The sequence below is a fragment of the Tinamus guttatus genome, unplaced genomic scaffold (assembly GCF_059628265.1).
Source record: "Tinamus guttatus ecotype Peru unplaced genomic scaffold, ASM5962826v1 Tinamus_guttatus_pri_ptg000678l, whole genome shotgun sequence".
Lineage (NCBI taxonomy): Eukaryota > Metazoa > Chordata > Aves > Tinamiformes > Tinamidae > Tinamus > Tinamus guttatus.
This window is the reverse complement of record NW_028289212.1, coordinates 198,257-270,345: the sequence shown is the minus strand read 5'-3', so window position 1 is coordinate 270,345 and position 72,089 is coordinate 198,257.

Here is a 72,089-nt window from a genome sequence, read left to right as displayed (position 1 = left end):
GCTGTTTGTCATTATTTTTCTTCCACGTTACACAGGCCATACCTATGCTGGGAGGTTGCAAGCCCAGCTCATGGAACCGGCACATTTGGCACTGAACTGGAAGCAATGCAAGTCAAACTGCTGGCTGTTGAGCCAAATGCTAATCAGATACTTTCTGAGAATATCTCCTCTACTCCGATGCCTGACAAACAGCTGAGGAAACTCTTTCTGTAAAAAGCCATCTCTGGCTGGCGATGCATAGTCCACATCCCCTGAGGGCCCCAGCAAGACCAGCACAGCACATGAGCACAGCATCCCTAGGTGCAGACACAGATGGAAAGGAAAGGCAAACTTTGATGACTGTGGACTCGTGGCATCATGGAGTGCAGCTGATATTATAAAGCACTGAGCGAAGGGCAGGATTTACAGATACAACATTAACCTTCTGAGCAGGAGAGCTATAAGAGCCAGACACAGGATTTGTCCCCTGGTGTCCCACCACCTGCCATTGACAGTGCACATTTTACCCTGAAAACCTTACTTAACTGCTGCTAGACCCAGAGATAGGCAGAAGTCTTACAGATAAATCAGTCAGGGTGGAGTTTGGTGGCTCCAAAGATTGTGCTCTGGCCTGCCTAGTGAGTGGTGGTGTCCACACTGGCCTCTGTGGTGTGCATGTCTGGGAACACCTTCCTCACCTCAATTCTGGATGGGCTGAGGGAACACCAGCTGCTTTGGCCTCAGCAAACCCTGGTTTAGGATCCTGGAGCATGTCTGGCACATGAGAAAGCAAAGGAAATAGGAGCATCTCACGCATTTCCTCTGAGGACTTCTGGGGAGATTGAGCCAGTCCCAGAGATGCCCTTTCTCAATGAGTATTTTGGCCATGAGACTGTGAAGTCACCCTGCAACTTGCCTTTCCCAGTCTGAGGTGTATATGATATAGCTGATATAAAACAAAGACTCCCAAATTGAGGAGTGGGACTGAAAGGGCCTTCTGCCCAGTTTGGCAAACTGACCCCTGACCCCAGAAATCCGTCTTGGGAGAGTGAGCTCGTCTGCAGACACACACACATCCTTGGTGGTTCTGTGGAAGGGGGGTCCTTGCGCACTCAGCACCCACAGTGAGGGAGATGCACGAGGAGGAGATTTTCCCCTGTGCTGTGAGCAGCAGGGCATCCTCCTCCTCCTCCTCGTTCTCTTAAAACGAGGATGCACCAGAGAAGCAGCCTTGGATTCCCCTGCATCCGCCGGTCAGGAGCATCACCTGGCATTCTCCAGTCACTGCCTCTGCTTAATGTACAACTAGGAATTAAACAAAAAGGCAACACACAGAAGTATCAGTAAAGTAAATAATAAACCACCTTCTTCCCTACTCATACTTTGCTTCAGACAGGAAATTGCATGCTGAAGTTTGACTTCTGTTTTAGGTTTCTGCATGGGGATGGGCAGGAAACAACAGCAGATAAAACAACAGCTAACTGCCAAGAATTAGAAGACAGTACAGATAGTTGTGAAGTTTCTATATGTTTTCATTAGAAAGGAAGATGTGGAGAGGCTGTGCGAGAGCATTTGGATGCCTCGTCCTTAGCTCTAACTTCATGAAACATTTCCTCTAGCACATGAGGGTGAGGAGTCCCTGCTGAATGTGGGAGCACTTGCAAAACCAGCTCTGATGGGCAAGCTTAAAATCAAAGTCTGAGACAGACATTTATGGAAGGGTTGCAGTCTTGAGGAAAGACCGTGTCTTCATGCTGCGACAGTGACCTCAAAGTGCTGGCACATTCTAAGGCCTGTTTGCAGGTGTGCAGGCAGAGCAAACCTGCACACAAATCTCTGTCACTGTGGTGATTTAATGAAGATGAGACTTCATGCTATATGAGTAAAGTTTACTCAGGTTCCTTGAAAAACAAAATGCAAACATTTGTCAGGGTAATGCAAAATGTGAAAATTGTTCTGGGGACCAGTGAAACACTGACACTTTTCCATGCTGATGCATTTCCTGCTCTCTCACATGTGCACAGCCACAAGTGTTCATGCTTTCTAGAGATAAGGCTATTGACTTAGTTCAAATTGGGACTATGCGATATTTACCTTGAGATTATGACAGTTCTGAGCAATGGTTTAACAAGAAAAATATGTCATTTGAAAATGATTCCATTTAGAACCATTAGAGGCTCTTGGTGCCAGATTTAGCATTTCCATTTTTTTTCCTTGCGCTTTTTGCAATATATCACATCGATGGAGTAGCATAGGCTTCCCTAAGTCCTGCATATTTATTTAAATATAGTCACTGGCTTCATCATTAGACTATTTTGGTGCAATTAGAGCTCTTAATGGCACTTCTCTTCGTTTGCCATTGGAAAGAACTTAACACAGAATGACCCTTAGCAAAATGGCTAAGCAGCTCATCGTGGTTCCAGAGGGCACCGAGACTGAAAATTGTCCTTCCCAAAGGTGGCTATGGGACCATTTGCAGCTTCCACAGTTTGTTTTCTTCCACCTGTTGCCCTGACAGTGTTTTGACCTCTTGCAATAAACTAACCTACAGAGTTTTGCCATTTGTTCTTATAAATTAAAGTGGATAACAGTGTGTGTCTCTGGCATGTGGTAAGCACTGTTTCCCATTTGTCTGGAGGATGCTGTGTTTCAAAAGATGACCTGTCCTGCCTACCTTCCCTTGTTATATAGAAACAGCATTTCATTATAGGGTCTTGAACCACTAAATCGGAGGCCTTATACTAGTGAGCCTGGACGCCCAACTTCCACCAGGATGAGTGATCAGTTCTCACTTGCTGCTTATAAATCAGCTTATTTCATTTTGACTTAAAATGCTAGACCATATAACACATAAAATGTATGATAGAATGGCTCACCACCAGTTCAACCATCCACTGTGTGGGAGCAAAGAGTCCACACGGAGCAGTAACTGTGTCTCTCACCCCAATACAAATAAAAAAGAAAGACTGCAGGAAATACGTTGTTAGGGACCTGACCCAGTTATCTAAAGGAGAAAGAAAGGTCATCTGGTATCAAGAGATTAGCCAGCTTCACTATCAAAAAAATCTGGGGTTGGTAGTTCTGGAAGCCTGTGAATATCCCAGGTCCAAGCTGCACTGCTGCATTTCAGTTCTGTATTTCAGCAAGGCCGCAGCTTCCCTAGCCCAGCGCATCTGGGCTTGGGCAACACAGGGTGCAGAAGGCAAGAGGGAAAAGGCGTCACTGCAGGAGCTGCCAGCAGGGCAAGCGAGAGCTGCTTGCATCCCCATCAGTGAGCCACCCTCATGGGTTTGCTACATACAAAGTATGGTCAAGCAGCAAAATCAGAGCCTTAGACTGGACAAAGTGAGACTGGTTATTTTATCACACGTCCTGTCTTCAGGGCACTTCTTAGAAGACTCCAGATCTCTGTTCATTAATTTTTAGAGCCTAGCACAACAATACAAAGGCCTTTCTTACAAAGGCATCTGCTGGAAAAGGTTGTGATTAACTCCCCATGTCAGGCAACAGATTTCCAGTTCTAGTCTTTCATGAACAAAACAAAATCCCAGCCTGGGAGCAGCTGAGCTTGGAGAAAGGGGATGCAGCACGGCCATTGCCCCACAGCCTCTTTCACCAGTGCTGCCCCTGAACAAAACCATCTCACACTGAGCACTCATCCTCTCGCTTTTCCCCTGCTCCGACACCAGGGCAGCAGTGCCTTTTTCTGAGTAAATTTTAACCTGGATAAGTCATTTTTCCCCCTCTGCTAAGCAATTTGCATCTGTTCTCTGGTGCTGATCAATTATGGTGCAGTCCCAGACACCATTGTCGTATGAATGCTCAAAAATGATACCGCAGTGCAAGGTGGGTTTCTGCAGAAACCAGTGCTGAGCAACGGTTTAGGAAGTTGCCTCCCTCTTGTGGTGACTGTGCTACCATATGAAGTCACCCATGCTTGAAGCAAGGATGGATCTTGTGCTCCTGACCTTCCGTGTAACACGATGTCACAGGAAGAGCGCGGTGACCCTGGGAACACTGCAAGAACTGCTGTTGATGGAAGTGTTGCACATGAGGACTTCAGTGACCCCTGCTCTACTCGTCCCAGGGATGCTGGAGATGGTAAACAAAGGGATTAAAACACAGAGTTGAAAGAGGCAGGTGAAGGGAGTTGGTCTCAGTATCGGTCTGTAAAAGATCAGAGAACGTGGAGATGGAATGTGCAATCATCTCCTTTGTCAAGTTAACCACCCCCAGAAGTCAAAGAAGCTGTTGTGAAGAGATCCACATTCAACATCTTAAGCTGCAGCTATTTGAAAAAAGGCAGAGCCATTAAATGAAAAAAAAAAGAAAAAGAGAAAGAGAAAGAAAACACGAAAAAGAGAAAAAGAAAAAGAGAAAGAGAAAGAGAAAGAGAAAGAGAAAGAAAAAGAGAAAGAAAAAGAGAAAGGAAAAGGAAAAGGAAAAAGAAAAGGAAAAGGAAAAGGAAAAGGGAAAGGGAAAGGGAAAGGGAAAGGGAAAGGGAAAGGGAAAGGGAAAGGAAAAGGAAAAGAAAAGGAAAAGGAAAAGAAAAGGAAAAGGGAAAGAGAAAGAAAAAGAGAAAGGAAAAGAAAAGAAAAGGAAAAGGAAAAGAGAAAGAAAAAGAGAAAGGAAAAGAGAAAGGAAAAGAAAAGAAAAGGAAAAAAAGAAAAAGAAAAAGAAAAAGAAAAAGAAAAAGAAAAAGAAAAACAAGAAGAAAAAGAAAAAGGAGAAGGAAAAAGGAGAAGGAAAAAGAGAGAAAAGAAAATACTAGATACACCAAGAAGGAAATAATAACCCATCTGACAGCAACTGCACTGAAAACCACTCTGGGTAGGAGAATACTTGAGAGAACAGAACTAGTCAAGCAGAACTGGCAATAGTTTGGAAAAAAAAAAAAGAAGAAGAAGAAGAAATGAAGCCAGAGCTGGAATATATTAAATGTTGAGCTGAATGTCTCTGTAATCAGTGTCCTGCAAACTGGGAATTCTGCAGAAGCTGTCCAAGAAAGCATATATGAATACAAGCAAAAAGTGGGTGATGTTTCCGTAATCACAGAAAGAACAATGCAGATAGCAGGTAAATTGTTCTAAACAAAGGAGAGAAAATAGCTCTGGAATTAAATAGAGACCCTCAGACTATTAAACTCAATCAAGGCACCCAGATGATACGTGCCAGAACAAGGCATTCCAGGCAAGTGAGATTACAAGTCAGAAAGAAAAAGAATCCCTGAAAAACAAAGCTGCAGGAAAACAAAGGGAGAAGTTACCAGGGACAGGGACAGAGCTTGCAAAATGTTTGCCTAGAAGGGGTGGGCCCATTTGGATGCAGCCTGCTTTGAGCTGCAAAGACCTAAGACAACCCTAAATAAAAACCCCTCATGATTGACATGAAAACAGTGAATGGAAAGCTGATGGTCCTTGACAAAATCAGTTTGATTAAGGACACAAGATCTCTGTTTGATCAATGAGGTAACTTATTCACTCCACCCTTTTGCCCTAGAGAGCAGGTTTTGCAGGAACTACAATGCAAAGGATATTCAGTTGTTCCAGAAAATGGCTGCTTTGCTGCTGACTGGATACATGCAGGAATAAGATCAGCAAAACAAGGCTGTGTCCCTCAACAGCACCCTCAAATAGCTATAAAATATACCAATCCAGATTGGTACAAAAGCACAAAATCTGGAAATAACTGTAGAAGAGCATCTGAGTGATTCAGATACCCAAGAAATACCCCTTTCTCTTCAAAGAAATTACTGGTTACCCTATATTCAATGAGTCTCATTTCCTGAAGTGACCACCAATGGTGAATTGTGCCCAATTCACCATTGCTTCAAATCATAACCAACTATGATATCTTCAAGAAATACCATTTCACAGAAATAATAAATTCCAACAATGTCACAGCAATGTAACCAGTCAGCCAAAGTCCTTGGGAAGGAAAATTATGAGTTAGTGAATTGCTGTATAAAGATTAATTAATGAATTTTAAAAAAATAGAGATTGATAGTCCTAACATTAAATATGGAGTCATTCCATAAAATTTTCTATAAAAGAACAAAATGGAACAGAAAACGTTCCTAGAGGAACTCCGAGTGTACATGGGAGGCCAGAGAGGGGAGATCTCTGCAGATGCAGAGAAAGGAATAGGCAGCAAGCATGCTTGGAGTGAAAGGCACTGGTCTTTGTACATCAGCATCCACTGGTTAAAGAGGTGCAGAGAAAAGGTCCTCCCTGAATGCTGCACAGTGGTGTAGGAGTGTATTTCCACGTGCTATCTGTGCCGCTTTGGTGGCTAGAGCCTAGAGGTGGCATTGGGCTCTTGGGCTGAAGTGCAATGCTACAAAAACTGCTAACTTAATTTTTGGTATTACACAAGATGTTGAAAGTTGGCATCCAAGTTGGGCTGAGGGCTGCTTGCTTGAAGGAGGGAGTGTTCCTCTTGCTTCCAGAGCTATGATTCAGATGGCTGAGGCAAGAGGACATGCAAAACTAGAGAAGAAATTGCTTGCTGTAATACTGCAAGAGCAATGAAAGTTGAAATTTGTGCCAGAGACAGAGTAGGAAGGTGAATGGTGTACGGATGCTGAATTCATGTAGTCACTGGGAAAAGCTTCTATATTGAAGCGTAAAAAGTGGGGGGAAATGTAGACATCCCCAAGCACCTTCCCTGTCTTTCAGGGTCCATGTGGCTCTGACTGGCTGTTTGCATCTTGTCTAGGCCAGATGTAAATGCTCTATGCACTGAGCATCCACCATATATTTTTGAAATATCAGACCTAACATCAGACCAAGCTGCAAAGGGTGCTGCTTTCACTGAAGATATTCAACTTGAAATATTCCTCTGTATATTCTGCCCTATCTCTTCCACTTGCATGCATGATCATGGATATCCTGCAAACTGGTTATTCTCAGATGTGTTTGTAGAACAGAATGGACAGAATTGAAGTGAGAGGGGTAAATGAGCTCTATGCCTTTACTGACAGCAACATGGACAACAGAATCTCCTGCAGCAGGGAGGGAGGTGGGAGAAGCAGGTGTGACACAAATCTTCTTGCAGTCTCCCTGCGTTGCTCAGGACAGGTGTTATTGGAGACTTTGTCTCTGAGGAGACCACTGATAAGACAGAGGTGCTGTTTCCTTTGATGAGCTGAGTATGTGGGTCTGGAGATGGTATCGCCAACAGTGTGTCAGTGACGAGTTCTCAGATGTCATCACAAGATCAGCTCAGCTAGACCAACTCTGCAATTCTGCAAGGAGCAGCGTGTCGATGTGATGGTGTGCTGTGTAATGAAGGGCTTGGTAATCATTCCAGGGAACATCCTACAATGCCGCTTTTAAGGTACATTGTTCTCTCTTTTCCATCCATTCAGTCTGACCATTTATTTGACTGTGTCACAGTACAATGATAACAGGTCAAATTAGTCAGAATTTGGCCAAGTCCAGGTACTTATCGAGAGCTGCTCACTTGTCAGCAATACAATATACACAATGCAATACAACAGCAGCTAATAATTCAGGAGTCTCAAATGGATGATGAAGGGTAGGGATTGTTGCAATACTCATTAGCAACAAGGCCAAGGTCACTAAAGAAAAATTTGAGGAAATAACTACCATAATTGGAAAGCCTCTTCTATGAAGAGCTCAGCAATGATAATATAGGTAATATGGATGTGGCTTCTTGAGCAGCTCTCACAAGAACACTGGGGTTATTAGTAGATCTCAACGCAGGGATATGCCCATTCACAATTCCCTATGGTAATGTGGTTTTGTAGCCAAAAGATATTACTTTGCGTGTACAGTTCCTAGATGTCTCATAACTAAGAAGCTAGAAACTGTCATCAGGAGTAACAGTACAGCTTTCTCTTAGAGAAGTCTTTATAGAAGGCATATTTATGAGCAAAAAAGGGATTTAAACTGCACAGAGAGTTTTTCTAGGGGCTGGCTCCAGTGCTTCAGTTGAATCCTACACCAAACTGGGACCCTGGGGCATCATTTTCACAACTCAGTCGATGCAAAGAAGTAAATTAGGGAGGAAAATTTGTGATACAAAAACTTCATTAGACATAGAATGACATGACCTTACAATTTTAACATCAGTCAGCTCAGTACATCAGCACTGGCAATCAGTTTATCTTGCCTTGTAAACAAATGTGTAATCACAGCACTCCATCACAGCATTCACAGGAACACACCTGGAAAGGTAGACTTGTTTTTAAAGAGAAGTCCAATAATTAGTTTCCAGGCTGACAAATTTTGCTTGCATCTCCAGGGATATAGTTATTGCATGCTTCGATTTCATTAGCAATAGTGAGTGCTTCCATGCCCGTTTGTCCATAGTTTCATTCAACAGATGCAGTAGTTCTTGCATAGTAAGTAATACCTCCTTCAGACCCATCTGGCAATGCATGACTCAGAGTGGCTTCAATGCCATGAAGTGATGCAAGCATATAGCCCTCTATTGTCTCTTCTCATTCAGATGAATGAACCCTGAATCAGATGTCAAGAACTACTCGACATTCTTGAAGATCTCTGCATGCTGGTGAGTCTATCTCCAGACAATTTCCCTGTTGAGAAAGCAACAAAGGGCTTCAGCCACTGTTTCTCTGTGCAATAGGAAGCTGCGGTAGAAGTTGAGCAATCCAAGGAATGTTTGAAACGCCTACTTGAGTTTTGGCTCTGGAGCCTCATATTTTGCTTTATTTCTTTTTTCTGCATTCTGTCTGGTGGGTGTTTCAGTTTCTCAATTCCTGCCACTTGGCCTCAGTTCCTTTGGCATGATCCTCCCCTCCTTGACAAAAGCCCAAAGCTGCATTTGTGGAACAGAGTGCACAGGATGGAAGCAGAGTGAGGCAGATGGGAATGCACACAAACACATCACCAGCTCTTGCTGTAGCAGGAGAAAGGAGGACAATCAGCCATGACATAAAGTTGTCTAATCAAACTGCATCCTGTGCGTGACACAGCATCTTGGGTCAGCACTCACATCATTCTGATGGGGACATAGAAGGGGAAATACCTGGCCAGTGGTATTATGTGGTATTATTTCTACCAGCATGGACAGTGACCTGAACTATTGCTGCTATGTCCTGTATGTTCTCTAGCAGTAAACAGGAGGTAAGACATCTCATTATTTGAGACTATGACTGTGATTTCTATGGAAATCATCCTTTTGAACAGGTAAGCAGCTCCCTGATCTAGCCTGTCGTGGGACTCTCTGAGATGTGTGTGTGGCTCTGGATTCTGCAGTTCTCTCACTCAAATTCTAAGTTTTTTGTTTGTTTGTTTAAACACAATGAGAATTAGTAGCCCAGAAACCCCAAATAAAGAGGCTTCACCAGCTGTTGGACTTAAAGGAGTCCAGTGGTTTCCAGTGATTCATGTCTGTGCATGCAACTGGGTTGTTGTGCCAACTTCATGATAATTACAACCACACACCTTACAACTGGAAGTGGACAAATGATGAGATACAGTCCTATGATAGCTTCCAGCGGTTACATTTTGAAGTCCATTTTTCTGTGTCTAATCTCTAACTTCAGGAGTCTTCATGTTTATTTCTTCTTTCCTAAACGATGGACTCACAGCAGGACATTGCCTGGTAGAGGGCTGCATGACAGAGGAACCCAACCCACCTCTACATTGTGTGTGAGCAGGATGGGACACACTCTCTGTTGTACTGACTCTGCCACTTCCCTGTCTTGGATACCATGAAAAGAGGAGTTGTTTCTGCAGGAAGCACATCGCTGGGAGAGCCTGGTGCTATTCCTCCACCTAGGAGGTTTGTGAAGTTATTGCTACCAGTATGCACAAGGACCAGAGATATTGCTTTCCTACATGTACTTCCTTCTTGTGCTACTTTTCCAGATGGGCATATCTGACTGCCTACGACCAGACCATGACCGTATGGCCAGATGTAACTGACAGTGATTGGAATGGCCATGGCCAGAGGTTGCAGGCTGGAAAGGAGCTATGCTGTGAGACCCAGCATTTCCCATCTCTCCAGATTATCCCCTGGTTCCTGGTCTGGAAGAGACAGAGGAGCTTTTGGCCCCTCTTTCGACTCTCTGTGAGCAAAAGGAGCAATGACTCTGGCCATGTTTGTAATCTGACCAGACTGGAGGAGACCAAGCCCTGTATCTATCTCTGTTCATACTGATGGGATGCCACTAGGCAGGAAGGGAAGGAACGTGGCTGGGAGACCTGAGAGTAGCATTCATACAGAGTGCAGACAGAAAACCCTTCTGAAGAGTACTTTTTTTTTTTCTTTTGGCACAAATAACTCCCGTTTTTCTTCTTTCCCAGAGTTCTGCAGGGGCTATCTCTGAGTGTGCTCAGGGTCTGCAGCCTCTCCATATTTCCTGTTTTCATTCCAGTATCTGAAATGCTAACATACTGCATGCTTTGAATTCTGGCCCTGACGCACCAGAAGGGAGCAAGAGCAGAGCCATGGGAGTCTTGAAGCCTTTCTTACCCTTTCAGTAACTTTATCAATAACTCCCTGACTTCATCTTTTATTCCCTTTCTTCCTTTTTCTCTTCTGATTCCTGGAATTGTCATGTGATCCCTCAGCACTTCTATGCTGGAATATTCTTCTGAGAGAGAAGGATATTGCTTTCCTTAGGGTAGCAGTTGAAAAGAGGTCCCTTACTGAAACAGTACTGTTAGTTTGGCTTGAAAATATGTACAAAAGACTTCTCAGAGGCTCAGGAGCTTTTACAAAATTTGGCATTGCCAACACAATACCTTTTCCCCCTTGCAATGATAACTTTCTATTTCTTCCCGCCTAGTGGTATGAATCTGGAGTAAAATTATTAAGCCAGTGGAAGGATTGTCTTGGCAAATATTTAATAACACAGCTTTTAGTGCAGTATCAGCCAGAGGCATCCCCTTTTGTGCTCTCCCTCAAGCTCCCAAGAGTACACAAGTCATACAGAATATGCAAACTTGGCACTTTGTGACTTGAAAATTTTCACTCCTTTTCATTCCAGTAATTAGATATAGAGAATAGAGACCCGTGCAATAAGCTGCAGATAAGGTAAGACCCAAGTAGCATGCAGAGACACAGGAAGATACTTCCAGACCAAACCACTAGCACATACTGTGAGTAGGACCTGGTTTCATGGCCCCAGTCAACCCTGGAATGGAGTCCTGGAGTCCTGTTCACCTCCTACCTTTTCACTGAGGGTAGAAGAACATTGGGAAGGGGGGATTATCTCTGTGAGGCACAAGCGAACGGCCAGAGGAGCAGCAGTGGTGACCCATGAGGCAGAGGAAGTCAAGTTGGACAGCAATACTTGGGCAGTGGTGTGACATGCCAGCAGGTCTCAATCCAACCCAAAGAGTCCAGGACCAAGATTTCCAAACTGGGATGAGCTGGCATGCAGCGACTACTAAGGTTTCTCTGCAAGATAAGATAAGACAACCCGTAACAGCAGGCCTTAATCCCCAGGCATAGCCCACACTCCTCCTGGAGGTGTTTTAAGGATGTGTAAATTGAAAATCTCCTTTGGGGTGGATGGAAGGACAGAGCAGCGGCGGCTCCCGTTCAGAGAGGAAGCGGTGCGATGTGCAGCTTGCAATGGCAAGTTCCTCCTGTCTCCTGAGACCTCTGTGCCCTGCCAGCCCAAGCTGTGACCATTCATCCCTTGGAGCAGATCCTGGAAATTGTGGCCAGATATTGGCAGACCCTGGATATTATGCCTTATTTTGGCCGAGCATTTCAGAGCCCATTTTATCTCCACTCCTCTGATGAGCTCATGAGCTGCTTTGTTTGGGGTTTTCAATGAAAACTGTATTTTCTTCTTTTAAAAACATGATCTCTTTCCACTGAAACAGCAAACTGAACAAAGAGAGTTTGGAAACACAAACATTTTCTACCACATTTTTAAATTATTTACTCAGAGAAGGGGTTCTACTTTGTGTTACTTTTTCTCAAACAGAGGCATAGGCAGTTTAAAGTAAACATGTGATTTTTTTTTTTTAATCGAAAGTGCTACTTTTTTCTGGAAGCATTAAGTACTGCATTCACTCGTCTTTCTTTTTACTTCTTTCTCCTTTCCCTTCCTTCATATTTCTTTAACCTTCATCTTATCCTAGGCACACATTTCTCTTGTGAGAAAAGCAAGACAATCTTTGAAAAATACAAAATTATAACACAAGAAAAGACAATCATATTGTCTGTCTTTTTTCTAAGTTGAAAGCACTCTGCAAGTTTCTTGAGTATTCTTGCATATCTCTAGGAAAGCAGTTTGTTCTGAAAAGGCCATTCTGATGAAAGCATGCTTTCTATGACAAAAAAAAGTCTTTATCAGAGACATCTTGACAGCTTGTTCTTGGCTTTGTCTTCTGGCTGGAGCTGGGACTCATTCAGTTATTTATGTACATATTTTCAGAAATGTGCAAAAAGGGACTTGCCCCTCAGGGCAGTTAGCCTGCATCACAACCAGCTCCTCCTGACCTATAATATCAGATAGGACAATGTATTCCCCATGTGAATCCCAGCTTATTCCCTTCTCCAGCAAGGAGCTGGAGCCTGAGCAGCCATAGAGAACGGCTTCCCCTTTTTCCTGAGGAAGCTTCCCTGGTATATGAGACATGAGCAGAAGATGTATGGTGGAAGCCTGCATGGGGGCAGGTCATGGATCCATGAGGTCCTACGGAGGCCAGAATCCATCTCTCTCCCAGTCTGGAAATACTGGAAATACAGGTAGAGGAATCAAAGGATGGTTGGAGGTCACTAGCTTTTCTTGCTGAGTGTCCCTCAAGGTGGGTATCAAGGCTGACCCACCTGTCTTCCAGTCACAAACCATACTTTATGCACCCATGGCTTAGCTCAGCTAGGCAATGCATTCACAGAAAAATGAGAACAAAAGGCAAAGGATTTAAAATAAATCTTCTGATGCTTAGTTTGTATGTGCCTTTCTAAGTGACCTTTCCCCACCACATTTTTTAACATTAACAAAAGAGGCAGTTTTCTAAAAGCCATTAAAAATCCCATCTATTTTTAAATTTTATTTAATATTTGAGAACCAGAATTTAGTAAGGTTCATAAAAGGGGCTTGCAAGGACATGAAGATTACCAGTTATCATAACGGACAGAAATGAGAAATATGAAGAGGTGTTCAGACAGATGCTTCAGGACTTATGCCAGTCTCAATTAAGCTGATCTCCAAAAATTGGAGACTGAACTGAGACTTAACATAAAAGGAACTGCCCCACATGTGCTGCTTAAGTGTTATTGCACCTTCTAACCTTTCTCACCACAAGGATCTGGGAGCATGTGCAAGGTGCACATGATACTGTGTTTGTACCTACCTAAGGAAAAGAGTTAGGAACTCCATGCTTCTCCAGGTCATTTCCAAGTCCTTCATGTGTCCATTGTTCAAACAAGAATCCAACAATCTCCTGTGGGTACTTCACACTCTAAAATGTAATCAGACCATTTCCTTAACATTTTGGTGCTTGTTGACAGATTACATATGTTTATTAGTGCAGCTTTGCCAAAAGACTGCAGTGAATTAAGCCGATGGCTAATAAAACACTGCTGGAGCGATCACAGATGTTCCCTGCAGGCTGCTTGCTGCCCTCATGGTGCACTCACACGACTGGCATCATTTCCCATCTCCACAAGTCCATGTACACAAGTAAATACGGAGGTGCGTCCCAAGGTGGGAATGGGACCAACTCATGTGTGGAGTGCACATTGCCTGTATTGTGGCATACACGCAGTTTTGTGCCAAATGGCAGAATTTTGACTCCTTCCTTCCTTCCTTCCTTCCTTCCTTCCTTCCTTCCTTCCTTCCTTCCTTCCTTCCTTCCTTCCTTCCTTCCTTCCTTCCTTCCTTCCTTCCTTCCTTCCTTCCTTCCTTCCTTCCTTCCTTCCTTCCTTCCTTCCTTCCTTCCTTCCTTCCTTTCCTTCTCTCTCTCTTTCTTTCTTTCTCTTTCTTCCTTTCCTTCTCTCTCTTTCTCTTTCCCTCTCTCTCTTTCTCTCTTTCTTTCCACAGTGGTTCATCATGCACTGTGGCTGCCCAGCCTTGGAGGACCTTTCTGAGAGCTTTCAGCAGGGCAGATCCTGTGTACAGTTCTGTGTGCCGCTGTTCCTCTTAACCCATAAACCTTTCTCCATCCCCACCTTGGTCTCCCATGGTCATACTCTCCCATCGCCACTTCTTCTGCAGGCCGAATTCAGCAGCCTGGGGAGAAAGCCCTGACATTTGTAAGCAAAATAGTCAGGGGGCTGGAGCTCCCCAGCCATCTGGCTCTCCCCACATGCAATGCAAGACAGCAGCTTAGCCATCCTATTAGCCCCTCTGCTGCTGGCAGGACTCCCAGATCCTTCTGTTTGTGACCAGCCAACGTACGCTGCATTTTTTCTCTCAGTCTTCACTTAATGCATTTGTGAGTCCAATGTCAGCACTGCTTCCAGATAAAAGCATCTGCTCCAAATAAAAGCATCAGCTGGAGACATCAGCATGATTTCTAAGTGCATTAGGAGCAGAAGGAGTCCTCAGAGCGTGCCCAGCCTTCACAAGGAGCATACCACAGGTCTATTAGTGGGCATGGTGTGGGGAAATGCTAGAAGATATGGAGCAAGGCTGGTGGATGATGTTGGAGAAGAGGGAGCAGAGCGACACTTCCTGTCTGACCAGGTCTTACAGGCTCTGGGAGTCAGCAAGGCTTGTTGAGGAGCAAATCAGCAGGGTGACAGTAGCCACAGATTGAACACAGGGACAAGGTGAGGGGCAGCAAGGCGGGGATAGGCAAGTGTCATCCCTCCATCCAGCAGCAAGCTCAAGGCTCTACACCAAGTGTGGCCAGCTAAGGTTTCTCCTCAACAGTTGCCATCTCCAGTGCCAGCCGCTGGTCTGACCCTTCACAGAGAGGAGTTTTGGTGACAGTAAAGGAACCACTAATGCTGCACACCTAACGTTTTGAGAAGAAAGCGCAGGCTGATAATGTCTGGGTTTGTAAAAACGCTTTGAGGTGCCACTTTCCTACTACCTGCTGTCTTATCGGAGCAGTGAGATTTAGCCTTGCCTATTGCCTTTGGTTCCATGCACGAAGGAGCAGGACAGGAATAGCGCTTTTTAAGTTCTTTTGAACCATTCTCAGTTACCTGCTGCCCTCCTAGCGCTAGAGAAAGGCATTTCACCAAGCAAAAGAAATAAAATCCAGACTCCTTCTCATGAGACACAATTTCTCTAAAAGTCCAAAACCTGTGCTAGGATCCAGATAAGAACAGTTGTTCCCAAAAAGTGTCAGGTTTTCCAGAAGGAATATTCCACCTCCACACTAGGTTCTGCTGCTCTTCAAAGGAGGCTGAAGATGGGCACAGATCAGAGGCATGAGCGAGATGAAGTTGTATCACCAGATCACATCCAGTCAGACATTGAGCAGAGAAAAACAGCAGGTAAATGAGCAAGGAAATGCCACTTGATGTGAGTGACCATGAATCATTCCCACAGTCACATTTTCCACATTTTCTCCTGCATTATTATCCTTTTTAAAAATTAAAGATAGTAATAGGTTACTGTAGTTGAAATTGAGATAATGGGAGATTTTGGGGAGATAAAATTATAATGGTATCCAGGGAGAGAGAAGAGGACAGGGAGGGAAAATTGAAAGGGATTCATTATAAACTTAGCCTCACTTATAAATATTCCCCCAGGTTAGGACCTTGTGGTGTTAATAATTAACCAGAGTCTTATGAAAGCTGAAATAACTGCAACATGCACAACGATCATTGCTTCAGTATTCAACATGTGCATAAACCTTGCCCGTCGCTCGTCGCAGTTACTGTGGCAACAGTACATCTGCTTTCCACAATATCCTTCATTAATCATTTACATCAAGGAAAAAAATCTTGGAGGAATGATACCACATGAGCTATTTTTACTCACCTCCTGCCAGTGAGTAGGACCAGCCCTGAATACAACCTTATAATTGCTGTTTACAGCCAAACCTATATGCCATGCAAGGTAGGGGCTGGTGCACCACAGCTTTGAGTCCTTTTGAGGCCTTGGTGGGTTTGTTTATTTTTACAGGGTTGAACAGGGCAGTGTGACTCCAGGCAGCTGGGGAGCAGAGTCCTTGCAAGAGAAAGGCAGAGAGAGGAAAGAATCCTTGGGGAAGGGATACCTTCCCTCATTCTATCACGCTTCCAGAAAGTTTACTTTTCTAATGACTTTTCTTTTTATTCTGTGCTGTGGGAAAGGATCAGGCTTCACTGCTGAGCTGAAACCTCCGGATCCTGCTCCTCAGCCCATCTTCTACATTAGCCTTCTCTACTGTGCAACATCCATTAAGCTATCCCTCCACCTGAAGGAAGGACAACGCTCCACTCTTTGCCCTAGAAGGCTGCCTAGTGGCTGCATTCTCAAGGTCAGGATCTCCCACCTTCACGGGACAAGCCTATTCCAGCTGCAGCTCAGGCCAAGTTCCTGCCAAGGGGACAGCAACCATCCTTCCCCTTCCTCTGCTGAACAGTCATCTCAAAGCTGTGTGCCTCATTGCCTTATCAGCATCTTCTCAGTCCACAGCACTCATTCAAGGAGTGCAAATAAACTGAGTATAAAGTAATTGCTTTTATAATCATTCCTGGGCTACCCAAAGCAATAAAAAACTGTGTATTCAGCATGTAATCCATACATGCTGTATTACATGTATTACATGTATTCATACATGTAATCCATACCAGACCCTGCTTTCTGTCTTACACTACTATGGAACTTTCCAGGATCACTCGGCAAACCTCCCAGTGGCAAACCTCCGAGGATCTAGCAAATTTTATCTTCATTTTACTGATAGAAAATCCGAGGAATAGGTAATTCTGCCAAGTAATTCTTCCTGATATAGGTCACACACTTGAAGGCCAAAAAGGTCTACATGTTCTTCTGCTGAGTACTCATGTATGCTGTAATCGAGTCAGCTAAACAAATTCATCTCTTTCAGTCTCTCCATGTAAGACATTTCCTTTATCTTTCAAATAATTTGTATATCTTTTCCTCACTCTCTTCAGCTTGCCAATATCCACATGAGAATACAGCCTGCTGGTCTGCAAACAGCATCCCAGATTAGCTCACTGCTATATCTGCCAATTGCAGCTCTCATGCTCCTTGTGACTTGTTTGTCCATGATGCTCCCACACTTCTTCTTGACCCTGCTTTCCAGGATAGAAAGCCCAGACAGAGCTCACAGCAGAGTGCCAGGGGACTAACCAGAGTGAGATGGGTGCAAGTTTTCCAGGGAGCTCTTCCACAGAAGCTCTCCTGCCTACACCTTGTCTTTTCAGCAGCGGCAGCATCTTCAGCTTGTCGCAGAGGGACCAAGACAAGTCAGAACCTCGTTAGCTTCTGGTGTCTCCCTGGACTCTGCTGCCTTGAATAGGCCAAAAAGAACAGGTTCTAATGGGATCAGACCCCACTATTCCCAGTGTAATCTCCTACTCCTTGGGAATCCCTTAACCCAGGATATTCAGGCTGAGCTGGTCCACTTAGTTTGTAGTCACTGAATCTGGGAGTTTGAATCTCTTTGCAATCCAGCAGGTTGTGAAGATGAGAAACAAGCCAGCTGCTGGGAAAAGGAATGGGCATATGCTTGAAGCAACCTGTTTCTGTGGATGTGACCTTAGACACTAGCCATTTGTCAGAGCATTTTGATTTTAATGACTCAGAAATTCCAATGTGAAGTTGTTCACAATCTGCTCAACCACAAATCACACTGTCATGGATGAGTAGCTCTAACCAGAAGACCCTGCACTGCAAAATGCAACCCTGTGGCACTACACTTTGGTCACCAGACTCACCTCTGACACACTTGCTTCATCTCCTATGACCTGTTCTTCCTCTGTAAGCTGATCTCATCTAAGCACTGAGCCCATGTGGGTGTCAGGGGCATGGCCAGGGGCTACCTATCATCAGTGTGTGCCCGGCAATTGGGAAAGTGTGATCCTTCTGTACACTCTAGTACACCGAGTGCAGGTGTTGAGCAGGACTCAGGAGGGACTGGGATTTGTGGACTTTACCTTGAAGTGCTTCTCTGTGGGATGCACATCACTACAGGAGGAACTTGGACCTTGCTTTCCATTTTGAGTGGCTCAGCAGGGTCTCACAGGCCACAATCCCAGGTGCTGCAGATATATTTAAAAGTAGTGAATGGGCATCATATCTACTGGCTGCAAGGAGAAATATCAGTCCTGAAACAGTTTCTATTCCTTTTCCTGGACAGACTTCAGACTGTTTTGGTTGTAGAATGTCAATCTATGAAGCCTCAGAAAATATCGCTGTGCCCTGCAGGACTGCAAATGTAGATGTTCTTTCTCATCAGCATTATTTCAATGCTACTTTGTGGTTCTAACAATAAAAGAGCTGATGGGAAGGGACTTCTAGACGTCTCCAGTCCCACTGAGAACAGGATGGTTTCCAGAACTAGTCAGTCACTGTGCATGTGTCTATATCTACTGAAGACATATACACAACGTTTTCTGCTGAAAAAACTCCTAGGAATTAATGGGAAGAGGGCCTATATGAGAGAATTCCTTGGCAACTGCAGTACAATGGCCCTGCAGGAAGCCTCTTATATTAAAGCAGTGGAGCACTTGCCCTTGACCAGAAGGTGAAGTGTCATGTGCACTGGGAGGTAATGGGGCATCTTTCAGAAAAGCTTGCCGCTGAGATCTGCAGAGTAACCTCTCATTACAGCAATGCCTATGGCTGGAGAAAGGGCAGATGACATGAATCAAAGTGACAGCAAATGCCTCTCAAAAGGGTTAATCTTTAACCACAGAACACCATTGTGGTGCAAATGAACCTGCAGGAGTTGAAGGTCAGGTGGGAATATGGACTGTGGGAATGTGGGTAGCCCTGCTTCATGGAAAGAGTCCCCCATCCAAGTCTCTCTGCAGTCTCCTTAATGTAAAGCAAGGCCAACTCCCTAGACCAACGCATCTTCACAATACCCATTCCCCAAATGCCAGTATCTCTTTAGTTCCCTTCTCAACCTCTAATATAAAAACATCCACTCTCTTCTCCATGCAGTTTTGCACTCAAGGCCTTGGACAACACAGAGATGAATAATCAAAATTCCTCCAAAGCATCCTTACAAATGGGATATTTTACTACTCTAGGAAGAGTGAAACAATCTCTACAGCAAAGTGTTGACACTGTGATGTTACTATTCTCACAAATTCTCAGAATTCACACAATTTCTGTCCCATAAGGAAATGAGATGAAGAGGGTTTTCATATAGAGGATTCAGCATCAGAGGGTTACTTGTACACTGCAGGATTTCTTCAGGAGGTTTTGCATTCTCAGGTGAAAGAGTATGCCTGGACAGGAGAGAGGACTGAATGTTTAACTCTGAGAAATTTGACCCAGTAATTTCAAGTCCACCCATTCTATGGAAAGACAAGGCCACTGAGAACTGATGTGGAGGTATCAAGGGAAAGGTAAAAGCACTCTATCATGTTTTGAAGGCCTTGATTTTCCAGGAATATCTGCAGCATCAGCTATGTGTAGGCAGAATCCAGGAGGGATTTCTGGAGGTGTGAGACGTCAGTAGGGATTCACAGTGGAGGGATTCGAGAGTTCCCTGAAGCACTGGCAGAACCAGCCCTTCTTCCTTTTTCTTCCGTTCCTTTGGGTGATAATTTAGTTATACAGTGGCAAAAGAGCTGAGACTGGGCATGGGCTGGGAGAAGGGAGGAGAACAAATAATGGAGCAGCCCCAGGGGAGAGCTGTGAGGTTTGGGGTAGTTGGTCTTAAGAGTCAGGGAATCACATAATGACGGAGTGGTTGAGGTTGGAAGCATCCTCTGTACATCAACTAGTCGAACCCCTCTCACCTAGAGAGGGGTCACATTGCCCAGGACTGTGTCCAGACAGCTTTTGAATATCTGCAAGGAAGGAGACTCTGCAACCTCTCTGGGCAACCTGTGCCAGCGCTCAGTCACCTTCACAGTAAAGAAGGGTCAGTGGCTTTTGCAGGGCTAGGTAGGGACATTATAAGGATCAGAGAGATTTGAAAAGTCTGGGAGGAATCAGTGAGCTTTTGAGATTTTGTGAGGATTTTCCAGAGGGTGTTTGGAAAAGTGGTTACAGAGGAAGAAGACACAAGGAAAAGTGTTTAAAGCCAACTGAGCTTCGTCCCAGCAGGGTTCCTGTAGACAAATGGTTATCCTCAAATTCTGCAAGAGCTTCAACTAACAGCCCTGAAGAATCTCTTCTCTGAAATGTCCCTAGGCTCAGAGAGCATCGATCCCAGGTCTGGGAGTGACTCTGGTCAGGTAAGATCCATATTAGTGGCACAGCACAGGTGCACAGAGCAGCTCCAGCTGGAGAAGAACAGCATGGGCTCTGCACAGTGTCTCCTGGCCCCTAGTAATGAGGATAGCAAATTAGACTTCTTTAAATAAACAAGATCTCTTCAGGAAAGAGAGTAAGATCCTCAGACATCCTGATCCTCACTTAATCCCTGCAAACAGACACCTCTGATTAGGAGGATTGATTTCTTCCGGCAAGGGAGGGCAGATTGCCTAGCAGGAGCGAAGAGCTGACATCTGGTGCCGTGTTTCCTTAACCCAGAGAGCCCCTGACTCCTGTCCGCAGTTTAATTGCCAGCCTCCTTGCTTTTCCTGATCTTCCCAGCACCAAACCCCCTTCATTAGCATTTGACCTGGAGCACAAGCATCGGCGTTTCTCCATCAGTACACGCAGCCCTAGTGCGCATCCTGCCAGCGATAAGACACGGGCACAGAGTCTCTGCAAGGGACAAGTGAGCTGGGGAGCAGTTGCCCTTGAGGATGCAGCAGGAGATTTGTTTGCTGCACAGCCCCGTGCACCACTGACACAAATTAGAGAAGCCACATCACTGACACGGAGGTCTCAGCTAATGAGCAGGGGCACTAATGAATCTCTATGTTATCTCAGCGTATCCTCTGCCTGCAGCACAGCCCTAGGGCTCTTCAGCATACAAATGAAAAGAACGTGTCTATTAGTCCTTGCCATGCACCTGGGCCAGGCTCTCAGGCTGGGACTTGGTTGGATTTAGCACAACTGTACGTTCCCATGATCAGTTTATATGGGCTCACAGCAAACATTGTTTTTTTTTTTTTTTTGCCAAAGATTTTCTGCAGAATTTGCCAGGGTTTTTATCATAGGCAAACAAGACTTTTCTTTTTTTTTTTCCATGATGATTTTCCTAGTGAGATTCTAAGATTTTGACCCTCCCCCAGGAAATACACTGCTTTCTGTGTTGATGAAAATCACTTTTGGCTGAAAATAATTTCGATGGAAAATGTTCAGCTGTCTCTCCAGCAGTGGAGAGCCCTAACGGAGCCCTGAGCTCCAAAAGCGCTGGCATCTCCGAATGCCTTTGCTTTCAAAGTGAGCATCAGAGAACACCCTCCGGGCAAGGAGAGAAAAGCCACCTCCAGTCCTAGCTGAGTACTCAGGGCAACCTTGGAGAAGGAGAAGACTCGAGAAGTACCTCAAACCAGCCAGTTGTGGTGAGGAACAGATTGTCTCTGGCTGTTTTCTTTCCATCCTAACCAAGTTGGTCGGATCTGAAAACACATTCCAGGCTCATTAACAAAGGAGAAAAGCAGTGGGGATGCTGAGACACAAAGTCAAGCTGGGTACCAAGGTGGTAGAAACCTGCAGGAACCAAAGATGGAACAACAATGGAGATGGAGATGTCAAGAGCAGGGCAGCTTTGTGCAAGTAGGAAACTCCGAGAAAACCAGAGGCAGACGGTGACACCTGCCAACAGGCAGGATGTCACGATGGCCAAGTCCCAGGGCTGCATCTCCACCAGGGAATTACATAACTTCAGATACATTCCCAGGCACTGGGGCCAAACAGTGTGAGCTACCCACACTATCTGGGGGTAGCCCTCACAGCAGGATGGGTGCATCCAGGAACACTCTAGCTTTTAACTGTGCCCAAGAATTGCTTTGGAGACAGCTAATTGGCACAAGTCAAAATCCAGGCCATTTTCTGACAATTCAGCAGTGCAGAGAATTGCATTGCTCTCAGTGGCAGCACTTAGGTTCTAGTTAATGTGACTGCCATGGTCTACTGCTCTGCACAGCTGAGGACTGAGGGCCGGTGCCTGGCATTGGTTCATCCCAGACAGGTAGCAAAAACTTTATTTCTACCATTAGATTTTGTAAGAATACTTTAAAAATGAGGCTAATGTGATAAAGACTTTCTCCTGCATGGAGTCGGTAGATAGATAAATTGATCAATGGCTAGATTACACAGGCAGACACATGGCATTGCTGGAGGATGCAGTCACGCAGCTGGGGAAGGATAGATGAGGACTCAGGGGAGCTCAGTGGCAGCAAAAGTCGCTGGCAAGAGAGGCTGGGGACAAATGCCGGTGCAGAACCAAGATGCCAGTGAAGCCATCTCCACTCTTAGAGGTCCTGAACCTCTACCCATGGAGCATTCTCCTAGTTATCCCAGAAGATGTTCCCACCAAAGACAGTGTTCCCACCAAAGACAGTGTTGTGTGGAACGTGGAGGTCAGAGAACGATGCTTGTCTGCTGCCCAGAGCAGCCACAGACAGATCACAGCCAAGCCAGGCCTTCCCCACCATCGGGGATCAGCACAACAGCTCAGCTCTGCTCCGGCGGTGAAGTCTTTCACTGCCAAGATGTCTCAGGACAGGAATAAGGGCTAGTTATGTCCTCTGCAGCTTCCCCACACCTTTTCTGGGATAAAGTTGGGTCACAGTGACCCATCCAAACCCAACCCATGTTTCTGCATCCAACAAAGGTGTGCCTTTCCCAAGGAAGGAGTCAGCCACTGATCCATTCATGCGCTCCCCAGTGCAGAGGCGGTTTTGAGCTCTGTACTGGAAACTATCCACAGCTGCTTTGCACCAACTCCAAGAGAAATCCCCAGGTTTGCCACAAAGTCCTTTCCATCTCACTAGTCTATTCCCAGGGGCACAGAGGCCCCAAAATATGCAAACGCTGCCAACTCCTCCACCCCCATCCAATTATCCCAAGCAGTCTAGGAAAGGATTTATGTGGCATGGTGCTATTTCAAGGACTGGAATCAATGACCCGGGAGTCTTTTCCAGGTCTTGTTCCTAATTAAGCTCTTGTCAATTCTAACACCTTCCAAATGGAGAGACACCAGCTATGTCCAGTCATGTATCCAACACTATAGATAATGAGGTAGAAGGATTTGAGCAGTCAGGAATCCTAACATTTTTTATACATTACCTAGTGATTTTGCTTCTGGATGATTTAACTCTGTGGCACTTGAGAGGGTATAAACTGAGTTAACGCAGTTTGAGCAACTTTTTGGACAAAGAATTGGAGACTGCATTTTTCTCTGCAGAGTACATATACTCTGTCCAGGGCTTAGCCACTGTGCATTGATTTCGCCACAGGGCCAATACCTATTAAAGAGAGGAAGAGGATGGTATAATTTAAATGTACTGAAACACATTGGTTGAGGGGGAGAAATAAGCAGAGCAGCTCTGCTCTCCTGACTCCAGCTGCTGCCTGGTGCGGGAAGGACTGTGATCCTCATCCATGTTGTCCAGCTTCTCACCCAAGCCAGTCAAGGCAGCATGATGGCAACAGAATTTCCCCAGGGATGTAAGGGGTGAGAATGGAGAATCAGATGGATTGCTGAGCTGGACCTTATTCTCTGACCCATCGCTGTAGGGCTGTCCCCAGAGCTCCCCTTCTTCTTGGTGGTGGTGCTTCTGCCTCCATCACAACCCTCCATCACAGACGAGAAGAATCTGAAGGGTCAAAGCAAGGGAGGGAGGAGGGAACTGTCTGTTTGTATATTTGACACTGCAACCTTTTGGGGTGGAAAATAGCTCTAAGCGCCAAAGGAGGGAATTAAAGTGCATTTTAATGATATGTGTCTTATGTCTGAATGAGCATCTCAGATTACAAAATCATTCGAGTCCATGTGATGAAATCCAGCCATTGAAAAATCTCCCATTATCTCTTTCTGCATTAATACACATATTTACATTTTAGAGCTTAAATTTGACTGTTATGTTCTTTCAAAAGTAATTAAAGAAGGCTTCAAATGAGGAAATAACCTCATGTTCTCTCTGCCCCCCAACCACACATGAATATTAAAGGAAATGGTAAGAAACAGATCTATTTGTAAAAAAAAAAAAAAAAAAGAATTAATTAAATGCAGTTTTCTTTCCCTGCAGCTTCATTCAACCTTTATATCAAAACCATCATGAAATGCATCTGTGTTCATTTGTTTTTTAAAAAAACTTTGAACATATTTCCATCTCCATTTAAATTAAAAAATGACTTAGCACAAAGAATAACAAAAAGCCTTCTGTGCAGGAATACAATGAGTAATGAACCTCAAATCATATCTGCATGAAAGATTGTTGAGTTGGATATTGTTTTTCCATATGACCTGTTTTTTTTCTAATTATTGTGTTTTTCCTGGCTCTGATTTTATAAACAGTGGCACCTCTCCCCTTGCTTGCTTAAAAAGAGGTTTGTTTAATCTTTGACATTTCCTATTTCACAGGCTTCTTTGGAAGTGTAACACAATAGAGCCTTGTTGGTCTTAGTTTAATTAAACACAATTACTTTGCTTTAAGTAGCAGAGGCACAGGCACTTTCAAAAGTTCCAACTCAAACAGTTCCTTTTCTACTTGAAAAATAATACAGTGTCAGTGAATAATTAAAACATATAAATCATCAGAATTAATTAGCATCTTAACACTTTTGAGTGCCTAGGAGTGTGGATGTTTAATTTTGAAAGTTCTGGAGACAGTTCAAATTTGCAAACAAATTTGGGGACATTCTGCAGGGTCATGAGCAGAGACCTCGCTGCCTTTCTCAGCAGCGGGGCTATGACTTCAATCACAGCAGTGTGGCATGAAGTCATCAGTACGAAATGCTCTGCTCCCTACTCCCTGTAAATATTTGAAGTGGGCATCTGTGTAAGAACAGCCACCCTCCAAGCCAGAGTGTTCAAGAGTGTCTTGCAAACTGAGTCCTGAATGAACCAATGCTATTTCAGGTCCACCTAAGGTCCAACCTGCTCTCCTGTTTTCTCTGTGATAAAGAGCTGTACATCCAAACAGCACCGCATCCATCTGCAAGGATTCATAGCTGGGAAGACCCAGAGAGGCCATTCTTATCACCATTCCTCTCTCCCACAGACTGGAGCCCTGTAAACTGCTCCGGTACCAGCTACATTTCTCACAGCACATTGTGATTCCAGTTTCTTATTTTCGTGTAATCCACATGTACATGTATAGTAATCTGTCAATATTCGGTGCAGTCATTCCCACCAGCCCATCAATATTTATTGTGGTAATTTCCACCCATTTGAATAATCGAAATTGCAGATGAAAAAGCTGGTCAGCAGCAGCGACAGAAAGGAAATTGGGTATCACAATTCTCAGTCAAGTGTCTGGAAGAGGCTGCTCTCTACTTGAAATGTAGCTTTGTGCCTTTCATCCCATTACACCTACTTGCCCCAAAACAGTTCTTCTTCCTCTTTCATGAGCACACTTTTCAAATGATAATGTGCTGGTGTCATGACCTTGCTGAAGCAGAGACTGCCGTGCTAAAAATATTAAGGCTTTTCATCTTTGCTTCTAAGTCCCATATGGTTTTGCTCTTTTCCTGTGAACATTTCAAACATATTGATAACATTTCAAACATACTGATACCATTACAGCAATGAACTTGCCCCTGTCTGGCTATGATATGATAGTGCAATACATATGCATGAAAATACTGATTTCATAATAATTCTCTGTGGCACCTAGACAACTTCTCCAGCCCCATTGCAGTGGGGCTGGAGAAGTTGTCTAGGCTCTGATGAAGTGACTTATTCAGGACCTTGTGGCAGAGCCAGGAACAGAGCCCTAGCTCAGAGCCATGAACTCTGTGGTCTTCTACACGTTCATACTTTGATAGATCTTATGAATATATCAGTTATAGCTCATAACTTACTCCTGTTCAAGCAAGACCTTACCCTGCAGTACTGGTCACAGAGAGGTCGAATCACTTACCTACGATGCCATGTTTGGCAGAGCTAAGGGATGCAGAGATGCTGTCCCAGTCCCAGGCATCCTCTGCACTGCAAATAGCTTCTGGACAAGAAGAAAATAAATTGTTGCCTCCTTGTTCTGCGTGCTCAATGTTCCATTGATAGCTCAATAGTGTTTTATAATACAAGTTAGGGAAAGAGACCCAAAACAGTCATTTTACAGCTTGCTTATTTCGAAGGCTGGAACTCTGAAGTTAGTCTGATTTTAACAGATTCCATGGCAGATGCATTGCTGATCTGGTTGAGGAGCTCATCAGGGACTCACAATGTGTGGCTTATTTGTGGTACCAGTGCAGGGTGGAGGTCCCCTGGTAGAAGGGATGTGGATGGTATCAGAATACCTGAAGACAAGCTTACTGACACGACAGTTAAGTTTAGTGACTGTGCCTAGATCGCCCTCCATCTCTAAGCCTCACCTGCAAAATGGCAATAAAGCAATTCCTTGCACAATGGGTCCTGGGACTGGTCACTTAGGTCACAGACAAGTAGCTCTGCTTTAGGCTTTTTCATTCTTCATATGCAGAATGGCTCAAGGAGGCATGAGTGATGACGTCTCTATGGTGGCTGATAAAATAGCAAGGTTTTGGAGTCTGGAGTGTTGTGACTGGGATATTGCTTGGCCTCACCAACACATCTCCGGGTTCCCTACAGTCCTCACAGACATGTCACAGCTGGTCTGGACATAGCAGCCCGGCAGTGCTCCGTGATCAGCAGCACATGCTGTGCTCTGAGTGCGAGCTGGGTTGTGCACTGGGTTGTGTGCCCCCAGCGCAGCCCCGAAGGTGTCTTTAACAGAGCTGTGTGTGCCTCAGGGCTGCATGCTAAATATCTGGATGAACTAGAAGGTGGCTCGAGGTCCAGGACTTGCACATGCATCCAAGGACTCGCTGGTGCATGCATCTGTCATCCTCAGGCCCTGTAGTAAAATGTGATATTTCTGCTAGAAAACTGACTGTGGCCTTGCATGCCTACCAAGACAGAAGACAGTGCTCCTTGTTCTTTTCCTGGAAAAACCTTCTGTGCAAACAGTGGTTGCTTTCTGTCACACCAAGATAGTACCTGCCAGGCACTGTGGCCACCCTCCTCCTCCTCACAGAGTCACATCTCAGGCCACAGCTTGTACATACTTCTGGCATAGCAGGATCTTTATGGGATGTTCCACAGCAGTCAGTCAGCCACTACTCCAAGGCAGTGCATGCCCACACAGGTATTACCGCTCTTCACACACTCATTGCTCTGCCATTCCTGGCAGCATGGGAATTGGAAATCCTTCCCCATTTTACACTAAAGATGGCTTTTTTTTAAGGTAGAATTAGATAGGATTTAGAGTCAATAGAGGAAGTGCTTGTTTCAGAGAACACCCCAGTCTACCTGGGCTCTCCAAACCCACCTCAGAGGCATTTTCAGCTCTGAGCATGGAGAGGGACAGCCTTGCCAGGAAGACTTCATCCACAATGATGAAGGTGGCATGTGTGGTCCTGCTCTCAGAGGTAATCACAGCACTGCAAGGGTTCCTTTCCTAAGATTTGTTATATTTTGGGAAAATCACAGCTTTACAGAGAGGAGAAGTGGATATTAACATCTTAATCACCCAGGGTAAAGCTGGTTATACAGCAGCAACAATAAAGTTCTTGTCTGCTGTGGACTCTGGCAAACAGCTTTGAACAGAAAGTAATGTTTTCCTTAGATAACTGATAATAGGCTGAGCATAATGTGCAGCCAATTTAATACTTAGCAGCTTTATTCCTATAGCAGGTGTTTGTTTAAGAGAGATTTCACAGTACAGAGAGAGGTAAATAGCAGATTTCTTCCTCTAATGGGCCTCAGGCTCATTAAACAGCATTTCGCTTTCTAGTGCAAAGAGTTTTTATTCATTAAAGGGATTCACTCTATTTCCGAGGGTATTTTCTTCTCCTTTATCGACAATTCACCTAATGCATTGAAAGTTACACATCTGGGCTGGGAACAGGCAGTCTCTTCCAGCCAGTCCACTTTCTGCATTCAGGAATAGCCCCTTTTGAGCCAAAAACATGCAATATGACAAATGTCATCCATTCTTTTCTGAAAGACAACTTTTGTCTTCAAAAAACTGCTCTTTCTGCTTGACAGCAGTTGTGCTATTACAACTGACAGACACCAATTGGCATCGAATTTGCTTTGGAGAGGAACCTGCTTGGGAAATTTAAATATCTTTGCAAAATCTTTGAAATTTGCTTAATTGGTTTTCCACATTGACTGTGTTTTCTCTCTTGCCTCCAATATCTGTGCACAAGCCTATTTCTTTGGAACAGTGCTCGGTGAAATGGAGACAGCCTCCACTGAAAAGTTTATACAGAGCAGGAAAGATCTGCTCAAGGAGGAGCCACCAAATGATGGCAGTCAAAAAACATCATAGAATAAATTGGAGAATCTCAGACCTGAGAGCAGTTGTGGGTTTTTTTGTTGTTGTTTTTGTGTTTTTTTATCTTGAACTGTCAATTCTTTCACTGGGGACAGCTCTTTCCCACACTTGGTCATCTTTAGCCTGTTTATCTAAGCTAGGCCCAGGCCTGCAGGCTGTCACGCAGGCTTATCTGCACCCCCATGAGGTGGGTGTTGAGATCTGTGGGGCAGAGGGGTAACATTTTGCAGGCACTTGAGAACTTGCTGCAAGAAAGCCTCTGTGCACAGGACACTCCATATCGTTGCAGTTTTTCTCCCCAAACATGAGGGATTTACTAAGGTCAGGGGGTCCCATTAACAGCCCTTCTCCCCAGTTGTGGGCAACAGCAGCTCTGTGGTAACAGCCCAGATCTGGACTGCAGGAGATCAGCTCCATTGGGTCCTCACGGCAAGGCAGGGAGCCTGCACAGCACCAGAGCAGCTCACACAGTGCCCCTACAAAGCTAAGTAGATATTTGCACCCACATAGTGAAGACCAGCCGGGGTTTGAAGCCAGCTCTGCTGGCAGGATCTGGGCAGTCGGACGATCCCTGTATGCTGGAGGCCCTCTCCTCTCCTCTACACAGGTTGGTCGCTATCCAGGAGGAGTCCATGTGTGCTCTTGCCGCTGATTTTGGACAAGAATTTGTGTTTTCTGCAGGGACAACACCTGTGCTTCACTTTGGCATACGATAGTGAACCCCTCTCCCTACTATTGAGTCCAGATGCAGTATCCACGGGGGACTCTTGGGCCATCATCCCCAGCAGACCAGCTGACTGCTGCTGCTTTTTGAGGCTAAATCAAATAGAGAACGGGAATATTCCTTTTTGTTGTTCCTGAAATCATAATTCTTTTATGTGGCTGAGGATTTGATGGGATTTGTTGAACTAAGAGAGGAATGGCTGCTGTACAATAAAAATGGCTAAGAATAGACGTATGCACCAATTGGCACTATCTGAGACTAGGGCTGTAAAATGAATTCAAGACAAAGGGAGGGCAGACATTGGCCTCGTATCTGAATTATCAAGGTACCAGCACACAGATGGGATGTCTTTCTGCAGACACATCTAGCATCTATCTCTGGGCTTTTGGTGGCCAACCTGAGTCAAGCTGCTGTCTTTCTGCGGCCATAGACAACTGTAGAGACATGATCTGAAACATATATGGGAGGCTGCTGGAAATGTTGGACTATTTTGTTGCTGTCAGAAGAGTTCAGCCCAATGCCCCATTCCCCTGAGATTTTGTATCTGTTATTTTAAAACTGATTTGATCTAACTCTGATCCAATGTGTGAGTGAGTCAAGGGATGAAAACCATTTGCGTCCACTTTAAAAGGACATCTCTTGAACCGGAGACCACAGGACCACAGTCTGAACTTAAGAGCAGAGATTTCCTGCTCAGAGGATGCATTTGCTAAAGTCTCTAGATTCATATTCAAAAAAAAAAAAAAAAAAAAAAAAGAACAAACGTAGCAGTTCACCCATATCATCTGCAACTCACTTCAATGGGTGGTTCCTCTGAGAAAAAAAAAAGTAGATCAGAGCTTTAAATTAATGGCCAAATAAATTGGCAACGGGGTTTGAAAGTTCCTGATCAAAGAAAGATTAATGGCCCAGTTATAAAATAAAAAATAAAAGAAACAAACAGATGCTTCGTGTTTGCACGCTTGGCACAGCTATGAAACAAGGCAAGAGCAGTCCTGTATTAGCTCCAGTCCATGGCCTTGAGTGAGAACTGGGTCTACCCCACCATCTTCATCAGCAGATAATTTCTTGTGTCCTTTATAACAGAATTTATGATTAGTTTGCTGTCTTTAATTAGTCACAACTTCAAGCCTGCGGGAAGTAAATAAATATTAGAAATGAGGCAAATTGGGATGGCATCATCACTTTCGGTAGGATGCTCTGTTCTTTTTCACCATATGCCAGGGTTTTGCAGGCTCAATTTGCTGCACCAAAGAGCTTTGTCGTTACTTTGTGATAGGAAAAGGTAATAAAAGTTAGCTCCACTTCATGTTCCAGCACTGAAAAAATAACATTGCAAAAATGAAATTTTAAAAAGGAGAAAATTAACAAAATATCTAATTTGGCCTTCCAGCTAAATCAATTTGAGTTGTTTTTTTTTTCCTCAAAGCTAAACAGCAGAAAAAGAATTAAAAATCATATAATATTTTGAGGTCAAATAAATCATTTCTTTTACTCTCCCCTGAAGCTTTCTGTTGTGTCAAGTAGTTGCTGGAATTCAAATTGAAAAATAAGATATTCTTTATTTTTAATACAAATAACTCCTCCACCCAAAACCCAAGCTCTGTGGTAATGTCTCTTTTGCTCTGTTTAGAAGCTTTCAGTTGCTGGAAATAATGACTTAGCAGATAGCTGCACCCAGGTTTAATTTTAATGGAAGGCATGGTCTTCCATCAAACAAAGATGAGCTACGAGGGAGGCTAAGGAAGCTTTGGCTCACCTCTATTCCCTTCTGCTTCTTGACTACTCCAAAGTTGCTCCTATTTGCTCTGTGTAATTCCCAGTGTGGCCTCATGCCCATCACCCAACCTCTTCACTGCTTACAGACAACCACTTCCCCAGAAACTTTTGTCTCAACTCCTGCACTTGGAAACTTCTTATCACTGCAAGCTCTGGCTTTTAGGACCATGTTGCAAAGCTTTGTTTGATGCAATGATGAGGATGCAGAACTGAAGACTGATGGTCATCGTCCTTTAGAGCTGTGTGAACTTAGCTTTAGACAAGTGAATTAGCTTGTTTCCATTTTCATAGCTCAGCAGGGGCAAAGCTGAACAGAAAATGCATATCCTGCTTCCTTTCAAGTCCCCCTGGAGAGAGGTGGGCACAACTTTCTTAGGCAAATAGTTTTTAGTGCTGACAAATTAATGCTGTATATCTGTCCTGGATTCACAAGTTTATTTACTCAAAAATTTTGTAAAAGCTCAAGAGAATGCAAAGGTATGCTATTTTTGAAAGGAAATGTTTTTTTTCCCCATTTGCTTTATTTTTGGCTTTTTTCATATTTATTGAAAATAGAATTCTTTCTGAAGTGTTGCGGCTCAGGCAAGCAAGGGAATTTGTAAACCTTGAATTATTTACATCTCACAAAAAGTCTTTAAGCTAGAGCAGTAACCTCAGGGTGATGGATGGAAAGGAAGTCAATGATCTACCTTCCTTGAGACATTTCCCATGAAATCTCTGTTATTCACTGTGACCCAGGACACAGAAAAGAGAACTAAATGGCAAAGAACTAAGTGACAGAGATTCAAAATCAGGAATGAGGTAGCAAAATCATGAAACCAATGGTAAAATCCTTGAATACTTTTTTGTGCTTCCCCATACTGATACTCATATGTAAGGAAAGAGTCATGGTGCTTTGACTACATCAAGGAAATGCCCGTACCTACAACTTGATAACAAGTCAAGAAGAGCAGTAGGTACGCAAACTAGACCCAGATTTCGTACTACTGGTGACAATTAACACACCAAAACCACCTAACGTCTTCTAAAGGAAAGACAAAATAACCTTATAATCAGGAGCTGGAACTTTAAGGACACAAAAGATGAACTCACAAGCAGAAACACAAGTTCTGCCTATTTCCCCAATTCTCCTAAATCCTAGGACTTGAGAGATTGAAAAACCTGCCGGGGCTGAAATGACTTCATATGGCATGATGCGCTTCTCAGAGTATTAGATATCTATAGTAGCATCCTCAACTGTATCAGATGGAGGATGACCGTTTCTACATTTCTACTTGAGCCACTGCTGCTAACACAGGAAAAGACTGTACCGTGGCGCACATCATTTTTGATGTCATTGGAGAGATTTGCAGGATGAGTATAGCCTTCCTTTAATCTTTAGAAAGTCAGAGATTGCAGGCTAAAATAGGCCACCCAAACCAGCTAACCTCACCTCCTAGTAGCACAGATTCACAAAATTGTCCTGGATTTATTTTTGGTACTCCAGAAAACTATCTGAGTTTGAATTACGGAAATGGAAGAGGCTCAGAAAGCACATATGTTGGGAAAAAAATTAGTCTGAAAGGAGGTGAATTGTATGCAAAACCTACTGTGCTTTTTATCAGTTATACAACTGCAGAAACAGAACCTGCTGTTTAAAACTATGACACTTTTCGGTTTAAACATGATGTTTCAAGTGCTTTTGATAATAGTAGGGCTAAACCTGTCTAGTATCTTTTAATATCACAATGGTTTTGTTAATATTTTGTGAATCAGCTTCCACTCATACAAATGTGCTGTGTATACCTGCCCCAACCAAACACTTAGAAGACAGGGAAACACAGCCAACTGTTCATCACAGCTGTCACCCAAAAAATCTACATTTTATAGGTCATCTGATTAGTTGTCTGTGAGGTTTGCCAGCCTGGCATACCAAGTATTTGCTTCATTTAGAGGGAAAAAATATATATATAGTGCAACCTCAAGCCATGTTCACCCATTTTGGCACAGAGGCCAGGACACACAATGCTGAGATGCCAGGAAGGGGGTTGGCAGCAGGAGCTGAGGAGGTGGATGCTCAGCTAGACTTGCTTCATCCGTGTTTTTTCAGACAAAATCACACAGAATAGTGGAGGTTGAAAGGGACCTCTCTAGAGGTCAGACCAATACCCTTCCCTAAACAGGGTCAGCTAGCACAGATTGCTCAGGACTAAGTCCAGTTAGTTTTTGAATATTTCTAAGGATGAAGAATATCTCCAAGAATGGAAATTCTTCAACCTCTCTGTATTCAACCACTCTCACAGTAAGAAAAGTGTTTTCTTATGTGCAGACAGATATTTTTTTCAGTTTGTTTGGTGTTTCAGTTTGTCCCTTTGCTTTGTCCTGTCTCTGGACACCGCTGGGAAGAGTCTACCACTATCTTCTTTACACTCTCCCATCATATAGTTATAACTTACTTATAAGAATATCTTATTATATGAATGGATAATTATAAAGATCTTATTTATCTTATTTCTAAATATCTTAAGGATTAATCTCTGAGCCTTGACTTTTCCAGGCTACCTCTCAACTTCTACTTGTATGAGAGGAGCTTCAGTCCCTTAATAACCTTTGTGCCTGCAGTACTGTGACTCGCTGCAGTAAATCTATCTCTCATCATAGGGATCCAAGAGTTGGACACAACACTCCAGACGTGGTCTTTCCAATGCTGAGTAGAGGCAAAGGATCAACCCCTTCATCCTGCTGACAATTGTCTTCATAATGCAGCCCGGGTTGCCGCTAATCTTCTTTGCCATGAGACCTCATGGCTGGCACATGTCCAACTTGGTGTCCACCAGGACCCCTAGATACAATGCTGCTTCCCAGACAGTTGCCCCCTAACACGTACTGGTGGAATTTTCCTACTTAGGGTGCACAGTATTGTCCAAAAGGGGATTCTGTATCTTGCTATCCTTGGTAAAGACAGCTCGAGTCAAGGATGAGTTCACGTTTTCTACAAGAGTATCTCAGGCTCTGCAGCAACCTACAGAGCAGATCTGCATGGCTCTGAAAGGCCAGTTGCTGCTGTAGAGCTGGAGGAGACTGCCACACAACTGGGATCACACGCACCTATGGGCTGGGTAGGATGCCTAGATAAGACGTTATTTATGTTAAGCCTCTCTGCTTAGTTGTCAAATGGGAATCCAAGGGTTTAGATGGCTTAGTGCCTTGTCAGTGAGCTAGGAAGTCATGTGGACACCCCACATCCATCCTTAGCACTTCAGACCATGTCAGTAGGGGCTACCTCAGCCTGTTTCTATCAGGATATACTAGGAAAACTACCAGCCACATGGAAGCTGAGTGGGAATTGCAGCAACATCTGACAGTCTCCTTACTGCCCAGTCCTCTCTCCATCTTCAGGACTTCAGCCATTGCATTCCAGGCTGGCCCTTTTATTGATTGTCTCTTGTTCTGTCCCCCATGCAACAGTCTCTTCCCTGATGAAGCACAGGAAGGAGACAACTATCATAAAACACATCTCCTGCATTCATGATACCTTCTGTCTTCTCGTTTTTGCCGTGAAATGAGAATCTGCATGATCCAAAGGGCTGGACATCCTGAGGGGAGACTTGGGAACAAAGTGACAAGTCAGACTGCACTGGGGCTAATGAGCAGATGAAAGATGAGGTTTTGGAGCTGTACTGCTCAGAGGACCCTGGTGATGTGAATACACAACTATGGCTCCAGTTCACCATGTGCCCTAAAAGGAGATAGCCATGATGTGGTATTAGGTAGGGTCACTGTACAAAGACTTGGGGTGGTACTATTTCAATAGCAATGTTCACCTTGCAATCAAAGATATGCTTTGGGAATGTTTGAAATGTTTGTTTTAATCTATCCATCAGGATTAAATTTAAGTGAATTTGAATACTACAATTTGAACGACCAAAACTGATTTTTAATATTTTGTTTACGTCCTCTTGATGGCTAAGAAGGGCTCACTCAAGCTCATGTAACAAATCATAAAATCGCATAAAAAGACTGTATGCTATTCATGACTGTCTTCTTTCAGCTTGAATATTGGATGCACCTAATGGGCCTGGGAAAACATGGATAGAAAGTAAAATCCATAATAAGACTGCATTTCGTGGACTATAAACAAACCAAAAATGAATAGCCACAAGGATGAGGACCAAGGGATTATTTTAAAAAAGTATGTTTGGAACAACTATAGATCCTAAGAATTTCATTCACCTTTTACTAGATGGAAATGATCAAATTCTCACTGACAATCTACTGTGTTTAACACAGTTCTTTGGAATTCAGTAAATCATTTTGTTCCTATTCGGCATGTAGATGGTGTGATGCTTCCCCTGCAAGCTGAGATAACAAAGAAGTGTCTGTCCCACCACTGCAAAAGGAGGGTGTTAAACTGCAGTGCAGAGAAACAAAGATTAAGTAGTTGCTTAAAAAGCTGAAAGATAAACAGCTCTGATCAGCTGCAACCAAGGGTTTGAAAGAGAACAATCTCGTAGGTTGATGGTATTTTTAATAAATCTAGGAACACCATGAAACATTTACAGGATTGGGAGAAAACAAATACTATGGCAGAGTTTGCAAAGGATCAGCAGGGAGGTGTTGGTTAATTGGAGAGCTGTTGCTCTGCCATAAACATTGGGTAAACTAAGGGAATGTCTGTCATACACTCAGATGATTGTGGAGGTGGTTGCAATACCATAATTAATGACACTCTGTAGGGTTTTTGAAAGAAGACAGTGAATGAAAATCTGCTTCATGGTGAAAAAATGAGATGTTCAGTCTATTTAATTTGCTTACGAACAGGATACAGAGTGAAATGATGGGACTGAAGAGTGCTTCCCGCATTATCCTCCATGGGGTGAAAATTTCTGATACAGCAGTATGGAAAAGTGTGTGCGACACGATGTCTGTGAGATAAAACTGGAAAAGCTCAAGGCAAAAATAAGCTGTGACCCGTTAACAGTGCCTGGTCTTGGCGCAGGATGATTCCTCCTGCAGATGAAGTCTATATGTACAGACTGCAAGTCTTTAAAAGCATGTGCAATTCACCCACAAGTCGCTGGGCTCAGGGAGAGAGCTGGGGGGATCTGTGGGTTTTGTGCAGGCAGAGGCAGACAAACAATTGGGATCATCTCTTCTGGTGTTGCTATCTATGGAGATCTTCCGGAAACATCCTCCACTGCAAGATTCAATGGAGCTACAAGAGATTTATAGCTGTTTTGAAAAGTGAATGCTTATACTCCATAGCTTAATATAGTGCTAATGTAAAACACTGTAACTCAAGTCTTCCTCAAAGAATCACATGCATCATAAGATTTCTTGAATTAAATCTCTACAGAATCCTTAGAAAATAAACTGACTAAAGTGAGTTGATTATGCAATATACTTTTAGAAAAAAAATAAATAGTTTAAACTGGTAGAAAGTTGAAAAGTTTCCCAGATAAGGTGGAAATCACCAACTACAAAAATAAAGACACAAAAATTGTAAAATTACACAAAAAAAAGTAATAAAAATTTTAATATTTTTCAAACTTCCAGGTTGTGGGCAGGGGCTGCTGATGTCATGGATGGAGAGGGGACAATGTCTAGTCCGCTTGTCCCCATGTCATGAGTGTGCATGACACCAGCTGGGGCTAATGCAAGACCTAAATCTAGTTGTGGTAAATCCACCCCTGGCCGTGCTCGCAGCTCACAGCTGCAGCATTTCTTGGTTTCTAGTCTCTGCCAGTTGTGTTTTTCTGCTGCTTATCAAGTGAAACTGCTGTTTGCTCAGCGTTAGTGCTAGCTGGAAAATACTAATTCACAGAACCACACATTTTTGCTTGGAAATACCATGGGCTGGAGAAAGCTGGGTAGGAGTCAGGTAACATTTCTTCGACATCCAACTGTCGACTCATGAGAACTTAGGGTTTTCAGGGCTACAGCTCTTCGCAGGTGTGGTGGCAGTGCCTGACTAATCGCCTTGGTGTGGCCTTGCAAGCAAAGCCCCAGCTGGTGGCCTTGGTGCGATGAGTCAGGTAGTCATCATTTGCCATGGGGCACTGGGACTCCCCTGGGCTGTGCGTAGAAATTGAGCTTAGACAGAAGATACTCTGAACAGTGAGGTTGCCGCACAGCTGTCCATCTCACAGCCCTGGGAGCATCTGAAGAGTTTCCCATTCAAAGGACGTGTAGAAAAGTCTCAGTTTTGACCCAATTCAGACTGAAACCAAAATTTGTCTACTCCAGAATGATCGTTTTCCTGGAAATAATGCTTTCTGATCAGGTTTAGATTTCTTTTATTAGTGGTTCCTGGAAGAGGTTTTCTTTCTCACGTGGTCAAGAAACAACTGTTTTTGGAGTTGGTTACAGTTACAGCAGCACATGGAATGTGGATACCCCGGTGTTTGGGACCACTAGGATTTCTGAGATGGTGAAATTTGAAGAAGCGTTCAGGCTCCTGCAGGCAAGAAACGAACAAAAAAATGTATAATTCTTCTACACCTGTGTCATTACTAACCTGAATGATGAAACATTATCCTCTTACCTTAACAATCAAAATGCCTAAAGAAACGGCCCAGAACTGTTTAAGGCTATGAACAGTTGTCATAGCACTGATAGGATCAGCAGAACAACTAAACCCATGAGGCTCCAAGAAGAGAAGCAATAGAATTATTCTCTCTATATATTTATTTATATTATTCCTTATTTCTTTTCCTGCATTTCTCCACTATGAGGACAGAGCTGCTATTCAAATTAAATGTTAAAATCTTTACAAGGATCTACATCTTACCAATTGCTTGCTCCTATGCAAAACCATTGAAAACTCATGGGACATTTAGTAGCTCCATGGACTCTCTTTTGATGGGATTAAAGCTTGAGCCAAAATGATTTTGAAGATTACATGATAAATATATAGCTAAGGAGGGAAGAGAGGGTTCCGTTTCAAGGAAAAGGAAAGAAAAAGAGCAGCAGAAGGCACAACATTGTGTTACAAAAACATGCAGAAACTCTGTTTTAGTTCCTCTGTCAGTGCATACCATGAACTTCCACTTTCCAAGCAACTGGAAAGTGTCCCTGTCACTCTATTAAAAAAAGAAAAAAAAAAAAAGGCATTAAAATGACACTGTGCCTCCTGAAGATTGTTTCCCTGGTCCTGACTTGTCCTTGGCCAAAACATGTGAGAAACGAAGGCTGCTATGCTCTACCTGCTGCTCAGCATGTTCTGGAGCCGTGTAGGCTACCAACTAAATGGGAATTACAGACATTTGCAGCCATTCCTGCAACTCGGCAGGGGAGCTGGCTGATCCATTGCCTGTAAGTGCTTCTCTGCCACAATGGGCAGAAACAAGCTTTGCTCCAGGGCCTGTGCAGGGACAGCTGCCATTGGCACCTCTCCTGCAGCAGAGCCACCACGGCTTGGCCAGATCAAGGGCGCTGCAGCCCGCGCATCATCTGCACCACCTTGTGTGGAGACCAGCCCTGCCTCTCTGCAGAGCTGCCGGAAGCACAAGGAAATGTGCTCAGTGGGACAGGGTGACCTGATAATAATGGGGAAAGGACGAGGAACACCTAAATGTCAGGGCTGAATGATGCCTGATGCTGACTGCCTTTTTTTTTTTTTAGTGTTTTTTTTTACTTTTTTTTTTCTTTTTTCTTTATTGGGGTAGTGTTCAGCTATATACATATAGAATAGAAAAGTCATGTGAGAGAAAGCTTGGCAACAGGGTAGGGGAGACTGTAATGGATGTAAGGAAAGGCATGGGAAAAGGGACTGTGTCGTCTTTCGGGCACGCAGGCTAGAGCAATACCCATGGGAACTGCCACGGTGCAGAGCTGTCCTGTGGGGTGCAGAAGGGGGAGAAAAGGCCAAAGGGGAGCAGCAGCAGATGCTGAAATTGCCAGCAAGAGGCACCCAAAGCAGACAGTGCCAGGCCGTGCCCGTGGGACAGGCTGCTCCGCAGCAGGGTGCAGGGTGAAGGACACCCGCAGCAGTGATCCCTGCAGACCTTGTGCACGTGTGGGCTGTACTGCAGCACGACAGCACAAGGGGGCACAGCTAAGGCTGCGTGTGCTGTTAGCGCTGGGGCTGCCACCCCTCAGATGCTTTGCATCCAACCTCGCTGTAGCAGCCGGACAGCACAGCCTTTTGTCTCATATTTATCTTTCCAACTTCTCTCTCTGATGCTCCAACTAACCACTTAAACTTGCTTTAAGAACCCTATTATAGAGTCCATAGCAGTTCTTGGGAACAACTTGGGTTAGTTATCTTTATTATTAAAGACTGTGCCCTGTTTTTGTTCTCAGGGTGTTTGGTTCCCTCTTTCCATCACTGGATCTTGGTACTTAATTATCCATTAGATCGATCTCCCTATCTGTTAGGATAAGGTCTGCAAATCACGTGTGTTTTCTCCCCGTCTCAAGCATTCAGTGCACTTCAAGCGTGGTGGGCAGGACGAGCCCTGCAGCACCATCATACTGCTGTGACCAATCCTCCACCACCAGGTTATTTCTTTCCCACCAGTGGAAAAGCAGCATCAGCAGAACTGCGTAGGAATACCCTTTTATAGCAATGCAGGTTAATGAAAGCTGACAATTGTTCAAGGACATCTGTTTGGACGACCTCCACAAGTGTGTCAGTGCATTCCCCTCACCCCAGAACAGAACTAGCGAATCTCCTATGGCACATGAGCGATATTCCACTTCCATAGTGGTGGGCAGCAGTGCCCCTGCAGGGTCCCAGGCCAAACTTTGGGCACAGGGCGCTCACAGGCAGTTTGTGGTAGGTCTATTCTAACCTCCTTTGTGAGGCATCGCTTTTCCCCAGGGCTGTTGCCCAAGTCTGGATCAGACATTGCACACACAAATTCATTGCAGCTCAGAGTGTGTTCACAGTGGAGAGAGCAACACACATTTGGAGGTCCCTGCATGTGTGGGTGGCAGTATTGACAAGACCATCATATTGTGCGGTGAGAGGGTAATTCAGAAAGAGACCTTTAACAACAACTCATATGGCTCTGATGTCTGAATTATTACTATCTCCTGCACTGTCTCACTGTAGGGCCATAAGAAAAGGAGTCATTGCCCACCTAACCTCATGTGAACCTCTAAGAGGAGGTGTCTGTTCTGCTTTCTGTTATCTCAGCTTTCTCCTAGGAAGTCCTACAGCACCCAAAAGCAGTTTGTCAATCCTAAGAGAGAAGCTATGAAAATGCAAGTGGTTTGGTGTGCCCCAAAATGATGCTTTTTCCAACACACAGTTGCTTCTGTGGTGACCATGACCTTAAACCCTTTTGAGACACATGAACATGTATCATAGAATAATTCCTATTGGAAAAGATTTCAGTAAGCTTCCATGGAAGGCAGTAAATAGTACCATAGGCAAAACCAAGTCTGAAGCACTGTCTGTGCAGAGTTACCTTGCATACACTCAATATAACCATACACGTACTGACCACATCAAGCTCTTCTCACCACAGTCCCTTTTGCTTGAAGCTGGGGACAACCTGGTCCAGTGGCTTGTGAATTACCTGTAGTCAAAAAAAGTATCTGAAAGTTGCAGGGGTTTCTGATGGACACAGCTCTGGCTCATTGCTCCAACTTCTCTCATGAGCTGAACTCTGTCTAGATCCTCCATTGGGAAAACACGCCACGGTAGTGCAACCTGGATCATAGGATGTCTAGCTTTCCTATGGAATAAGGCACTGAACTAGAATACAAGGCATAGGCATCTGCAGTGCATTGCCTGCAACCCAAGTAGGACACACTTGTCTGGATTTTCTTCATGAAAAACAAACTGCATTTGGCAAAACTTGTCGAGTTTCACTGGGGTAAATGTTGATTTTGCATACAGCAGTGTAGGTTTATGCAACCAAATCCCGTTACAGAGCATTTCAGTAGAAGATGCCTGAGTAAATACACAGGGAAACATGTTCAATAATTAGGGACAACATTTCCATGAGATAGACACATCCCACTGAACACTGGCCCCTAGTGTGGATCCGCTTCTGGTCTTTGTAGCTCCAGGCATGAGTCAGGGCTACCACACAACTCTGAGTGCCTAAGCATCCTGAAAGAAGTTCAACCACCCTCATCCCCTCCCTTCCCTTCCTTCTAGCTAATCAATTTGGGAAATTTATGGTATTTACAGCTTGGCTGTGCTCTTCTGTTTGTGAGGATGCAAATGAAACGTTGTTGAAGCGTGTCTGGTGTTGGAATACACAAAGCCTTTGTGATATGCTGATTTCTCACGCCAGGCTCACCCTCCTGCCAGGCGGCTGGTTGAATTGCCACCTTCTCAGCTACTCTTTTCCCAGGCAGCTGCAGGGTGTGGTGCCACCAACATTTTTTTAGTGGCAAAGCCTGTTTAAGAAATTCCTGCCCCTGCGCCACCCCTTCAGTTGTGTCAATACAGCTGTTTGGGACTCTGCCTGGCAATTTGGTCTGATGATGTGGTCACATAAAAGAACATTTTGGGAGAAGGAAATACTCTTTTAAAACTTGGCTGATGCCCATGGTCTGGTCAGAGTGGCTTCAACAGAAAAGAAGGAATACCAGACCAGAGCGGAAATGAACAGCCAGGAGGTGGGAAGTTGTTAAACCAACTTCACCACCGGAGAAAACATCATCAGTTCACACCCTGATGGCACCCCAGCCCTCCCTGGCTTCACAGTAATCTACAACTTACAAACTATCAGAGCATCACCTATGCGACACACGTGCTTGGAGAGCTACCACCAGGTCTTCACAGAGATCATTCCTGAGATCCTGACAGCACCGTAGGGTGCATGACCCATCCACCAGTGGGCTGGGTGAAGGTTTCTCACTTTGTATGTAGAGAACCTGTACACCCTCTGACAAACTGCCATTCCCAGGATTTATAAGAACGAGGTTTCTGGGGGCTACAACACCAAAGAGAAGATTTTCAAGATGTGAATCTCATGACAACTTGAGAGATGGACTATCATGCACCTTCAGGAAGCAAGTTAGATCCCAGAGTCCCAAGAAAAAACGTCCTCTGTAAATACCTGGACAAGTGAAACTACAGTTTTTCAGAACACTGAAACATTGTGGGACTGTAACCAGAACAAATACAATCAATCACCTTGATCTTTCTGGTGAACCCAGAAAGTCTATGTCATAGCATGAAATAATCTATATCACTTACACAGCACATTACACACACTACGCTTTCTTGAAAATATGTCATACTGGTTGCAGGGTGCAAAGGCAAAGCAGATGATGAAGATCGCCAGAGCCATCTGGATTTAGCTGCAAAAAAGCAGAGAACCAGTGAAGGTACCAGGGTCTGAAGGTATTGAAGGTACCAGAAAGAAGACCTCTTCAGAGATCATCCTTTGAAGATCACAGTTAGGACATGATCCTTCCTAGGGCACACCAAGCAGGCAAGTGGAGAAGCAGGTGCTCCTTCCTGAGGGAGTCACCTGCATTCAGCCCTGAGCAACTGGTTCATTCTTATCTCAAAGATGTTGAGATTGCCCTGTACAACACCAAGGAGGGATTCAGGATATACAGGATTAATGGATTTCCAAGGGAAGTAAGTGCTTGCCGAGAGGTGAGGCTTAGAAGTGGCTTCTTATGCTGAGTCTTTGTGGGTTGGGGGAGGAGAGAGTGCAACTGTTGCAGATTTGATTGCCACCAACATGATCATACTTGCACTGGTGGCAGAGGGTGGCTCTCTAACTGAGTCCCTTGCGCAGGGTGACACACAGAAAGAGTCTTCAGTCTTCATTTTGAGTGGGGCCATCAACCTCGCTAGGTTACCTTATTCTTGGGGCAAGATTTTCTTTTATTTCTGAATGCTTTTGGGAATAGAGGAATTGTCTTTTATTTTCTCCTGGATTTGCAGAAACTGTTAATCATACTGGAGAAGATAATTGTCTCCCAGTGGCTGTTGTTCCTAAAATAATGATCTCCAGAGGTCCCTTCCAGCCAACACTGCCATGACTCTGTGTCATTGATTTCAAAGTAGAATTACGTAGATTATTTTGTTATCTGGGATATGCCATTTTCTGAACCTGCTCCCTGTGACTCTGTCAAAAAAAGGTAAATGAGTTATTTCTTTCAAGTAGCACAGTACAAAGAATGAAGGTGCATGATCGCTCCAGGAGTAATCCATAAAAACAAACTTTTGATCCTGCCGTAGGCTATTTAACCTGAAGCTGAAACTGTAAGAACCAGATAGAAACATAGAGTGGAATTTTCTTGGTGACACAGAAATAATTAGTCTGCAGCTGTCAGTGAAATATGAGGAAATGTGAAAAACAAAAGCATCAGCCTCTGAAACAGAGATGGCTTCATGAGGTGAGAGAACAGCCAAGGGATCCAGGCCGAGCTTCAGCACAGACTGCCCCACTGTCCAGCACAACGGCGGAGTCTTGCAGGAGCTCATCTCACCTCTTTAAGTGCTGCAGTTGGGAAATTCTGTCTGAGAAAAGTATTTGGAAATCAAAACATACAACCGGACTCAGTGTCTGTACCCAAAACGGGTCTGGGACTCTGAGATAGTAGCACTAGTCTGAATTAGTTTTTTGCAGAATTCCTGAACTAAACAGACTAAACATCTAAGAATCAGCATTGAAGCTGATGTAAAAAGTGGTCTCCACTTTTTGTTGTTGAGGTTTAGGGACAGCATCCTGATAGAGACTCAGGAAAGTAGCTTGAAGCCAAGTTGCAACCAAAGAGAGTCTGGTCTTGAATGAGTGTGTCAAAGGAGAGCCAGCTGGGATCTGCACAGAGCAGTGGGTTTAAAAAGATAATTGGCTTCTCCAGGGACCAAGAAAATTGTGTCAGGGGTTTTGAGATTAGCACTGAAGTTAAAAGGGGAAAGATGAGTAAAGATGAGAGAATGAAAGTATGAAACAAGCCTCTTCAAATAGGTCATCACAAGGAACTGGTTAAAATGAGCGTGTAACCAATGTGTTTTCCCATGCGTTCTGGGTTTCTGCCTCTCACTTTGAATGTAATTGACTGAAGTTTACTAATAATGAATGCTTTGGCAGCAATGGACAATGTTCTATTTCAGGAAAAGGCTTTGATTCATGTTTTGCAGTTTATTTATTTTGAATATTGTCATTTTGGACTGAAAACAAAAAGAAATGTGCATAGGGCACTATCCCAACACACAGCCCCAGCACACAGATTGTCAGCAATTTTGTTCTGGACTACTTCTGAAAATGCCAAAATTTGCCCAGTCAAGCCTTTTCCCTCTATGCCCACCCCTTGCCCCTAAACTAGACTCACCATAAGCTCATCCCATAGGTACCACGTGAAACTCGAACAAATTTTAGCTCTCAGCAACCAGCTCTGGATTGGAATAAGCTATTCTCAGTTTTGCTCTGTTCCCAAGACAATTCTTTCCCATGTGAATAACTTCAGGTCCTTAATTTGTGTCCTGTTGTCTCTAGGGTATGACAAAGCTTTCTGGTTTTGTTTGGTTGTTCGGTTGTTTTGTTTTGCTTTTGTTTTGTTCTCTTTTGTGGCATGTCCTGGTAGATTTTTTAAAAATCTTTCCTCACATACCATGAGACGTTTGTTTCAACACAGGTATAAACAGAATGTTTTGCAAGCTCACGTTTCCAAGATGTAAATACAATGACAAATTTCAGGTTATATTTTTAGTCAAGATAACTGCATATTAATCCCTCATCTTCCAGAATTTCCTAGTAGTGGCCACATCCAGGTCACATACAGCAGTGACAGAAACCAGGTCAGATCAGAAAACACAGGCAAACCTAGCAACAGCGAGACCCTATAGAAATATCTCCCAAACATCTCCCACCCCACAGAGAATTTTTGCTGCCAGATTTGTTTCCCATTAGCACTGTTGGCTGTGCTGAAGGACTGCCATAACCATTGATTTTTTTCCATTCAAGCAGTAAGAGCACAATGCTGCCTGTGGGGAGAGAGCCTAGCCAGGCTGATGAGGGACCATGGTCTTGGAGAGCCTGGGGATGTTGCTCAGAGCATGGTCCTTGCTGCTCCCCTCCTAGACAGAGCCTGCCCATGGGCTGCACGTACTGCTGTGACAACCCACCCTGCAGCACAGCCATGGTGAGATGAGCTGTGCAGAGTGGGGTTACCCTTCCGCAGCACCTCTGTCGTCCTTCAGCCTCTCTGGCAGCCATTGTGGGGGGTTCCAGAGAGCCCTGCCAGATGATAGAGGGAGACAAGAGGGGAGTCAAAAATGAGAAAGTGGCTGGACATTCCACTGGCCTCTTCCCACCGCCCTCCCCGCAGCAGCAAGGGCTCCTAAAGCCGCTGTCAGTGCAGAGATAGGATCAGCACCAGCCTTCCAGGGCCTCTTTCAGCCTGCGGTGGATGGGGCGTCCCCCCCTCCGGGATGCAGACCGTGGCCGTTGGTCCCTGGCGCTGATAAAGGCAGCCACTGTCAGGCTGTCCCCAGGGCAGCCAGCTCTTATCAACCGGCCTATTGTTGTCGGGGACTAATCTGATGGAGCAAAAGGCCACCGGTTATATCAGCAATGAATGCTGCTTTCTGACTGAAAAGGTTATTGAATGGATCTGAGAAGGGCGAATGCGCTGAAGAAAAGGCGCTCCCTGCGGAGTGCCTCTGCAGAGCCCCTGCCCACATCTGCTAATCTCCAACACAGCAGCCCTCGCGGTCCAGCCAGGCTTGGGCTGGGCCGGGCTCACACTGGCTGGGGTTGCTCTCCTGGGCTCTCCCAGCAGTGCTGCTCGCTGTCCGGCTTTCACTGCTCTTTGTACCCACTGCCCAACAGGCAGCAGAGAACAGGGAGAATTTGCTGCTTGCCCTTGTCTCGTTGCTCACACCTCTTCAGCAGATCCTGGGACTAAGAATGGTCAGCCCAAAGCAAGTGGAACACTAAGTTTTTCCCAGCTCCAACGTCAATTATCTGATGGAAGTCTGAAAATATTAGCTTTGCTTACAGCTCTATGGCAGGCTGAGAGACAGAAATATGTCTAAGCTGGAGCTAAGCAATGGCTACAACACAACCAGCTACCTGGGGCTGTTTGCAGAACCACTGCCCACAGCTCCACCCTCCCTAACCTATCTCACATCCCAGTGTGTCTTCTGAGAGCTCAGAACAGCCTGCTCCAGGCACACACAGAGCAACTTCAAGGACTGAAGGGGCTGGGCCCAGCCCAGCCCTGTCTTTCTAAGAAGTCCTCACTTCTGCCCCACCATGCTGCAAGTTCATCTTTCATGAATGGTGACCTGTCAAAGCCCCGTCACAGACTGTGAAGACTCCACAAGTGTCATTCGCTTGTTCAAGGTAGTTACAGGATGCTGCCCTCTTCTATCTACTGACTTCATATTCAAGATGACATTATCCTTCCTTATCCTTGGTGCTGCCAGTAGGGGAGCATGGGAAAGCTGAATACAAATAATTGTCCGTTTGCAGTTACTCAAGAGCATTCTTGATGTGATCCTTAGGGACCCACCTAGGTGCAGTGTTGTTTGTTGTAGATGACTAAATAAGTGGATTGATCAGTTTTTGAATGGATAAAGAGACTATCTTGTGTTGTTCTGTTCCTTGCTGGCGTTAGGAAGAACCAAGCTGAATTCTCTCTTGGTACCACAAAAGTATTTCTTTATGGTCTCATCTAGCATCAGAATATCTTGATACTTGTGCTTAAGACTGAGCATGGGATGGAGCTGGTATCCATGAAGAGAGAAGGGACTTGAGGTTGAGAAGTTGAGTTACACCATATAGAGATGGCAAAGAGTATTTTCCCACATGACTGCTGATGAACTACTGGCTCTTGAGCTTTTCCAGTGCAAAGCAGTATCAGGCAGAGCTCTGCTGTAGCAAAATGTGCAGGACATTGCTAGGTAGGTCCTACAGGATGAACTCTGGATACATTGATCATTTATGCCCTCAGATGGCCCATACACACAGGGAAAGAGCAGCTCCTTTTGTCTCCATTGCCATTTTGTGACCATGCTAGCAGTGGTTGCTGGATGGAAGTTTAGCACCATTCAGGCAAGGACAAGGCTGCTGGATGGATCCCAGACTTCCTTAAGATGGTGTCCTAAGTGTCTGCCCCCCTGGGACCTACGTGGTGCTACCACTAGCCCGTATCCAGTGGGCTGAGAACAGCTCTGTGCTGCAGTCCCCTTGGATGCATGGCCTAGCATTTTGCTGCTACATCTCCAGCTATGAACATGCCACTGCAGGCCTCAAAGGATGGGGTATTCTGCTTAATTCATCTTCTCACTGCCAAAGATATATCCCTAGAGCCTCTCAGCTTGGCCCTCACCTGTGTTCCTTATGAATAAGCACTCTCTCTGGTGATCATTGGCATATGAGATCTGCTCTCCACATGCCCAATGATTGGCAGGGAGCTGCCAGGTCAAGTATGGGACCTTACCTTGTATTGAAAGCAGGGAGATGGTTCAATTCCATGCCATGGAATTGAACTGCTCCCAAATACCAATCAGGAACAGCTTCCACTATGACTCCCTACATGTCATAACCCTGGGATGCCAAGGGCTGCTGTTGCTGGTAGGATTTATTTATTTCTTCACATTTATTTATTTCTTCACTGACCAAAGGCAGGCCAAAGTGATGACTTGTCGGGTAAAGCAGGATCATAATACAGTCCATAGCTGAGTGTGTTCAAATTCTACCTCTGTCAGATGTGAGTGGCTTCCCAGCCAGTCCCAGGGTCAGCTAATCTCTAAGATAAGCATTACATTGCCCAGCTTTACTCCTGGCAGTGAAGCACAGACCAGATCCAAGGGGTCACATCGGGCTTTGCCTTGCACCTAGCCCAGATCCTGGCTGCCTAGCAGAGCCCTGGGAATGAACATTTACCCCAAGACACTACCTAATGAAGGATTTCTTTGACATGCCCTGCTACTCCCTTAGGTCATATCCAGGCCCAATTCATGCCTAGCAGGCTCTCCTCCGGTGGTTTTTTTCCTGGCTCCAGATGGAAAGTCTTCTGCCATTTCTGTCACCTCTCTACTTCCTGGGTAACGTCCATCAGGAATGTGCCCCAGGACTTGTGCTGTACCTGGCAGTAATGATCCATCCTTCCTGTTGCATGTTGTCTGCAGCGGGCGTCTCTTCCCTGGGCTCAGGCTTCTCTGCCCTTCTTTCTGGTTTTCTTCATTTACATTTCTGGTGTTTTCCTTTTTTTTTCCATGCACAGACCACAAACTCTGATAAACATTCAATTGGTAGCTAGCAGCCCTTCAAGCATGAGACCCTGCAACAAACTGCTAGCTCAAGTTAAACTCTAAACATTTAGAATTATTTTTAGAAATTACCTATACATTATGAACTATCTTACTGCCAATCTACCTGATAATGCTGAAGTTTAGAGAAATTGCCTTTGAGACAGAGAGCTTTCTGACTGAGAGCTTTCTGCTAGAGGCAATCCTGAATGATTTCATCCTGGCCAGCACTTCACCCTCCTAGATGAAATCAGGGAGCAAATTTATTTCAGCCCATCCTTCTCTCCATGTATCACTGAGCATATCAGAATCAGGCCACTAACTGAGGCTTCAAAAACTCGTGCCAGCTTTTGGCAGCATCCTTGTAGGGTAGAGATGGCCAAGGGCTCTACAACTTTGTGTTCAGGGTACACTCTTCCTTCTCCACTCCTCGCAGGCCTGTGCCCCACACACAGACAAAACTGGATGACGCTGAGCTTCATTAAGGCAAATTAAAATAGTTCAAAAATACTAGGAAGAATGTTACTCAAATCCTCATAGGATGGAAATAGCTGGGATGTGAAGTCTTCCTGAAATTCTTCCATACATGAATATGACATAACCAAATGAATCTAGTGATTTTTTTTTCCAATAAAAATAAAGAATTATGAAAGATGTTGTACAAGACGTCAGTAAGACCATACATGCTCAGTGGAACATGAACTCAAAAGAGAACAGAGACACAGGAGGGCTGTAATTGTAGTGATGGGAAAGGAAATACTTTCTTAGATTCTTAGAGCAGGCACTACATGAGCTTGGCCTCTTTACCCTGGTGAGATGAAGGCTGCAAATGTCTGCAATTATGGAGATTGGAGAGGAAGAGTTAAGGGCATATTTCACATGGTAACCAGAAGAAAGTTGGTTCTCTGCCACACCAGAGTCTTGCCGATGGATTTGCTGTGCTCACCTGCATCACTGGGATTGCATCAAAAAATGCTAGAGATAAACTGGCAATTAGCACCACTAATCTATCATCCACTGGATTTTCTGTCTTTCTCCACTGACAAGAGAAGACCAAGGGAAGCGAGACAGCCATCGAAGCCACCTTAGACGAGCTCTCCGACATTTTGATGGGTAGAATCATGTGAGTTGAATTTCCCCATCTTGTGTTCTGCATCACAAGTTGGTTTAACCCGTTTAACAAAACCACCCAGCATTTCAGCATTGGAACATGCATGTGCATCCAAGCTGATAAACAGAACCATCTCTATTAATCAGGCAGAGAAAGCAAGACAACAATCCCTTACGGAATGCTGGGTGTCACCATACCACAACAAATCCCAGTCAAGTTCTGGCAATTAGGATGGGCAATGTTTGCATCCTGGCACAAATACCATAGTATGAGGGGACTCGTATAGCAAGCAGTACTCTTAGCAGACACCTGAGTGTGTAAGCATGAGTGACAAAACACTTATGCTTTTAGCCCAGCAGTTTGGTTTGGCTGAACTGACTCCTGAAAAAAATTAAGCTATGAAGGGAGAGTTGTTTTGGACTGAGCTACTATAGCTTTCAAGATCTAAATGCAAGTAGAGTATTGTTCCCATCCATCAGATGTGCTTTGCTGCCTTGCTCTTGATGTTAGTGTCTCTTCATGTTAGGCTAAGCAAACAAGTCTGCTCTTGTTTTACCAGGATTCCTTCTGGGGCTGGTGTCTGAGCTGAGATTTTACAATGAATGGATCCTTGCCAGCGTTTCGCCTGCAAAGGCACTTTGCCCACCTTCAGTAAAGCCGAGCAGCACACTAAGGTTTGCAATGTGAACCAGCTGTCAAGGATGAATTATATCTCCTGCCCTGAAGGGAGCTGGAAGAGATGAGGCAGGGAATAATCTATCCAAACAAGTTTGTACACACGTATGATTTTGTAATATGTTGCCTGGAAGAGATCTTCAGCCACAGTGTGGAAGAGTGTGGCTAGTGTTGTAGCCCTCTCCGTCCCTCAGGAGGATGGGACAGGTATTCACAGGCATTCTGCTAGCATTTGGCTACAGGTAGCCCCTGTTCAGCTCTGCCAGGTCAGTGAGAGCAGAATAGCCCTGCAGTCCTGTGAAGACACAGACCAGCTCAAATATGGTGAGTTGGTGCTGGGTTTACCTGGCACTGCAGAAAGTACCTAATTAGGGGACAGTGAAGCTCCCAGTTGTCACTAAGTGCACATGGAGGCTGTTTCATTTGCATCCAATAGGGAAGGAGGTGATTTCAGGGAGAAGACATGGTGCCATGCTTGAAAAACAAGCCATGCCCTTTTGCCAAGAGGTTTTTACTAGCATCAGGAATAAACAAAATATCAGTAAGGATCTTGGTTAGTCCACAGGCAGATGCTGTTTTCAGATATGCTGCTGGCTCCTAATTCATCCTGGGGAAAAATCCCAAGTTAGAAAAACCAACTAAGCACTGAACACCTCTCCAAAAATCAGAGTCCACCTCAGAGGAGGACTTTCCTGGAGCGTTTCACTCTGTCAACCAAGCCACTTCAGTTTGGGGTGTGAGCAGAGAAAAAAAAAAAAAAAGAGTTAAAAAACTTAGAGGATGAGGTACTGAAGAGAGCTTTACCACTGAATTTTCTGTATAAGTTATTTTTCACACCTGAAAACAACCCGTTTACCTGCCCACAAGGACACTGAAATGTCAGAAAAAAATGAGAAGCATCCCTGTCTGAAAAGGGGGATCTAGCCCAGTAGTGCCTCCCTTTTCCTAGTAACTGCATGATTCAGCGCACCAAGGAATAGCAATGATTTTAATGGAATTTTCCCAATTGATAAAGGGGGCTTTGCCAGGATCACACAAAACCAGCACAGATTGGGACCCTTCCTTGCAGAGTCACTGATGTACAGACGGACCATGCTCCCTGCAGCCTGCCCATGCACCAGGCCAGCTTGGACTGGATCTTCCAAGGAACATGGGTCTGCAGGTACTATCCATGTGAGTGTGTGTTCCATTCTCCAGCCTGACTCTCCTTCCCACTCGGCTCCTGGCCCATGTTCATCTGCCACAGCCATGCTAGAGCCACAGAATAGATAAGACCTACTGAAGCTAACTCATGGTGTTTACCCCTGAGGGCAGTTAAATTCACAACAGGCGTGAGTGAGTGTGCAAGGAGCCTCGCTGGGACTCCAGACACCTCCTCCCTTCATCTCCTTCTCCCAGAGGCAGCCTTGCTTGGACACTCCAAGCAGGACAGGCAAACACCTGCAGACAGTGGCACTCAAAGGAGCCCCTTACTACTCACTCCCAAAAGGTTCCTTAGGATGATAGTTTATTTGTTCTCATGAGTTGTGTGCCCACAATGCTCTGTCCCCAAAAAGCCCTGACTCAAGGAAAGGGACAACTTTCCTTGAGGCTTTTGATCATTCCAACTGACAGGCCTTAAAATAAATCTGCCCCAAACACTCTAACGATGAACCAGTCCCTTGCCTGCTCTCACCTTACAGCCCAGCAGAGAGCTGCAGACACCGGTTGGTGGTTAGGAAGACATGGGCACGTTCATGCTAGCGTCATGCCATAGTCTCAGCCACAACTTCTCCTGGCTTTTTCTTTCAAGATGGAATCCCTTGCTTTGTGTTGCCTTGTGTCTTTTCCCATCCTTTTCCTCAACATCATCAAGCTTTTTGATTTCTACCCTGGCCTTTGTTTTCTGCCTTTATTTCCAGAGCTTCACATGGAAGTAGCAAAAGCAAACATTCCTAATATACTTTCCCTGCCCAAACATGGCCTCATGGATTTTCCACACTTACTATACCACACAACTTGAGAAATGGTCACTGCATACAGGACATTGTCACAGGTTGCTAGTTCCCCCCCACCTCTGCTTGGACATGACACAACACAGAATGGGCAGAGCAGAATGAGCTGATGTTCAGAGCATCGCTTGCCCCCTCTATCTCCAAGAACAGCATTTTTAGCATTCAGAGTCCCAGTGTGGAGGCAGGTGATGGCAGGTCCCTTCCCTCAACATGCCTCTCTCTCTCGACTACTTTGCTTTGCTTCCGATCTCCAGAGCAGGAATTGTTGCTGCTCTTGATGGTTGCACCTGATCGTAAGTACACAGGTGACCCATGTCCTGACTGTGGAGCTTGGCTAAGAGCTGCAACAAGAGGTGAAAAGCCCACAGAGGCACCTAGGTAAAGAGGACAAAAAGAGCTGTGCATAACCAGGTTTCTACTGTGATTTAACATTTACAGCCCTGTGAGTTTGATTCCCAGGAAGAATGAGTGTGAACGGGAAGTGCTTTCCTCTCGTTGCTGCTCCCGTGGGACTGGCTTCAGCACAAATGGCTGCTGCCAGATTAATTTCACTCTGGGTTGTGATCTGCTTGGAAAGGGCTGTGGAAAGGATTCGTTCTGCTCACAGGTAGCCCTGGCAGCAGGATGTTCCAGAGCAGCTTCTGGCACACAGTGGTGCTCTCACTCCTTTTCACACTGGCATAGAGGAGAGTAAATTCTCTTTGATCAGTGCAAAATCAGGTGTAAAACAGGAGAATCCGGCCCAGGCCATTTAATTCTCCTAGATCTAAGCAGGCTCGTAATCTTCATCAGTGTTGCTTCCTGCTTGAAATGCTTTTCATTAGCTGCTCATTCAGCGAACACAACCATTTCTGCTACCTCAGCAAAACACATGCCACACTTCTCGCTCAGCAGCAGAAGGCAAATGTTTTAATGCATTTTAATGACTGGCAGTTTCTTCAGTTGCTTCCTGGTCTGTTTTTTCTACCCATACTACTGGGAAACCTTCTATAAGCTTTGACTGCAGAGATGTGCTTGAGCAAAGGCTTTCCTGCATCTTCTCACTCTCCAAATAGTTGCACAGCCTGAGCTAGTGCCTAGGGAAGCCAAAAGCTGAATGTCTGTTACCTCAGTGGCCCTTTGATCCAGTCCTAGAAGACGTTAAACAGGCTGAGTGTAGCTATTTGGCTACAAAGGTGGGCTGTCCTGCCAAGACCTTCACCATATTGTGAATCTTGCACAGCTGGCTGGGGAATTTCGTACAGAGTTTTTCTTCTGAAAATGATTTCTTGAAGTTGATACTTTTCACAGAAACAGACAATTTCAATGCCAAAATTAAGAGTTCCAAAATAAAGAAAACCCCAACCTACCTCAATCCAGTCATTGAGGAACCAGTTGGCCTCAAAAATGGAAGGACAGTTGACGTCAAAAATGGAAAGCCAAGGTCAAGGCTCCCTCTGAGGTTGAGGTAAAATGCTGTTTCAAGATGAAAACTCTTGAGTGACCAAAGACATGTCCCAGAGCCAGCCGAGTTGTATTTGAGCCCAGCCACCCTGAATCTATTTGCTGGTTAGCTTCTCTTGGTCTGAGTGGGCTCCAGCACAAGCTATCTCCTGGGTGGCCCTTAGGGACAAGTTCTGTGTGGGCTACCCTGTCCTATATCATTGCCTTTCCTCTGCAGAGACTCCAGTTCTTCTGGGCAGGCTGCACTTCACGAAGTGTGACCTGCTGCTCCTCTCCCAAGCCCAAGCTTCCTGTGTCTCTGAGTCACACTGAGTGTTCAAAAGAAAATTCTGGTGCTTCATTTCTTCATTTTCCTGTATGTGGGGGTTTTCCAGTCTCTAATCCACACCCTTCTTGCTACTGCGGCAGAACTGGTTCGCCTGGCTTGGGCATACTCCTTAATGTGCCCATAATTCACCCACAGCCCTGGTGCTGAGTTAATCACTCTCTTCCTTTGTTCTGTAGTTTCTTCTATGGCAGTATAAGCAGGCAGAAAGATGGGGCAAGGACAGAGTGATTTGAAGGTCCTACTAGCTTCTGACATCAACAGACACCCGTAAACTTTACTGAATTAGAGCTTGCTGAATCAATAACTCTCCAAGGACAGGATTCCAGATTGCCAGAGGCAATAGTCATGGGACCACCAGAAATCCAACACGAGGTTGCCACGAGAAGGGTCTGCATCCTCCAGCAATGTCAGACCTTTTCCTTTTAGGGTAGATCATTTGGTTTCAGTGGATACTTTGCAGATTTACCCCCATAAGAAAAAACAACAGGATCAGGACCAGCATGTATGCCAGATGCTTATGGCTATCAGCTATGATTCATCATATATAATGCCCTAAACGAGACGGTAAATACCACACTCAGAAACTCCAGAGGAACAAGAACAACAGATGATACCTTCTTCTTCCTTTAGTTATCTAGAATCTGTCATTGCCTGGTGTAACATAACCCCCTGACCAATTTCTGTGCTTGCCTTTTGCCATGCAGAGTAATGCTCAAGTGATTCTGTTTCAGAGCAACACTACGTTAATTTGTCTGGAGTCCTTTGGGACTTCCTGGGCAGCCCTTCCAAGAGGGGGGGATTTTGCTGAGTTTGCAAAATAATCTGGCACAGGAAGCAGGGGGGCATTAATGGTCCCCAAGTCCTCCAGTTTTCCTCCTCCAGATTGGATTCCCCTGCATTAAGCGAGGGCGAGGGTTGCCCTAGGGCAGCGGCTTGCCGAAATGGTTTGAACTCCGTATTTTCTCCACTGCACAAATCATGCAGTACCGCTCCCTCCCCCACACCATCCTCAAGGTCACATTGGGAGGCTGTGAGATCTGATGAAAGGGGACGGAGAGAAAAAAACACCCGATGAGCTGAAAACTGATCCCAAGCTCTAGCTCCAGCCAGAAGCATAAGCCCTCTCCCTGCTGCCCCTATGGGCTCTGCTCTGCCCCAGGACTTTCACTCATTGCACCTAGGATGCACCTTTGAGATGATTACGAAAGGAATTACACATTCAAAAGAGCTGGCTCAGTCTTTTGTCCGGAGACTGGATGGGAAAGCTCACGCCTTGGTGCCTGCTCTTTAAGTAGAGGATTATGTAACCCTGGCATGCAGCAGTGCTCCTGTTTGCACGAGATGAGAAACTGCTCAGAAAAACAGCCCTGGAAATGCCCAGCTGGGCGGAGAAGGGCCTTGCAGGAAAGCCCTGTGCTGCCCTTCGGCTTCCTAACCCCACTCACAGCAGGGCAATTACTGCCTGAAGGAGACACGCAGGTATTTACTTATGGCCACAGTGGCTACATCTTTACTAGTAAATTAAATACGCACAGTTTTGTGACACTGCTTTCGGTTTTCACAGTGTGACTGAGCTGTCCAAATGGGACACTGTGCCCAGCTTCCAGGCTCAGATGAAAGAGACCCAGAGCGACCTCCACCCTCCAAGATATGACCCTTTGCAGTCTCAATCTTACTATCCTAAGAAAAACCACAGAGACAAGCTTTCTCTTCCCAAGGAAACCTTTCCTTGACGCCTGTGTCAGTGCAGGAAGGCTGAGCTCTCCAGTGGGTGGTGAAAAGCAGGAGTCTTTGGAGCAAGATCCATTGGAGCAGGAGCCTCATGTCCCTGCAAGGCATGGTAGATGTGACCCTACACCAAGTCCCATTTTCAGTCCAGGTGGGAGCATCCACAGTCTGTTTTACTACTGGGAGGATCAGGCTGGGTAGATCTTAAGGTACGTCTTTCTTTTTTCAAGAGTGCAGAGAGCAACTTTTTCTCCCTTATCCTTCATATTTGCCACCTGTAAGTATCCATTCTTCCAGATGCACCACACACAAGCATTTTGCACAGGTTCTTTAGCCTCGTCAGTTGGATGAGTTACCTGATATGCTCCTACTCATTAGATGGGAGGATGCCAAAGTGCTTTCTGCAGAAATGCTGGACTCTATTCCAGCAAACACTCTGCCAGTAGCTGGGCTGTTCCGATATCCAGAGAAATCAAGTGCAAAGTGGAGACTGATCAGGCACATTCCCAAGAAACAATTCTGTCAAATCTTCAGAAGAAGTTCCCAGTTTGTGAAAGCCTTTTCAGGATTAGGCATGGAAAGGAGAGATGCAAACATTTTCTCTCTGTGAATTGTCTGACTTGGTTCTGCACCTCTCAGTCCCAGTGAATGCCCTAGGCACAGGCTGGAGAGACAATCTTCTTCATTTGGAGTATGCAATTAAATGTTCTTTGGGCTAGGAGGAGGCTACCTTTCTTGCTTAGTGCCTATGTGCAGAAGATACACATTCCAGTACCTGCTCTGTTTCTTTTCTCAGGGTAACATTAACCATGGGGCTGTCCTAGGCTGTGCAGACCTATATCGTGGCTTCTCAAGCATGATTTCAGAAGTCTCAGTTTTATTCTGACTCAGAATCAAATACCTTGGGAAGTTCTAACTTTTTTCCTTTTCACAAAATTTAAGTTTTCCTTTCCCCACAGGAGAGGAACACAGTTTTGGTCTTTTGAGCCTGCCTGAGAACATCTTCACATTTCTGATTTGGGTTGTTAGCTAGATAATATCAAACATCAGCTGTAGCAACACATTCAAAAGGGCACAAGTCACCACCCAAGGTGACCACCCAAAGGAGCCATCAAAGAGATCTGTAACTCAACAAACAGAATCAAGAGCTGTTTGTGTAGCATAGAGTATTGCAGGGTCCAGCATTGGAAAAATCTGATTCTTCCTGAATCTTCTTCTTCCTGAATGTTTTATATTCTGTTGTTAGCAGCAGTAATCCTACCATACATGAGCTGTAGGAGATTAGGAAGGAAGAGCATTTTCCCTGAGTTACACTGAGAAAGAAACTGAGCAGCAACCAGGAACTGGAGGCTCCATCTCTCTGGATAAGCACTTGGGAGTCTCAGATCAGCCTCCATGGGTGGGTTTGTAGTTGGAAACCATTTGTAGGTCAAATTCTTTCCCACCACACCATGCTAGAGAATCTGTCTCTGTTCACTGTGAAGTACCTTGCCCCTTTACATCCTGCTGTTTACTGGGATACCATTGTCCTGCCTCTCTCACTGGCCCCAAATAGCCATGGTCATCCAGACCTGCCATTCTAGTGCTTCCAGGGAGAAGAGTAACACACTTGCTGTCTGTTTGCCCAGCTGCCATTTATTTGAGTTATGCTGGAAAGTTCTATATTAAGTTCAATGAAGACAAGTGCAAGGTCCTGCACTTAGGGAGGAATAACCCCAAACACCAGTACAGGCTGGGGACCAACCTTCTGGAGAGCAGCTCTTCAGAGAGGGACCTGGGTGTCATGGTGGATGACAAGTTGACCATGAGGCAGCAGTTGCCCTCGTGGCCAAGAAGGCCAATGGGATCCTGGGGTGCATTAAGAAAAGCGTCTCCAGCAGGTCGAGGGAGGGGATCCTGCCCCTCTACTCAGCCCTGGTGAGGCCGCATCTGGAGTATTGTGTCCAGTTCTGGGCTCCACAGGACAAGAGGGATGTGGAGCTGCTGGAGAGAGTCCAGCGCAGGGCCACAAGGATGATCAGGGGCCTGGAACATCTGCCCTATGAGGAGAGCCTGAGGGAGCTGGGCCTGTTCAGCCTGGGTACCTCAAGGGAGGCAGTGAAGAGGATGGTGCTGGTCTCTTTTCAGTGGTGGCCACCGACAGAACTAGAGGGAATGGCCACAGACTGAAACACCAAAAGTTCCACAGGAACTTAAGGAAAAATTTCTTAATAGTGAGAGTGACAGAGCACTGGAACAGGCTGCCCAGGGAGGTTGTAGAGTCTCCTTCTCTGGAGATCTTCAAACCCACTTGGATGCAGTCCTGTGCCCCGTGCTCTAGGTGACCCTGCGTGTGCAGAGGGGTTGGACTAGATGATCTCTAGAGGTCCCTTCCAACATTAAGCATTCTGTGATTCTATGATTCTATGATATTGTCAAACAGCAGTTGCCCATCCCTCACTCAGAGCCGGCTTGGTTTGGAAGCAAAACCAAACAGGAAGAAAGGTTTTGTGCTGTTTTTCTCACTCAAAAGACATGAAAACATTTCCAGGTGCGGTAACTAGATGGAATTCTTCTGCTTTCACATAGGCAGAAGAGAGGGCAGGGGGCACAAGGCAGTATGTGCTTCTGTATCAATCCTGTGCCATGGTGTTTCTTCCCAGCTCCCATAGATGTCAACAACAGCCTTGTCCAAGTTTCCCCTGGCAGAGTGACTGGAGTCATTTTCTATGATCTGCATCATTCTTATTTTCCATGGGGCTATAACAGGACATGGTGCAGTGACATGTGACAGAGCTATTTAGGCCATGGTGAGAGGATGTTTACAGAACTGGGACACCCGCAATGTATTACAGTCAAGCAGGATATCTTTGCTCTTCTAACTCCTTGGATCAGTAGAGCTTAACCTGTTTGCTCCTTCCTGTCTCAAAGAGAACAGTGACATCTTTTTCAGGCCTTTCACACTAAGGTTCAATTGATACTGTTATTAGGAGGTTATGGAAATGTTCAGTGCTGTGTCTGACATGTCCCAACAGCATTTTATTTTGAGGGCAAAGAACAAATCCAGATATTGAGGTATGTGTCATAGTACCTGAAATCACAGCTTTCTTCTGAGAGTAGGAGCAATGGATATGGGAATGCATCTTTCAGAGCCAGAGGCTGCTCGCAGCCACAAGGGCTCCTCTTTTTTGCCCGGGCAGAGGTACAAGCCCCTCTGGTGAGAAATACACTTGGTTATAATGCCCTGGGCATCCTCATGTTCCTTCCTGGGAGCCAGAAACTTTTCTGCATAAATATACTTGTAAATGCTCTGCTGGTACTGCGAGGTCAGAAAGAGATGACAAGAAGCAACCAGTGAACACAGAATGATGCTAGAAATGAATGGTCTTTCCATAGAAACTTCCCTGGTGTCTGAGTACACCCTCCAGAGCCCAGAAGACAAGCTGCCAAGTGGCCTCTGAATTGTCTCTGGGGTTTGTCAGCCTGTGGCCTACTCCAGAGAAGAGCCTTCAGGCTGGAGAGGTGGCAGCAGTCTTGCCCAGTCAAGTACTACAAGATGATTGGGAAGCTCTCAAACTTGGTGCCATGGCTGGGTCACTTGGCCAAAGCATAAGTAAGTCAGGTATTTTCTCCATACAGTGAACAGGAAAACTCTGAGATCAAGACACATCTTGTGCTATGACACTTGCAAAGACATTGTATAGCAAATTATACACACTAGTCACATCCTTCTACCATGCACCCCAAAATCACTTTCATGATCCTAGGCTAGACCTGATACTTCCATGACATCTCATGTTTTGCAAATATAACTCCAGACCATCTAGGCTTTAAACTTAGTATCAAATACTCCCCAATCTATCTCATGCTTGTGAGCAGGACAAAATAGTAAAGAAGCAACTCCTTTTTCTCCAGAGTCTTTAACTCCATGGCTCATTCTACTTTAGGTCAGACCTGCAAGGGACAGGCAGTCTGACCAATATGGCATATACATGCTCTCCTCTAGACCTTGTGTTTTTTGGTTTTTTGGGTTTTTTTAAGGGAATTTTCTGATCTTCAGTGTTTGAATACTGTATTTGAATGTACACAAAAGGCAGGAAATGGAAAAGTTCAAGATCTGTTAGTGGGATGGGAGAAACTCCCCTAATCTTACCTATGCACAGTATTTCAACAATCCAATCAGGAATTGAAATCTAAGAACATCTACATAGCAGAAGGCTGAACGTGCATTATAGTAGGGAATGTGAAATATTCCCATCCTGAGTTCAGTGCACGTAACTTTGCAACTCTCCTTGAGAGGAAGCACCAGGGTGTGCAATGCATATAAATAAGCTGTTTCCTAAATGACCTCTGGTGTCAACAAGCCAAGTTTTTATCAGCATTCTCTCCACTTTGAAGGAACACTGCAGGTCCAGCTCCCTTTTCTCAGTTTGGGCTGCAAGATGTATTCACACTCTCAGCCAAAGAGATATCCCGCAGACACACAAACACAAAGAAATATTTTTACAAAAGCTCAGCCAATATCTTTGCTATGGCTCTCTCAGATTACCAAGAGCCCTCACATGTCAGAAAGGCATCTACAACTCAGGGAAGACCTTAGAGGCTTCCCCTCTTTCTGGGTTGAACATATATATCCAAAACCCCTAAATGATTAATCCCAAACTCGTAAATCCCATAGCAAATGACTTCTGGTAGGTACTTACTTCAAAACATTCTGAGTTGTATCAATGATGTATTTGTTCTAGTAGATTTGCCCCACATCCTGCTGAACCCAACCATTTAAATATGGGCTGGAAGTAGGGACATTCCACCTCTGAAAGAGAGCCCAGTGCCACATACTTTCCCTCTTCCCCTAAACATGATTCTTCTCCCTGTGTAGATCCTCCATGTGCCCCTTCCCCGGTGGGAACTTTCCTGAACTCAGCAGGTCCTGAAGAGTAGGGACTGCAACACAGTTTTCAAAGTGTAAGGACATTTGTAGAGGGATTACCAGTAAGACGGCATAATGAGAGCTCCCTTGCTGTGAATGATAGAGAAGGAAGAAGATCAGACTGTATTAGTTACAAAATGATTACCAGCTGCTGACACAATGTTCCCATAAAAAGGCAAATGGATGATAAAAAAAAAAAGAGCTATGAGACATGGCAAGATGTCAGATAAATTTCTTTCCAACATAGTGGTCCCTCTTTCACTTATGACAATAATGTGTCTGACCTGATTTTAAAATCAATCCTCCCATGCCAAAGACTTACGATTTTCCCCAGACAATTTCCCTAGCCTTTGCTTTTTCTAGCAGTCATAAGGTTTCCACTCATGTTAAGCAAAAGCGTTCCTTACTGTAGCTTATCTTCTGTTTGCCCATGAATAGTTTGTTGTCTTCATCTTTGTGCAGATTTTACACTTTGAAATTGTTTTCCGGGTATGGATACTGTGCCTACAATTGTAATAACATCAATTTTGTAGTGGGCATGTAAATGACTTTCCTGAGGCTCCATTTACACGAACACATGCAGAGACACATGCAGAGACACACACATTTTATTATTTTGGGAAGTCTTATTCCACCAGGAAAGGAGAAAAGCTATTTAAGCTAAAGGACAATGCTGGCCCAAGGATAAATTCTACCTGGAAATCAGAAATCAACATTTAGTATCCCAGAAGAGGAGTTCAAGAGGAGGAGCATGCTGTGATGAAATGGGTGCACAATATCACGCCCACACTAGCAGGGCCTTAGGAGCTCCTTTCTTGTTCTCTGTCCTCATCTCATGACATTGCTGGGAACAGGGTGATTGACTGTGCTTGCACTCACATTAGAAGTCTGGGGTAGAGTGATTGACATCAAAAGGCCACATGTGGGAAAGGCTGAATAGAAGTGAATAAAAGTCAGCAGCAAGGTTGTTTTGGCCACTTGAACAGCTCTTCTTTCTCAGTGTCTTCCAGTATCCCTGAGCCATCCTTCTCCTGCATCTCACTGTTAAGAGATCTGCCTGCCCGGGCAATGGGACCAGCTCTTTTCCAAAGTAAAATGGGAAAAATGAACTGGCATCCAAAACTTCAAGGGGACCCATGTCATCTCACTGTTAAGATGCCTAAAGGGTAGGAAACCACATTTGAGACAGTCACTCTCAGTTCCCTTTATAATTATTGGAGAGAAAGAGGTATGTGGTAAAAGTGATTCATCTGATCCTAAATTAGACATCAAGCAGATGAATCGTGTTGTAGAAGTACCTCATTCTGTGTTGACTTTGAAGCTCGTCTAGACATCTTGCTCAGAGGGAGACAATGATAGTATTTCCCACACCTCCTTTGTATCCTATGAGCAGATATGAAGGACAACATGGAATATGAAGTCAAACTGAGAAGCTCCAGGGTCTTACCCTAGGTCTGGGCAATGAAGTGTTCAGATTCTTTTCATCTTACAACTTAGGGCACTTTTTAATCTCTATTTTTTGCTCCTTGCTTTCTTTTTCAATATAATCTCTTTACCTGGAATCCAAACACCTGCTCTTTGAATGTTCAACCATTTACTGAACTTCAGAAAACCGCTGTGCTGAAGTAGCTTTCGCTGGCTCCTATCACTGATCATCAAGGCATTTTTCCCTTGCCTTTGTAGATTCATCAAGTGTCATTGCCAGGTATATAAGGATATCCTGAGCAAGAGTACTTTCTTGGTTCATTTTGAGTGAAAGCAACTCAGAACACTTTAGATTTTCAGAATATATTTTGGAAAAAAAATAATTTTAAATGAAACTGCCACACTGGGAGACTGCAAGCATCCATTGAGTGGAACTAAGAATATCTTATAAGGATCTTTAATTCTTTCTGAGTGAAAAGCTTGTTATAAGTAAATCACAGTGTTATTGTCATTCCCTGCATATGATGGGCCAAGGTATCCATGCGAGTCCCAGGGACTGCATGTGTATGAAGATTAATCTTTCACTTTAGCTATTTCTTGCTCTACTTGCCTTGTGGGTCCCTTACCTTACTTTCAGACAGGGGAAAAACTCAGGCCTCAAACTGAGGAAATAATACAGTTATGTTACTTTCTCCTTTTTTAGAAAAAGTGAGGAGACAAAACACAGCAGCACAAAACAATCTATGTATTTTTCTGTGATCTTAGGGATTCACACACCAGAATTCATAATGGAGTCAGCCACGTCCCCACAGCAGTAGTCAAAAAAGAAGGAGCAGGCCATTATTTGGCCTCTGTGTCCTGGTGGACTTAACTGGATACAGCTCAATTGCAGCCCTTGTTCATAGTTCACTATAGATTCAGTCCAGACAGCTACTGCCAGGGTTCACACTGCAGGCAGTCACAAGCAATTTCACAGTGACACAAAAAGAAGAGGCCAGCTCTGCTGTGATGAGGGGTAGGCAAAGGAAAGCCTCATTTCAAAGCAGCCAAGAAAGAGGAGGATACCTCGTGTCGACAGGCACACCTCAGGGAAGCAAAGTCTTTGAGGAACAGTGTATTTTAAAGAATAGAAGAAAAACAGCTCCTTAGATTGCCCTCACTAATGTGCAAAACAAGCTCTTGGACACCAGAACTTGTGCCAATACAAATCCAGAGCTCTTCTGCATGAGCTTGCTTGACTTCTTACCAAGGCAAATGTCCCAGGCAACACCTAAGAAACCCTGAGCACTAATGGGTGTAAAAATGAGCAGGTTGCAGTAGTGTTCGTAACCCCTTATACTGTGTCAACCATGAGAGAACTGATGTGGAGCTTTCACATCAGTAACACAACCCCTGGGGATCTGCCTTGAAAGGAATCATCTCCATATCCATACTAAGGCCATGATTCAGCAGCAAAATCCCTTGGGCTCCATTCTTGCATTCCTTGGTCCTCTGTGATTTAGTGTTTAATCAGTAGTTTATGAGCCTGGGCATTTCCTAAGGGTGAGTTTTTATATCAAGAGTGTGGGACAGATCTGCACTGTGGCTAGCAAATACCAGACTGGCTTTCATGCCAAGCCCCAGCAATAATGGTGAAGCTATACATGGGCCTGGTGAGCTGTGCTTGAGGGTATCTCCACACGGAGTTTCTGTTCCCAAGGCAGTTGCGTGCAGGCCAGGATCACATGTCCATGGCAGTGTGCAAGAAGGCGGCTGCACTTCTCCCCAAGCTAGTGAGGCTTGAACAGTGACTTGTGGTGTCAAGGAAATGTTCTGGTGTGCTGTGCCAGTCAGCTGCATCATTCTCTCACTTATCTATGGGTATGAGGAGACCTCAACCTGCTTTCCAAAGTGTGGTCCCTTTTGTCTTACAGGAGTTGTAACTGGAGGAGCACAGTGGAGTCTCCTCTCCTGTCAAGCCATGGATTCCTGCTCTCAATGTAATTGCCATATTACAAGGGGCTGACGTATCTGCGCCCTCCATGGCTTGGTGCTGGTGAAGGTCTCTGGTCTCTCAGCTGTTCATGGCTGAACTCTCTCAGTTTCTTTTCTGCTGGTTTGAAGTGTGTCAGCTTCTGGCATCAAGTTCTGTGTCAGCACTTACTAGTGTTTCAGCACCTGGGTGAAGGTGGACAGAGCAGACATCAGGCAGAAGCCCCAACTCTTGGAGCCAGATAATCTCATTTCATTTACTAATAAGTTGGTTTAACCCTCTCCTGCTTGTCAAGAAAAGCTTAGAAGTGTAGTTTAAGGGGACTGTCTCAGGAAGCATGTCCTGGAATAGGCACAGTTGTGTCTTTGGGAAATGGATACCCTCTGGCATAATTTCAACAAGGTCTCTCTTGAGGGCCTCTCTCTGCTCAAAACCGAGCATGTGGAGTCTGATCACACACCAGTAGAAGTCACCAGGGAGTAATGCCCCTCAGGGCAGTTCTCAAGGTGGAGATTATGTTTGCCCTGCATGCTCCAGGGCGAAGCTCCTGGCCATGCAGGACTCATCTTCTGTAAGAATGTGGGAAGGGTCACACTAAGGGATGTCTGCAGATAAGCAATACGTAGGCTGAAAGGAGGTAGATGGGAACCAAACCTCAAGAGTAATCTGCAAGATGTGTGAAGACAGACCATAGGATCAGTCAAGGTGGTGACTGAGATCATTACACAGTCATAATTGCTTCTGAGACATTCAGAAAGCACCCATCAAGAGCATTTAAAGTGTAGATCTTATGACTAGTTTGAGAGTCCAAATTACAGATCAATAAACACAGCCAGATGGACTCTGCTGTCTTTTGGACATCTGTATCATTTATTGATGCTATCAGATTCAACCATGCTGCCAAACCTGGAGGCATAGACTGCCCTTTGCCAAGTCTATATCCAGGATACCAGCAATTCCACATGGAGGGAAGGACCAGGACACAATGAACAGAAACTTCTCTCAGCTGCCCAGTGTTCACATGGAGGTTGGCCCCTGGTTCAAGGAGAACACTATGATGACAGATGAACCATCTGTCTGGCTCCAACTTATTTATGAGCCATGTTCTTACCTTCACTTGCACAGGTTTTCAGCTCTGCTAGTTCTTTTCAAGCTGTTTAGCTCTACACCGACAATAAAGCTATCTTTGAAATCTGATAGCACAAAATATATTCCCCAAACCACTGGTGTTAAGTCACATATGGCTCAGACCCTCCCATATCCATACTATTAAACTCTCTGGGCCTCCAGAACATCACGCTAGATTCAGCCTGTCTAATGGGACTGGTATCTGCTCTGTCAGAATGCCTGACCTGTGCCTACAAATCGCTTGGATGAGCATCAGTTGGCCCAGGCCAAGGCATGTCCACAACCATGATATTCCAGGGCCTGTTTTTTGGTATTGTTTACTCATCCCCTGTAGTGATGTATGAAAGATCTTTGGTTATTAATGGCAGCTCATCATTCGCTCTGATTATACCCCACCACTACTGTGGCTATCAGGAAGTCTAGTGGGGCCATCACGAGTACTAAAGCCTGTTAACTTCAGAAACCTTCTGGAGTTAATTGCCAGAGGTGCAGTGATCTCCCAACCTATATATCATTAGCAACGACAAACAACTCAGTATAATAAATTGTATGTCCATAACACTCTAATTTAAGTCCTAAATGTAGGGACAAAATCACTAGACAATATTCCTGGAGGCACTGCAAAAGGTGATTGAACATAAAAACTGTGGCTATCTTCTTCCTCTTTCCCAGCAGTTCGGTCTGTTTGGGGTTTGAACATGCATAAAACATGTCAGCTCGGTACAAAATTGTTGTCACCATTAGAAAAACAACTTGCCCTGTGGACAGACTTAATGCACAGTAAGCTGCTCTGGAGAGGACATAGGTTCAGCACACTCAAAAATGAGGAGAAAAGAAATGTAGTGCTTGTCCCTCTGATGAATGAACAATAACAGCTGGGCTAGCTCTATAACACAGGAAACTTCATTTGCCAGTATGAGGAGAGATCTGGTTTATACAAATAAAAGTGCTTCTCTGTGGAGCGTAGCGCTGAGTCTGCACAGAGCCCCAGGACAGTTGCCTCTTACAGCCAAGCTCAGCAGCATTAGACCACCATTAGCACTACACACAGGGAAAGAAGCAGTAACCTGATTGAAAACGAAAAAGAGCAGCAGAAAACAGATGCCATCTGCCACCGGGCTGACCCTGAGCCACTCTGCTACGAAACACTGACTCCAGTGTCAACAGTGAAACTCTGCTTCCAAGGGTGAAACACAGAGCAATTGACCTTTAGGCAACAGTTTTGCAGAGTGCCGGCTCGAATGACGCTGTGGGGAGGGGCACGGCTGTTATTAAGGTATATGATATCACCTACAAGCAGTGAAATAGCAAAACGTGCCCTGGGAAAAAAAGCCTGTGATTTCTTCCCGGGTTAGACTTTTCAGCTCACTGCCTCACAGATCCTCTTTCGGAGACAAGAGTTTTATCACCAGGGAACCTACATTTCTCATAAAAGGTAAATTGCCTTTTAACTCCTCTCCATTGCTTTATATAACAATCTGATCTAATGATGTGCAAAAGTTTACAAAGCATTTTCAGATGACCTGGAATGCCCGCCAGCTTGTGAGTAGAGCAAATAGCTTAGCCAGGATAATAGAGAGGAAATCCACTGAATAGCTCAGGTCATTAAGACGTTTGCATTTGATGAGACAACCACTACCAAAGACTGGAAAAAATGAGGCAGTGCTGCTCGTGCAAGGTGCTGTGAAGCATGCCCGCATTCATCACTGAGCTCTCCAGCACCCCTGAACGAAAAAGAGTTTTTCTAGGATCAAGTCTTTTCCCAGAGTGCCAGCATTATTACTTACTGCTGAGATCTTGATAAGCTACAAAGTGCAAGTTAGGGATTCCATACACAAGCAAAGAAATAACAAATTAAATCCCATAGTAATGGTCTCTGCAACCTCCAAAGCACTGAAGGGAGAAGGATTGAGAGAGAGGGTGTACCTCATTCAGGTTTACTTAGAGAGGCATCATCAATCTGAACTAAAAGACATTAAAAATAATTCCAGCTTTCCCCTCTGACTCCATTCTTGTGACTTGCAACCGTATTTTGTAGCTTTAAGGAAACTAAAATCTTTTTCCCATTTATTATAAAATGAAATACACCCTTCTTCCCAGGATAAGCTGGGTAGCCCACTGCCTGGAGAATTGGTAGGACTGTTGGAAGGGAACTAAGTGCCAACCTCTTCAAACCAGGAGGGGCTAGAGAGGTGTACAGACATGAGAGCATTGGTCCTTCTTTTGCTTATGCCCCTTCATACCAACCCAGCCTGGAAAGGGAAGTTGAGACAGTCATAAAGATATTAGGAGCAACAGATCTAAAGGAGAAATTTATTATTTTCCTCTAGCCTTGAGGATAAAAGCAGAGAGGAGATTACAGGGATCAGAACTATAAGTAAATGCAAGCTAATTTGCTGATAGCCTCTGTGAACAAGTCGATGAAGTGGGCAGATACCTTGCCTGCAATAAGTTACACTGGCAAGAGCCCTTGTCCTTCTGTAAGTCTCAGCTCTCCAGTGGGAGAGCCTGCCATCCCATCTGGACTTCCATGCACTATCTCCAGGGTACCTGACCTTCCTCCTGCTCTGTCTCCTACTATTTTGCCTACTCATCCCACATACCAGTTCCTGGAGTAAAAAGGCAAATGCCAGTGCTCAGGTGGAAGATGCTGCAAAAGGCCTTGTGTTTCATGTAAAATTAAGAGAACACTGTTGGACTGAGGATCTGTGCTGAGCAGTTACGTGAGTCCAGAATAGCTCTTTGATTTCTACCTCCTAATGCGGCTGGCTTTGACAACTCAGCATGTCCAAGTGAGTATCTGGAAGGATAACGGAGAATGCATGTCCTTCCAGCAGGATGTTAAAGTCACCCCTAATTGGGCTCATTATGTTCTGACTCCGTATGGGTCATTTCAACAGCTTCTGGGCCCCTTACAGGGAAGCTAATGACTTCTGTGCAAGGTATATTGCACACAGTTACACAAAATTCTTCTACAAGCCTCATTCTCCTTTGTAGGAGTCAAAATACCACCAGACCTTTTATTAACACATAAACATCATGACAGCAACAACTGTTTGTGGTAAAGAAATCCCAGGGTAAATTAGATTAGTCACAGGTACAGTGCTGAAGTCTTCAAATCCACTTCTGTGCCAGGGAAGCTGTGTCCTCTGCAATGCCAGTATGCTCTGATGTGGTCTTTTTTTTTTTTTTTTCTGATGCAACATAGGTCCTAGAGCTACGGGGATGCACAGGCTGCTTTTCTCTGACAAGACCTGTCTTCTCTTTCCTTGATTTTCCCTTAGCAGAAGGAAGCTAACATTCAAACCAAACCTCAGCCATCTGCTGGCCTTGCTGCTTGGCTTTCAGTGACAGGCAAAGGTGGCTGCATAAGAAAACACCTGCAGAATAAACTTCATCCTGCAGCTTTGCCCACTCAGGAGGAGCTGTGAGTGTAGATGTCAATAGCCTGAAGTTTCACAGCAGGGTCAGACGAACAAGACAGGGTCATCACAGACCCCACAAGATGCTCAATCCCCTTCCCAGGGCTGGTCTGAGTATTTGACTGCATGCCAAGTACAAGGCCAAGGCAATTACTCTGGCCCTGCAGAGGAACTTTCTCCTCCTGCTGCTATGATGCATGAAGTTTTCAGTCAGACAAAGTCTGGGACTTCTTGGATGCTGCAAAAGCTGTATTAGTATCAATTGCATGAACACAGCGCATGGTGGATTTCCACATACCTCCCTCCCCACCATTCACAAAGCATCATTTTATTCACACGGATTTTGGCAAGTCTGATTAAATTCAACAGGGAGAAGCTCATTGACTTTGGTAGACTGTGCGCTTTGTGGGTGAGAACAGATGGAGGCTCTGTTCATCACTTGCCACTTGTTATTTAAAGCTATTCGTATTAAAGAGTTTTGTTAATACAGTACATGTGACAAGCCCCAACGCTGGTGAATGGTTGGCATGTTCTTCAAACAAGGGTGGAGCTGAAAAAAGGACACCCATGCATACACAGAGTGTGCAGACAATAGTTTATTGCTCTGCATTATCCTCCAGCTTTTAGAAGGCCGTAGGTATGCAATGTGTCCTGTAGTGACCAAGAACCACATAGGCTGAACAGAGCAAGGGGAAGGGAAGACTTCTAGAGCAAAAGATCTCCCCATGTGTGGGGAGATCTTTGGTGAAGGAGATTTTTCTCCCAGGGACCCACATTCCTCAGGTCTCTCAAAGCTAGATCTCATCAGACTTCAACTCCATGTCTTCACATAGCAGAGAAAGTAACCTGGGCATGTTTTAGATGAGCATGGGTACTGCCCACTACCTAATAGACACACAATGTTAAGTGCTTAGGTTTTGTAAAAGGCAGACAAAGTTTATGTTAGCGATGGGCTATAATAAGCTTGATAACTAAGACAGTAGTTCAGAAATGTATGTTTTTAATAAAGTAGAAGGGACAATGGCTCTCAGAAGCATCAATTTATGCAATTTAAGCCAGAAGAGAAATTAAAAATCAGAGTTTGTTTTAGGAAGCAAAATTAAGGCTAATCTAGAAGGAGCACTAGTAACTTCCACATAGCTCCACATAGGCAAGAGGGAAAGGAATGGCTTGCACCCCTGAAAGGCATGCAAGCAGCAACAAAGGAGCAGCAAGGAATGAGGAAGACTTCCCTTCCTGCAAGGCAGAGGCCAGAGCGTGTGGGACTGCGTCTCCAGGCCGCGGTGGGAGAAACGCCCGGGATGTTTAATGTAAGAACCATTCCCCAGTGCAGACCAACAGTCTGAGCAGGTCTGAGCCACCATCAGGTAAAACAACCCAAGATGGATATAAATAATTATCATTGATCTATGCAAATACCCCAGAAGCTAGCATTGCACACGTATGTGGCAAGAGGTAATTAATCTCAGCTCCCAAATATCTGGCTGATAAAGACAGCCTCCTCAAACAGCAACACGTTCCACGTTGCTAATTATTAGAGTGCCACAGCAGGAGCGCATTTTTGTGTGGTGATTGGCACACTAATGCTGAGCAATCTCCCTTCTCCTTGTGCTACTTCATGTTTTAAATAGGCAGCAGCAAAGGCTGCCTGCAGACAGGTTTGGGACTAGCTCCATCCCAACTGCATCACTTGCAGCTGAAAACTAAACTCAAGTTTCCAGATTTTGTCTTCTTTCTTCGTTCACAAATGTGTGTTAAGTTTGAAAGTGTCACAGCCTATTTGGAGCTGTTATAATGGAAAAAAAAAAAAAAGCCCAAACATATTTCTGCTCCTAAAAAACAGACATCCTCTCTAGATACGTAAAAACAACTTTGTTATGTCCTTCAATGGACTTTCATTTCTTGGGCTGATGCCTGTGGTTTGGAGCTCCTGAGCTGGGAAGCTGCTCCCTGAGTCTTGTGTTTCATGAACAGGCATTTGCAGAGCTGTGCTCAGTGCTCTGCTTTTCATTGGGGACTTCTCAACTCACTCATGCAGCTCCACGTCACTCATCAAGATGGCAAACCACATGCACAGAACTGAGTGGTCTCTGTGACATGCTGGGTACGACTATTCTGAGAAGTTCTTTCTGTTGCCTTTCTCAAAGGTCATCAGGGAAACCAAGAGCAGTTTGCTCTTGATTTGGTGTGACAGTGATTCAGTTTGAAACTGCCATGGCCAGGAAAGATCCAGCTGAGCTTCAGGACTGGACAGAACAACTGACTTGCTGAGAAATGGATGCATGGAGCCTCTTTCTCACAGGCTATGGAAACATTTTAGTTCAGACAACAGACAAATTATGAACGCTATCAGTTTGTGAGGGTTCCCTTCTTGCTATCCCCAGGGACTCTGAATGGACTCTGCACCTTGCCAGCTGTCTGGGCACTTACATTTCTCTGTACAAGCTGCAGGGATAGTCCAGTGGTCTGAGCAGCATGAGCAAAGGGGTGTCACATTCCTTCAACATCGGTCTTTGAAGCCCTAGATACATTTTTACCGCCCACTTACTCATTTCAGATTTATAACGGGAAAGTGCTCAGGTAAATGTCTTTTTTTTTTTTTTTTTCCTAGCAACTCTGCTCTGGCCACCAGGAATGGACTTTGTCAAGCTCTTCACACAAGAAAATTGCAGGCAGCAATGAAGACAATAGAGAAAATGTCTAAGTGTGTCCCCAGAGAGCACAAAACACCCACGGTTTCCAAGCAGACAGTCTGAGGGATTGTCTGTTTGCAAACTTCCTCATGAGATTTGTCATCACAGACATGACTGCAATGTACGCAGCTGTCTGGACCTGAGACACTGCTCTTCTGAGATAATTTCTGTTCAACTGCAAACTTCTCCAGCAAGAGAAGGCACACCATCAAGGCACACTGTAGCTTCCATAAGATGAGGAGGCTGGAGGAATCCGCTGTGTGAGAGGATTTGTCAGCTGGCTGCTGCTTCTTGTTTCCCCATACTCTGTGCACAAGGGCAGCATCACTAAGCCCAGCACAGGCCAGCTAACAGGTTTTGAAAAATGCTTTGCCTTCTGCCCTGAGACTATTTAGAAAACAAAAGTGCTACTTTCACTAGTTAAGACCTTTGCTTAGGCTCTAGATAAAGCAATGCTCTATGAAGTTCAGAGGTGAAGTTGGGCTCTGCATGCAAGCACAAGTGATGGCCCCAGCTGCCGGACGGTGAGAAGTCTCTGGGGGAGTGGGGGAAGGAGCAAAGCACAGGGAAATTAAGCATTAAGCTTTTCCGGAGCTTCCATAAAGATCAATGTGTGCTATGAAGAGACAGACTAGCTTTTCATGACTTTCACACCAGCTCCAGCTCTTTCTTAAGCCCTGGAGGCAATGGAAGGTAGGTTTTCAGATGGGTGCTCCTCTAGAGAGGCAAGATAGAGAGGTAAGGCTCTGGTGCTGTTAGTCATCACAACCGTCCTGAGTAGGGGAAACAGGAGCAAACAAATCAGCAGGGAGATGGGAAGGGAGATTCCCAGAATCCCAGAATGGTTGAGGTTGGAAGGGACCTCTAGAAAACATCTAGTCCAACCCACTGCTCCAGCAGGGACACCCAGAGCAGGGGCACAGGACTGCGTCCAAGCGGGTTTGAAGATCTCCAGAGAAGGAGCCTCCACAGCCTCTCTGGGCAGCCTGTTTCAGGGCTCTGGCACCCTCACAGGAAAGAAGTTCTTCCTCACAAGGAGATTAAACTTCCTCTGTTTCAGCTTACACCCATTACCCCTTGTCCTGTCACCGGCCTCCACAGAGAAGAGCCTGGCCTCATTCTCCCTACAATAACTCCTCAGGTACTTGAAC